This window comes from Equus caballus, chromosome 9 (assembly GCF_041296265.1).
Source record: "Equus caballus isolate H_3958 breed thoroughbred chromosome 9, TB-T2T, whole genome shotgun sequence".
Classification (NCBI taxonomy): Eukaryota; Metazoa; Chordata; class Mammalia; order Perissodactyla; family Equidae; genus Equus; species Equus caballus.
Genome location: NC_091692.1, coordinates 63472577 through 63544665, shown reverse-complemented (window position 1 = coordinate 63544665; position 72089 = coordinate 63472577). Strand labels below are relative to the sequence as shown.

Here is a 72089-nt window from a genome sequence, read left to right as displayed (position 1 = left end):
AACCACTCGGCCACAGGGCCAGCCCCTCAAGGTTCCTCTTAAGCCCTGGAATTGGCACGTTCCTGTGAATGACCCCAAAATTGCTCCTCTTATGACTTTCTACTCTGTTCCTGTCCTGGATGCTGACTGCACGGTCTACAAATAGCCGCCAAAGGTGTCCAGTGCTCATATTCGATAACATTAGAAACTGAGTCACAGTGCCCAGACACAAAGCAAGAGAAGACGGTGTCCCAGAGGAAGGTGAATCACTCAGAGCCACCCTGTAGAGAGCATCGACAACACTACGTGATATTTTCCTTGACCACCATTGCTCTCACCTGGGAATTTGATATAATTTCAGTGTTGCAGCCAAGAGCCAGTTTTGGTAGCAGCAACCCAACCATGGATAGGTCTGGCATGCCTAGGAGGAGATGCTTGAATGAACACCCTGGCTCAGGCCAGAATCACTATGGCAGAGCAGCTAAGAGCATGGGTACTGGAGACAGGTGGTCTAGATTCCCACCCTGGCTCTGCTACTCATCAGCTGTGTAATATGAGCAGGAAACTTAACCTCTCTGGGCTCCATTTATTATCATCTGTGAAATAGAGATAATAGCACTGCCCACTTCATGCTGTTTTATGAGGATAAAAAGAGATAGTACACGTACAGGACTTAGAACAGTACCTGGCATATAGTAAGCACTCTTAAAAATGTATGTAATGCTCTGGATTCATCAACCATTAAACACACAGTAATGTAAGAGAAATGTAACTATCAAAGAGAGACAGATGGAGAGGGTGACCCCGGATCCACCAAGCAGCATGTGTGGCTGTGTGGTGAGGGAGAAGATAAGTTGGTGCCACACTTTGGTGTTGGCACTTAACCGGAATGATGGCCTTCACTATCACATGGAGACACCTGTAGCCAGCCGGGCAGGAAGCTGCAGTGAGGAAGCATAAAGAAGCCTCACCGGGGCTCTTCTGGGGTAGGTATTGGGAGGTACCCAGGGGCAGGGCATTCATTCCTTTCAAAATATCTTGGAAGAAAACCAGTTTGTATTTGCATATGACTTAAGCAACATCAGCCTCATTATTTTTTTCCACCAGCCTTTAGCCGGGAGATTCCATTAAAATAAATTTGAAAACACTTCCACGGCTCTCCACGCTTCTGCAACTTCCAAACTGGGCTGGTATTAGGCAACAGCCCAGTGTGCTGCCTTTTTATTCTTCTAAACAGGTCTGCAGGGGCTGCTGTTTGTGTCCCCACTTAGTGCCCCAGGAACGCCTCCACTTGACCCAGTGGTTTCTTAGCTGGAAAGTGCCAATTCTCAGGTTTCAAACCCCTTTAGGTTTGGCATTTTGGCAATGGCTCCCTTCCTGGCTCAAGTGGCATTTCCTGGCACCCACTCTTGTTAAATTCAGCGTGATGCTCAAAAGTGCAGAATCAGACAAGAGTTCAAACCGGCATTCCACACTTACTGGCTGTGTGAGTTTAGGCAAATTACTCCAACTCTCAGAGCCTCAGTTTCCCGATGTTCCAGATGGGAATCACCCGCACTTTCTAGTGCCATTGTGAGCATTGCAGGAGAGAAGGAGCAGTGCTTAGCGTACCTGGCAGAGCGAGAGCTAGATAAATAGGAGCTATTATTAGCACGCACAGGATAGCATGTTTAGGCCCTGCAGCTGCTTTTTTGAATCCACACCCCTACTCCCTCCTTCCTGCCAGTCACCAGGTTTTAGGAATAGGATAATTACTAATGTGTTGAAATCTGGGTGGGGCACAGGTATATTTAAAATTACTAACCAGTCTGTGACAGACGATTTCAGCTGTGCAGATTGTAGGGAACCCTTTGCCCCAGGCAACTAATTGTTGCTGTTTTGTGAAGTAATTTGAGTTGGGGGCAGGAGTGGGGATGCAGTGGTGAGGTCCCACATGCCAGGCTCTATTGTTGGCATTGGGGATGTGTGCTGATGCGGGAAAGAACTCTAATGGAACCCACCCCCAGGAAGGGGAAAGTCAGTCCCTCTCTGTTCTCCATGTTCCGACTGGATTGCCTGTGAGGGTTGGGGACAATTGAGCCAGAAGCAGGAGGCACTTTGTTTTTGCACCAGGGAAACCAGACTCTAAACTGATCGTTATACTCACTCTTGCAAAACAAAACAAAACAAGGAACACAGCAGCAACAAACCCCAGTGTCTTTGGCCAGTATTACGCAGAATGTTGTCCTCTGAAGTGAGTTCACAGAAACAGTTACTACAATGAGGAGTGCACGTATTTGGTGACCTTTCACAGGACTGGAATGAGCTCTACTTGTCTTCCAGGCAGAAACAAAACAAAGAGATCTGGGGTCCTCCAGCTCAAGGGAAAATAGTCTTTATCTCTTTAGGTCAGCCTCCTCTCTTCTTGCCTAGCTATGTTAATATCAAATAAAGGACACAAAAGGGTCAAGTGTGCCCATGTTTACCTCTTAGCCAAATCCAGCCTTTCTGTGCTGAAAGCAAGCTCTTAGAGCAGGCCACTCTCTGCCAGTTTTAGGTGAACCAGATCAATCTCCCTGGAGTTCCTGGGGCTGCTGCCCTTGGGACCCGAAGCCCCCAAAGGTCCTTCCTGCCAGGAAGCATCGAGTTCCAATCTCCCAGCTTCATGAAAGTTGATGTAATGTGGCTGTATAGACTATTGTGGAACCCAAAGTGGAGCTTCTGCTGCATGAGAGGGGGGCAGAGAGAAAGGGAAATAGGGGAACCAAGAAAAAAATTCCTTGTGGCATTTCTAAGTGGGGCTATAATTATACACACATGGATATATTCTCTGTTCTAAGAACAAAACTTGTGATTGTTTTTTTGGTCCAGATTAACCTTCCCTGAAAATCTCCTAAGCCAGTCTTCAGTATTGGTTTTTCTCTCTTTCTTTCCCTTTTCCCTCATCTTTCCCAATTCCTTCTCCTTTGCTTGCCTCCATGGACATTTCTGGAGGAAGGTAAATCAGCTTTATCTGTCAGTTGCAGAGCTTGAATATGGAAGTTGGTTGGACATACAAATGGTGCCACGGCTTCAAATCTTGCAGTCTTCCCTGACAGCGGATGCCTCTGAACACACTTCTTCCAGAACAGCAAAAGAAGTTTTGAGCCACTGGCTTGAGGAGTTTTTCATGTCTTTAATCCTCAAGCCCACCAACTCTCTGCAGATCTCTTGGGGTGATCTCAGAAGCAGACCCACTTGACCCAGCCCTCTCTGCTCTGTCCCTCTCACAGTGGTTCAGGAGTGTCCTGGAGTGCTCACACCAGGACTGGAGAGGTTAAAACACCACGGGTAAGTGGATAGGTACATAAGTACATTAAGGTCACTGGGCCTGCAGCTCCCTAATGACCAGGCAACATGCATCTGAGCCAGTAGGACTTAAAAAGGAATCAAACAAGGAACCCCAGAGTCTCCCCATCCATAAGCCCCTTGCGAGGTGGGCAAGTAGGAACTTCTTCCCACAGAAGGGGAAGGGCTCACATCATTCTGTGGGCTTCCCACATAAGGGCTGGGCTGCATCCAAGGGCTCCCTACCTTGAAGGGAGACTTAAGAATCCCATTGGTACATGGGGAAACAAGAGCGGAATTTCCCTGGGGCTTCTCTTGGGTCACTCCGTCCCAGCTTTGCTTTGGAATTAGAGGCAAGGCACCAGGATGGTGGGAAACCCCTCTCCCACCTCCACATACCTCTCCCTGCCCAAGAAGGAAAAAGCTTTCCCTCTCATATACAGGAACCTTAGACATGGTGGTTTTATTTCGTCTGTTTTCTTTATTTTTCTGAGTGTGCATGGGAGCCACAAAAAAGCAACATCAGGAGGGTTCACTTTTGTTGTTATTACTATGGAGAAATTTTTTTTATTTTTAACAGTTAAACAAAGGCATAGATGAATTCTTTAAACGTTTTGCTCAGAGGACAGAACTTGAACTTTAATCCTTGAAGGATTCCTAGAATACTGTTTAGGTGAGCAGAGAATCCCCGCTTGTCCCACAGGATTTTTGGGTTTTTTTTGTTTGTTTTTGGGGAGGAAGATAGGCCCTGAGCTATCATCTGTTGCCAATCGTCCTCTATTTTGTATGTGGGATGCTGCCAGAGTGTGGCTTGATGAAGGGTGTGTATGTCCGCATCTGGGATCTGAACTGGTGAACCCCAGGCTGCAGAAGCGGAGTGTGCAAACTTAACCACTATGCCATTGGGCCAGCCCCCAACAGGGTTTTTGGTCTTTGCTACCTGCCCCCTCCACACATGCCAAATAGACATCATGTCCTTAACCTAAGAAGCTGAAAGTCTTGTGAAGTTCAGAGAATCATCTAAAGGAGGCTGAGGAGAAACAGAAAGGGTAGCAAGGCCAGAGAGAGGCCATGATAAATCACACCCACAGTAGCTCACACTGTTTTGCATGCAGCCACTGTGCCCATTGCTGTCAAGCGATTATCCCACTGGAACATCACAACACACTGGGAAGGACACAATACGTTTATTTCCATTTTATAATTCATGATCGGAGGCAGTGTAGGAGAGGGGCCCAATGCCCAGTCCTAGAGTCACACGCCCAGGTTCAAATCTTGACTCCATCACTATCTGGCCATGTGATCTTCAGCAAACTACTTAACTATCCCATGTCTCAGTTTCTTCTGTGAATTGGGGAAAATAATGGTACCTATGATTGCTGTGAAGAGACTGAGATAAGAGACACTAAGTGCTTAGGGTAATGCTGTGCACATAGTAAATTATGTTTTATCACTGTGAACTTGTTCACCCAGGGGGGAAGCCATGGAGCCAGGATTAGACCCAGGTCGTCTGGCCCCCAAGGCCTCTAGTTATGCAGGTAGATTCTAGGAAGCAAGAAGCAAGGAGCTGCTGACAAGGCCCTGGGGGCATGGCCATGCTTCTGCAGCTTCAGGTGCCTCCTGCTCACTCAGGTCTGGTTTTCCCTTTCCCAGGAAGGCTCAGACACCCTCTAACATGGCCATCAGCAGTGAACTACAAACAGACAGACAAAACCTGCAAGTTCCCATCTGTCCCTGAAGTGGCCAGTTTGTGACGCAAAACTCTGCTTCGAGGACGGATTTTGGGAGGCCTTTGCTGTACCTTTCAGCCCTGGTGTCCTGCCAAGCACTGTGCTTGAGGCAGCCTCATTCTCCAGCCCTGGCGTCTCGGGCACCACTCTTTTCCGTGAACAATTCAATGAGCTCTTTCTTCAGCCCAGCCATGCATCAGCGAGGCACGGCATGGGCTTGGCTCACCACGTCCAATCAGTGGAATTGCTGGACTCCAATCACCAGTAGGGTGGCCCCCCTCCTGGCTGTACCCCCCTACCCTGGCTGGTACCCTCCCCCTGGTAACTATTCCTAAGGGATTTCTGTGATTGTTGCTAAAGCAACCATGCTCCACCCCCACACCGCACTGTCGGGCAGTGCCTCTCTAAGCTCAGGGACATGGACCCAGAATTCAAGCCCGTGTTGCTGCTTAGTGGAGAGGCTTGAGGGACGCCAAGAACTACTGCCCCAAATGTCTTCCCCAGTGATCAACCTTCTAGCCTAAGATTCTCTTCATTACAGGCATTCCTTCAGGTTATATTTAGTCTAAACCTGTGTTTCCTGTTGCCAGGAGACACCTAGTTTACACCTGTTATTCTGGCGTAATTGTTAACTGCATCTCTTTCATTCTCAAAAGTGTCTTGGTTTGAACATAAACAATCTGGTCCTCCTAGTTTTAGTACATTTTCTGTCTGGAAAACTCTTCAGATGCACACGGTCCCTAGGAACTTGTATTGGCTAGCCCAAGGTACAGAAAATCACTTATAGGTACTTGGAGGAATTGCTCTAGGTTTGTTCATTTGGTGGGGGTGGGGAGGGCAGGGGGTAAAGGGGTGAAGGAGAGAGGGACTTCAGACCAACTGGGCTTAAGAAAAGACCTAAGGCTTCTATTCTCACCTCCCCTGCCAACCCAGGTCTGGTCAGGTGCCACCATCTGTGTTTTCTTACCTTCCCTGGGTTCATTCCAGGATGGCAATTGTCTGTTGATCTGCCAGATTCTCCACCAGACCATAAATTTCTAAAGACAAGGACTACACGTTATTCAGCTTTTTATCCCCAGTGTCTAATCCCATGTTTGTCACATAGTAAGCACTCATTAAAATTTTTCCCTGAGTGAATGAATAAATGAATCTGAGACTCAATCTCTCCAAATGTAAAAGGGAAAACCTAGCCCATCGAGGTGGTTACAATGCTCAGAGATATTTATCTAAACTGTTTAGCACATGCCCAGCAAATTATAGACTTTCATTAAATAATAACTTAGATGCTATGTTATTATTAGTCATGCGCAGTCAACCTAAAAGCAGTCCCACTAAAACCAAGCTGGAAGACTAGAACTTTATCTCTCAGAGTGTTGCCATTTTATTGTGATGTACTTGTCCTTCTCTTGGCTGCCTCTAAAGTTCAATGTCAATTGGGTTCCCCTACAGGGACTTCTTGGCATGGGAGGGGAAACACACAAGGTGATTTGTTCCACAACTGGCTTAGGGTCATCTGTTCTTAGCAAATAAGGCAAATACATCAAATGGGTGGGGAGAAGCACTAGGTGTTTGAGAAGGGTCTACAACATTGTTGGCTGCAGAAAATGAGGGTAAGGTGGAGAGAGGAAGAGCAGACACCAAAAATTGGAAGGGTGTTCCAAGGGCACCTTCATCTGCTCTGCAGTATTGTGCAGGACCAAGATGGCAGCTCCACTGCCTATTTCATCCTCAGAAAGTCCTATGAGGTGCAATCTTATTACCCCATTTTCACTTGAGAACACTGAAGCGGGTGGTTGGATACCTAGGGATCAACAGCTGTTGAGAGGCAGTGCTGAGCACTGGGATCCACGCCAGGTCTGCCTAAGCCACAGCTTGCATGCATTCTTCCCAACTTGCTGCTTTCCCTATAGTAGTCCCGGGGTAGCGAAAGCAAGAAATTTGGGATGAGGAAGCCTGATCTTCATGTCATGATCTGAGCTACAAGAGGCAGGATGGCACTGAGGGCTGCGTCAGCACAGGGCCTGGCCACGGTAGGCTTCCCCGAAACACTGAATGGAGCCAATGAGAACTGAGTTCAGGTAAGCTCAGGCCACGGCTGCAGAGCAAATAAATACCCAAACTGGAAGTATCATTTGCCTCATTCCTAGATGCTCTTTATTCTCTTCTTCCACAAGAACCTTGAATCAGAAACCCAGAGAGAAATGTAATTATATGGTTTGCTTGGGAACCATTACTTTTCATTTTATTTATTTATTTTAAATAGGAGACATAAAATAAGATTGCCCATGAGATGCCTATAAAAATAGAGTCGGCCTAAATAACATATATGTAATTTACAATTCATACTTAATAACTTTTCTTTCATCCTAAAATATTTAAAATTTAAAATTTATACTTACAATATTCTGGAGCTGGAAAAGATCTTGGCATTTATCCCATCAAACACCCCATTTTTCGGATGAAAAAGCTGAGACACAATATCATGTGGCAACAGAACTAGTTGGAAGGCCAGGGCAGTCCCTTTAGGCCAGAAGTTTTCAAGTTGTGGAGAGTGAGCCATTAGTGGGTAGTAAAATAAATTTTATAAGTTACGACCAACTTTTATTTTATTTTGCTTTTTAAAAATATTTTTTAACAGACTTTTTGTGTGTGTGTGTGAGGAGGATTGGCCCTGAGCTAACATCTGTGCCAATCTTCCTCTATTTTATGTGGGAGGCTGCCACAGCGTGGCTTGACCAATGGTGCTGGGTCCACACCTGGGATCTGAACCTGTGAACCCTGGGCCACCAAAGAGGAGCACACAAACTTAACTACCACGCCACCAGGCCAGCCCCCAACAGACTTTATTTTTTAGAGCAGTTTTAAGTAACACAAAAATTGCGCAGGAGGCACATTTGTCACACTTGATGAGCAAATATTGATACATGATTATTAACAACAGTCCACAGTTTACGTTAAGGTTCACTGTTTGTGTTGTATATTCTATGGGTTTTGACAAATGCATGTCATGTGTCCATCAATACCGTATAACACAGAATGGTCTCACTGACCTAAAAGTGCCCTGTGCTCCACCTAGTCATCCCTCCCCGACTCCTCCAGATGTCTGGTTCAATTTTTTATATATAAGATAGAACAGAATAAAAAAATCAGGGCTGGCCCAGTACTGTAGTGGTTAAGTTCGCATGCTCTGCTTCAGTGGCCCAGGGTTCATGGGTTTAGATCCCAGGCACAGAACTACTCACTGCTCATCAAGTCACACTGTGGCAGCATCCCACATACAAAAAATTAGAGGAAGACTGGCACAGGTCTTAGCTCATAGACAATCTTCCTCAAGCAAAAAGAGGAAGACTGGAAACAGATATTAGCTCAGGGCCAATCTTCCTCACTAAAAAAATAAATAAATAAATAAAAATCATAGCATATACCTCATAGTATGGGTATTATTTCATGAAACTTTTGCTATCAATATATAGGTAAATATAAGCGTATTTAGGTTAAAACGTAAAATATATTTCTTATGGTGAATTGGAGGAAAAAAGGAAAAGTTTAAGAAACATTGCTCTGAACTGTTTCTTACTCCAAATTCTAGGGAATAAATCCAGAAAATGAATACACAGATGGAACATTTCATATTTGAAACCAAAACAAGAAAAAAACATAACCAAAAGATATTAAGAAAATAAACAAGCATATAAAAATTCTTTGAAGAGTACAAAGAGGTCAGAAAGTTACTGGTTTTCACCAAATCAGTTTTGATTTTAGTTTCTTTCTTAGGACTGCAAACCATTCAGATTTGAAGACTTTAACGTTCTCAGAGTACAAGATACGGAAAGTTCCGCGGGTGGGGAGGAACGAGAGGTTTCATCCTTGCAAATTGATTCTGTTCAAAGTTTCTAAAAATGTTATCTCTGGATGGTAATCAACAACGAAAAAATTTTTAGGAGATTTTTTTGTGTCTACAGCTTCACAGTTCTTACTTTTTCATTAGAAACATCATGCAACTAACAGAGATGTTGTATTTAACTTCATTTCATGCCAAGTGCCTGAAGATTTCTAAAGGATTCAAATTCATGCTTGAGTTAGAGTTGTTAGTTTTAAAAATTCTCCCTTCCCTGTATCTCGAGTTTCATCTGTCTGGGAGAGATGTGGAACCTAGATATACCAGTAGGTCCCAGAGAAATCCTGATTTCAAACTTTGAATCTCATTGGCCCATCATGTGGCCTCCAGCAAGACTAAGATTTGAATCCCAGGTTCCACCACTAATCACTGCATGAGCCTGGAAAGGGATTCTCTCGTCACATTCTTTTTCAAGTATGATATATAAAAAGTCCATATTAAATGATGCTAAGATTATAGCAGGAGCTTCTCCTGTATGAGTAACACACTGGGCTAAGCCCTTTGCATCTGTCTATAATCCTATCAACAATCCTATGACATAGAAATTATTGTACTCATTTAACAGTTGAGTAACTCTAAGCTCAGAAAGCTTAAGGAGCATGCCCAACATCAACCGGAAAGATAGTGGTTAAGCTAGATTGAAATCCACGTCTGAAAGAGCTCAGGCCTGTTCTCCTGTGTGTCCCCAGGGCCTAACATAGTGCTTGGTACATAGTACAGCTCAGTGGATGTTTCCTGAAGGAATGACTGATGAAAGAGCAAAGGCTTAGCAAAGATTTTGGAGTGGTTGTAAGAATAAATAAGATAATAATACTATCATTCACTGAGCACTTACCTTATGCCAGGCACTATGTTAAAGGCTTTACATGTATTATATTATATACACAATGTGCATAAAGGAATTAACACAAGGTATGGCATATAGGAAAGACATCAGTATTACTAACATTACTATGTCACCATAATGGTAACTATCATCATTACAGCAGAAGATCTTAACTTCATGATCTCTTCCAACCCACACATTCGGTGATTCTCTCTGAGCTGTACTGAACAGGTCAAAATGAGGGTCAGCCCTTTCAGCAGTGAACCAGCCACAAACCCGGTTTCTCTTTGCGTCTCTTTCACATAGGTGCAGTTATAATATGCTGTGTTGGTTAATCCCTAAATTACGTAAGGAGCCCCCAGTGTGCTTTTTGGTGTGAGGGAGGAAAGAGGTTGTGTTCTTGTGCTCGCACCTAAGAGCTAGTTTGCATAACGTGCTCTTTTCTTTCAGGCTGAACTAAGAAAGAAGCTCTGTGGTCTGGTGGCAGCAGCTGAGAGGAGAGTGGTGGTGACTCAGCAGGGCTCTGCATGCAACAGCGCAGGGCAGCTCGGAGGAGCAGCAAAGATGAGCCTCGCCCTGGCCATGAGGAAGCTGCACGCTGTGAGCAGACAGCCAGCCCTGGCTGACAGGAAGAAAGCTGCCAGTGGTGCGACCTGGCCAGGCTATGACAGTAGCCTTGGGAAACACTGTGAAGAAGTTCTAGGGAACTCAACCATGTGGTATCATCCTAGGACTGAAAGTTATTTGTGACCTGAGCTAGCATATTTTAATAAGTGGGCAAGTACCAGGTATTGCCCGTGGGTCTAGGAAAGGTCCTGAGCCCACAGTGTTGAAATTAAACTTCCAGATGGTAGCTGGAAAACTTCATGAAGCACATGCCACAGGCAGGAGTATTACATATATTTTTTAGAAATACAGCCATTTATCACAACCACAGGTCTTTAATCTAGTTTTCCTACTAGTGAACTCAGTATCAATACATTTTGAAACAGGACTCATATAAACATAATATGAAGTCACTGTTACTTCTAAAGATTTGAAAGTCTTTCACCAAAAATTCTCATGAAAGAGATCTTAGAGTTTATTCATTCATTCAATCAATCTGCAATCTATCATCCTTTAAAAAAATTACTCACATTCTCTGAGGGAGGGTTGCTGGTGACCTGAGGAGAGAGAAGTCAGAAGACTGGTGTTTGAGTCCCATTTTCACTAGTACTTAATTGTGAGATCTTGGGAGAGTTCATAAAATGTGAATAAAAATTCTTTGACTGTATTCTAAGAACTGTTTAAAAAATCACATGAGATAATATATGGAAAGTGACTGGTAAGTGGTAAAGTATCATATGAAAATATTGCATTTCACCTATTAAACCGAGACATGAAGTGAACAAAAAATTTGCCCAAAGTCATAATTAGCTAGTAGGGGGGGGCCAAACATGCGATAGAAGTTCAGGGGACTCGACACATTACAGGCTGGAGTTGATTCAGCAAAACAGTTTCTTTTTTGCAGTCAGGATGCACGTGACTGTAAGAAACATTAGGCCACTGAGGTAAAGAGGGGTACTTAACTGAGCATCTACAGATATCTCACAGGATCCGAGGACAGAAAACTGTTGCTGGGCTTCATTCAAATTGGTCAGAGAACTGGGGAGCCCTCAAGAACAGGGTGGTTCTTCCCTGTGTCTCTGTCTCTGCTTCTGAGCCAGCTTCAGCCTTTCCTCCATTTTGCCTGCCTTCCTCTGCTCATTCATCCTGTGTGAGGCACAACATGGCTGCTCATCCTGGACCTACACCGTGACCTCTAAACTCTAGCACCTACCCTCAATGGTTGACACACTGAAGTTCTTCAGGGAGGAAGGAACTAGCCTGGCTCCTCTGAGAGAACCTGGGCCACACAAGTCATTGCTGAGCAAGTGACTGGTTCCTGCTGAGTCGGGCATGTGCTCACCCCTGTTCCCATCAGCTATGGGCTTCCCCACCCCCACCCCCACTCCCCAACCCTAGAAGTCACCTTACCTCACATTATCTTGTGCAGCTATATCTTCCAGAGAGCTGTGGGTGGCAAGGGTGCTAAATTGCCAGGCTGGATGTTATCACATAAAGAGAGGAATTATTTTTAGGGAGAGTGTACTTGCAATGATTTTATGATGTACTTCAGTTACGAAATTTAAGACCCAAATTTCCTGGTAAAAAAATCAATTTAATAAATATTGTGTTGGGCTCTGAGGACAGAAATGTACATCTACAAGATATGTCCACAAATAACTATAAACAAAACTGCACGGAAGCATAAAAAAGGATTAAATCTCTTGGGGGAGTCAGAAAGGTTTCACTGAGTAAATGCGATTTGAAATATGTCTTCAAGTATTCATTTAATTTTGTTTGAGAGAGGTGGGAGATGTAGAGGACACACATGAAACGGTGGGAAAAGCATGAGCAAAAAATTGGAGGAGTGAAATTACATGTGCTCCAAGACGGCAAAAACTATAGTGTGACTGAAGAGAGGGGTGGATGCAAGAGGGAGAAAAAGAAACCAGCATGAACTGACTGGTCTCAACTATATGCTAAATATTTTCAGATGTCCCCTCATTTAATCCTTTCAGCAATCCTTGAGGTGGCATCTAGTGCCCCTTTTTGCCAAGCGCACAAAGGTCAAAGCCATTCCCTCCGTTGTACCATGATGAGGGTGAGATGGGGGGGGCGGGTGGCAGAGAGCAGATGGAGGGAGCTATGCCCACCATGTAGAATCAAGTCCACACTTGCTTCTGAAGGCACTGGGAGGGAGGTCATGCAAGAATCCTGAGCAAAGAACCACAGGATCAGATCTAAATTTTAGAAAAATAATGGTAGTAATGTGGGGATTAAATAGAGTATCCTTTCTCTCTCCTTCATTCACTCAAGTAAAAATGTATATTGAAAACTTACTATGGGCCAAGACCTTGTACCAGGCCTGTAGGAAAACATGATATATAAGCCTGACACAGCCCCAAATCACATGAAGTTTACAGTCCCACTTTGTGTGTGTGCATATAACACATAGCTTATATATGCCTTTCTCTACATATATATTTATAATATATACGCACACACACATGTGTGTGTATATATATAAAATGAGAGAGTAAACTTTTACATTTTAATTATCTTTTAGCTCAAAAAAGTAGTATGATAACATTTTTCTTTTAAAAAATTATCTACATATTCTGAATATTAGTCCCTTATCGGATACATGATTTGCAAATATTTTCTCCCATTCTGTGAGTTGCCTTTTCACTCTGTTGATACTGTCTTTTTCTTTTTTCTTTTTTTTTTTTTGCTGAGGAAGATTCATCCTGAGCTAACATCTGTACCAATCTTCCTCTATTTTTTAGTATGTGGGACACCAGTACAGCATGGCTGCTAACAGAATGGTGTAGATCCATGCTCAGGAACCGAACCTGGGCCACCAAAGTGGAGCCCGCTGAACTTAACCACTAGGCCACCAGGGCTGGCCTGATACTTTGATGAACAAAAGTTTTTAATTTTCATAAAGTCCGATTTGTCTTTTTCCTTTTTATGCCTATGCCTTTGGTGGAATCATTCCCAAATCCAATGCCATGAAGATTTTCCCCTATTTTTTTCCCCAAGAGTTTTATAGTTTTAGGTCTTATATTCAGGTCTTGGATCCATTTGAGTTAATTTTTGCATACGATATAAGGTAAGGGTCTAACTTCATTCTTTTGCACGTGCATGTACAGTTTTCCCAGCACCATTTGTTGAAAAGACTATCCTTTCCTCATTGAATGGCCTTGGCACCCTCGTTGGAAATCATTTGGCCATATATTCAATGGTTTATTTCTAGGCTCTCTATTCTTTTCCAGTAGTCTATATGCCTGTCCTATGCCAGTACTACACTGTTGTGATTACTATAGCTTTTTAGTAAGTTTTGAAATCAGGAAGTATGAGTCCTCCGACTTCTTTATTCTTTTTTCAAGGTTGTTTTGGCTATTTGGGCTCCCTTCAGATTCCCTATGAATTTTAGGAAGGGCTTTTCTATTTCTGCAAGCCATTGAGATTTTGATAGCAATTACATTTGAATTTGTAGATTGCTTTAGGTAGTATTTACACAGCATTTTGAATGCAGTAATGCCACTGAATTATACACTTTAAAATGGTTAATGTATGTTATGTGAATTTCAGCTCAATTTTAAAAAAAAGATTGGGTGGTAACACCTGAAGAGCAGGTGGGGGGGGGGGCAAGAGGCAGCTGGAAGGGAAAGGAGGTTGTGATCAGAGGGAGGAATGTTGGGGTTGAAAACTTCTAATACAAAAGAGTTTGGGTAGCTCAATGTCTCTGGCGATGAGCAGTAAAAATACTGGGAGGCTAAGGTGCTCTAAAGGTAATTTACAAAGACAGTAATTTCACAAGGAGATTCAAGACTGCAGTTTCAGAAGGATACACACCCAGCTGGGAATGATAGTCATCACTGTAGTGTGGGATAGATGGGATTATAGGGGAATTTTATTATTATAGTATCTTTTTAAGGAGAAAGAATAATGAAAATTGTTTTAAAGCTATAATACAAGAACTTTAGGAAAAGAAGACAATGAACTAGGTGCCTTTTTTTTTTTTTTTAATCATCGTGGGAGTAGCAGGAAGGTGTTAGATGATACAGACATGGATAGGGAGTGGGCATGCCAGCTGGCTTAATCTCTTATTTACTTTCAGAGTAATGGTCTGGCAGTAGTATTGTGGAGCTGGGAAAAGGCCAACCCTGCCTCGCAACCCTGAAGTATATGAGCCTTGGTAGAGTCAACACCTCTCAATTCAAGACTAAGGCAAGGTGAGCCAAGTTTCAGTTAAGACAAGGAGTGGGAGACAGGCTGGGGATGTAAGAAGGATTTGTTCACCATGAAATGGAGCTTCCAGAGGCAAGAGCAGAAAGGTGTGAGAAGGAAAGGAGCAGCAGGGGAAGGCACAGGGTGGTCTGGGGACCAATGTACAGGATAAGATGGAGGACTGGAGGCACTTACATTTTAGGCTCTTATATAGTATGAGAATGGAGGGGTGCGGTGGGGAATAGTGGCCTTAAGTGCCCAGAGAGACCTGTGATGTCAAGTTTAGTGACAGTGGAACAGGCCTTCTGGGATCTGAACAGGATGTTGGACTTGAGCTGGGACACTATGGATGGTAAATTTGAGTAGACAATAAAACAACAGTAGTACAAAGTCTCAGAGGCAGACATTAGCATGGATAATTCAAGGGCCCATGAGCAAACCAGACAGACTGAAGTTGAAGGTCTGTTTTGGGGATTAGAAGGCTGGTTCCCGAGGGTGGGGCTGGGTTCTGGAAAGCCTTATAAGCCAGCAGAGGAGTCAAGACATGATTTGTAAGCAACAGGGATTCATTATGGGTCTTTCGCAGTTGAGGGACAGATGAAAATGGCATTTAAGGAAGCTTAGTGTGAAAAATATCCATGCCAAGTGGATCAGAGCAGGAAAAATTGGACTTGCTGCAGATTTTGCAACTATCCAAATATGATGTGGTGTAGAATTGGACTAGGGAGGAGAAAAAAAGATAATTTCAAAGTAAAAACAAACAGAATTTGTTTTATATATGGGGGAGTGAAGAAAAGAACGGATTAACATTTTTCAAAATTTGGAAACTCGCTGATGGAGACTTGTATCGAGAACACAGGCAGGGAAGCTAAATAAGGAAGACCAGTTTAAGGGGGAGGAGTGCACAGTGGTGAATTGAGTTCGGGACCTAGATTCATTTGAATCTCACAGCTAAACGAGAATTTGCATCTGGCCATGTGGGACATCTAACTAACAGTTTATAGATGAAGAAATCTTGAGTTTGAGAGGATCCAGAACATTCTAGTAGAGATGTCCTAGAGTCAGTTGACCATTCATAGCTGCACTAAATGACAGAACAAAACCAGCAATGCCAATTTTGGAGTCATAGGAATAGTCTTATCAAACAACTTTGTAACTGTCCAAGAGAGGGGGAACAGAGGGACAAGAGAAGACTAAAGACATGGGAGGAGACAGCGGAGAATTGAATCAAGAGGCAGAAAATTTGGCTTTGCAACTTGCTAACTATACGAATTAGACAATTTACTGACCTCCCCTGGGTCTCAGGCTTGTAGTCATATCGAGGCTTGAGGGGAGATCTGCTTCCAAGCTCACTCACATGACCTCTGGTCCCTGCTGGCTGTTGGATGGAGACATCGGTACCTTGCCACGTGGGCCTCTCCATATGAGCACTCACAACATGGCAGCTGGCTTCTCTTAGAGCAAGTGAGTCAGTGAGAGAAGGTGCTTAAGATGAAGCCTCAGTCATCTTATAACCTAATCTCAGAAGTAATGTGTCATCACTTTTGCCAAATTCTGTTCATTAGAAACAGTAAGTATAGCCCACACTCAAGAGGAAAGGATTATATAAGGGTGCGAATACCGGGAGGCAGGATTATTGGGGGCCATTTTAGAGGATGCCTGCCACAATAGCTAACAGTTACATTCTTAGACACTCATTTCTTTCTTTTTGTAGCTAGCTCATCTAAATTGGGCAGTTCAATGATACTGAATCCACTGAGCTGGGCATAGGCACAGTTGGGGCACAAGGAAAGCAAAAAACAATTTTACCTAGAGGGAGAAGTCATAGAAATTTCCAGAGAGAAAAATTATGCTTGCTTGCTTCTTAAAGAATAAACAGGAATTTATCAGGAGACAAGATGACCAAGTTAAAAGTTTATCTAAAGATTATAATTTGGATTGTAGAGTTCTTATATACTGATTTTACAGCTGAGTGGAAATATGGCAGGCATGAAGACAACATTTCATAATTTGAAACATCTTTAATCTTAAAATGTGAAATATTGAGTGATTCATAGGGTTTTATCATTTGATTTCAAATATATCTTTAGAAATCCCCATAGTGTAACTCAATCTACCAGATCTTGATATCCATTTAACTAAATTAGCACTCTTAAGTTTCATCTGTTTCCTAAAAATATTTTGAGTGCACTGATCAACTAAAAACTCACATGAAATAGTCGAGAAGTTTGTTTAAGCTTACAGTTAGAATGTACCTAAGAAAAACATACAGGCTATTCTCCCATTTTCAAGGCTATTACTCTATTATGATAAAACTGAAAGTCTACTTTTATTTTTCATCATTGATTGTACTAATTCTGTGAGCTTTGTAGGCCCCCATAGTTGCCCCACATTCTAGTACCTTCTTATTTTCTTCATCTATAGATTTGATTTCTGGATGTTTAGGATTAAGAGTATGTCTGAACTTCAAATAAGCCAGTTTGGCAGTTTCCCAAAGCAGCAAAAACGACAGAACATTAAGTAGGTTTTCCAGGTACTTCTCTCCTCATGACTAGGGCTGTCACTGTAGAACAGGTTGTCCCATATTCTTCCCTGCAAATCTGGATTACCCTCTGGGGCTGTCTGATCACCCAGGCTTCCACCCAATCCAAACAGACTCCCCCAGCTCTAAGCAACCAGACAGCAGAGTGAGCAGCGATGGGAGGCCCTAAGCAATGCCAGCTCATGGTATTTGGAAGAATTATTGATTTTGCTTTTCTGACCATTGTTCTCTAACAACTAAAAGGTTTAGTTCATCATTTTACTGTGCTATTAGCAACCAAATGTTGGATCCCAGGGCTTGATGGTCATGTAACTCTGCTGCCAGTGGGTGTGGTGCCTGGGGAGCAGGAGGCATGCCGCAACACAGACCCTCTGCGTTAAATCATCTCCCACTCAAGAGCTGCTGCTGGCAGCTGGAAATTTGACTTAGGAATCAATATGCTGTTAAGCACCATTGTTTTGTGTACAAAGAACAACGACTGAGACTGTTTGTTTTTTTTTAAGCATTCTTGATGTTATACTATTATAGTGCCCCTCATTTTTTATTCACTCACTTTCTTTGAATAGCAAACTCTTCTCTTACTCTTCTGGGTAATTAGGAACACAAACATAAAACATGGTGGTTTTTGTTTGACAGTTCATTCCCACTTTCATGACTACCATTTAAAATTTAAAAATACTACTATTCATTCTTTTCAAATTAGACACAGGCATTTTCACTTTTTTTTTCTATTGTAGGCTATTGATTTCCCTGGGGAGGAGGAGGAATCAATAAAATGGCCAATCACAGATAAAAAACATCCTAATTTCAGTATGAACAAGTAAAGAATTATAAATAGAACTTCTTTATATGTTAATATGCAATCATCATATTTAAAGTTAAAATAATGCTAAATTCTGCTGGTTTTCACAAAATAATATATAACGAATAGCACTGATTATGTCTCACCTCTACGTTGTGGTTAAGGAAGGAAATGTTTAAGAGGTCCCTCTGGTCCAACATCCTCTTGGGGCAGAAATCTCCCCTGTATCTCTGAGCAGATCCAGAGACAAGATAGCTTTCTGCTCCATGAGACAGCCCAAGGCACTGTCAGTTACTGCAGTATTAGGAAGTAATGAGAGGTCTAGTGCAAGGCACTGTACTGAGTGTTTTGTAAGAGTGAAAAAAAAAAAGAATCTAAGTTCTTGCCCTAAAGCCACTTAATATGTTGTTCACAAAGTTCAGATAATTATAGTAAGATAAGAAAATAAATTAAAAAGGCCATAGAAAGACACAAACCAAACCTCCCAGAAACTCAGGGAAGGACGAGGTAGCATGTCTAGCCTAGGGAAGCCACTGGTCCTAGCTCTGCTGTCTAGACTGACACTGTAGTTTCTCTCAGTTACCTATAGAGCTTGACATATTCTACTAACGAAAGTTGTCCAAAGAGGCAATATAGCTGAGGGGCTTAAAGCTGGGTCTTGGGCTACAGACATCTTTGGACATGAATCTGGACCTTCTCTTTTTAGCTGGGTGACCTTGGACCAAGTTACATAACCTTACTGTACTTCCTGTTTTCTCATTTGTAAAATGGGCATAGTAAGACCCACTGGAAAGCTTATTTAAGGATTAAATAATAATTTAAAGGGCTTTAGCATAGTGCCTGGCACTTGCTGTGTAAAAAATGGTAGCTTTTGTTTTCACTTTTTTCTTCTTCCCTCCATCTTTTTCCCCAGTCTATCTCCAGCATTTTCATCGCTCCTACTAATATGTTGTTTTCTAGACCTCCTCACCTTTATGGCTATCCTCCTCCAAACTGTCTAGTTTTCATTCTCCTGCACAATGTGCTACCTAGAACTTTACAACAACAAACTGTCCTCCAAAAAGGAAAAGCTACAGCTGGGGTCTGACCAGAAGAGCTAATCAAACTGCCACCTCCCTTCTGACCTTTTATTAGTGCAGCCCAAAATTATTGCATTTAAGGGTTTTTTTGTTTTGTTTTTTAGCAATTCCATGCCTTCGTTGGTTCATGGCAAGCTTATGGTTAACTACCTTCTCTAGGTACTATCTAGGTAGTGAACAATCAGGTCTCTCCTGTCTTGTATTCCTGCAATTGACTTCTGAGCCCAAATGAAGATCTTTTCCTTTCTCTCTCTTGTGTAGGCCTGGATTCTTGGTTGCAAGTGACAGAAAGCTGGCTGGAACTAACTTAGATAAGAAAGACAAATTTCTTTGCTGGTACAACTGAAGAGCAAGAAAAATGAGACAACTGGAATGCTGACTCCCTTCTTCATAATGAGTGTTGGCTTCATTTTCTCACATAGATTTCTTCTGGGACCCTGGTTGCTGGCAGCTCCTGGTTCATGTTGTCATAACTTGAGCCACAGAAGAAATGATTCCCTGGTCTAGTCCTCCTTCCTCCAATCGAAGAAAGAATGATCTGAATCAAACACGTACCAATCATTATTGAGCTGCCCCTGCCTCCAAGAAATGGTAGGAAGCTGTCAACCCTTAGGCCAGTTACTGTGGCCGGGGAGGCCAGGGTTAAGAAGATGGCAGTTCCCAGCAGAACTCATGGTAAGGCAGGGGAAAGTTCTTCCAAAGGAATGAGGAATACATTTTCTAAAACAAAGGGAGGTGGTTTAGAATTAAGTGACTTAAACAAGTAGAGCGAAGACTAAATGAAGGTTTTTAAACTACTGTTATAATATAGATGGTTAAATGACACAAAAAGATTAATTATTTTTGGGAAAGCAAGTAACTTATTTCTTCTCCCTATTTTGGTAAAGAAAGATCTAATCTTTCATTGTCTTTATTTTGCATGGACTTTTCTTCTTCCAGTTAAAATTAGATAAAGCAAATTTAGATTGATATGTTTACAAGAGAATTTGCAAAACTTCAAATTAAATGACAAAGTAATTTAAAAATTTTCATTAAATAAAATGTGGCTTGCAGTTACTGTTATTAACAATCATTTAGGTGCTCATGTGACAGCACCTAGACTAGGTTATTTATTAAAGAATATACGGCAAACCATATAAACTGGACAAGACTAGATTTCAGAGCTCCTATTTTCTATACCCTTAGCCAAAAAGTTAAGGTTATCCGCCAGGCAGCTGTTTTGAGATAGAAAGATACAAGCCTATCTTGCTATATATTACTGAACGAACAAAACACTAGTCATCAGATAATGCCTGACAGCAAAATGAAAATGAAATTAATTTTCCAAGGATTTCCTAACTTTCAAGGATTAGATGAAAATATCAGGGAGCAAACTCATGGGTCATGTCCATTGATTGTTCTAGTCATGTATGTTACATTTAATTTGTAAATTGGATTATTGCTTTGGTCTCATGTAGGTTTCTTAAGCAGTCCTTTTAAATTAACAAAGAGTAATTTGTTATTTCTCCAAGTAATAAAAGACGTCAGTGTATTGTTTATGACTTGCTTATCGTAGAAACCATCCAAGTCACTCAGGAGAGGTAAAATACTGACCCATACCTAACGACATACACAGCTACTGAAATGAAAATAGACAAAAATTCTTGTCCCTTACACCCAGGTTTGAAGATGAGCTCTATCACCCTCTGCTTGCCAGACATACCATTCTAATTTTTAATTTTTTGGGGGGTAGGGGAGATTAGCCCTGAGCTAACATCTGCTGCCAATCCTCCTCTTTTTACTGAGGAAGACTGGCCCTGAGCTAACATCTGTGCCTGTCTTCCTCTACTGTATATGTGGGACACCTGCCACAGCATGGTTTGATAGGCAGTGTGTAGGTCTGCACCCACGATCCAAACCAGCGAAGCCCGGGCTGCAAATGTGGGAACATAACTGCTGTGCCACTGGGCTGACCCCCAGACATACCATTCTATAGGTTAAATTATCCTGTGGACAAAAATTTGGGTGATGGACATGAGTGACTTCAAGTCAGAGCTGGGATGCAGGGCATCTGGACTGGAATGCCACATAACCCTACTGACCCAGTCCCTAAATTTTGTGAGAAAAAATTAAACATGATAATAAAAAATCCCTTTCCAAATTAAGTGATTTCTCATCAGAGGTGAAAATCAACCTAGGTAAAGGAATTACAACTTTAAAGGATTTTTTTTAAAGATTTTATTTTTTTCCCCCAAAGCCCCCCAGTACATAGTTGTATATTCTTCGTTGTGGGTCCTTCTAGTTGTGGCATGTGGGACGCTGCCTCAGCGTGGCCTGATGAGCAGTACCATGTCCGCGCCCAGGATTCGAACCAACGAAACACTGGGCCGCCTGCAGCAGAGCGCGCGAACTTAACCACTCGGCCACAGGGCCAGCCCCTAACTTTAAAGGATTTTAAGAACAGATACTTAGCAAATAAAAGACAGCACCTTTTATCTATTCTGTTCAAAGAGAGAATGGTATATAAACTGAACTCTGTACTCAGCAATTTGGAAACACTTTTACCCATTTTTACTAGTCCAAAAAAGCCGTAGCACCAGATTCTTGATAAGCAAGTCAGCTTTTTACAAGGTTATCAGTGCACAAAAAGATGTGGCAGACAATTGAAATATAACATTTTAAAACGTGAATGTTTTAACTATTCAAAAGCTATCTATTTTGGTTTTCTATGTAATAAGGAACACTCTAAGAATGTGCCTTAGCAATAAAAATTCTTTTTAAGCTCTCTTTAAATATTCCCATTAAACTGAGATTTTTACTCTCAATGACCATTGGACTCTACATTTGTCACATTTATATATGTGACTATAAAATATTTCTGTTTAGACTGGTGATTTTAGGTTTATCTATTGTTTTTTAGTGACTTGTCTTTATCAACAATCTAATTCATTTAATCTTTTATATTTATTGGCACAAAAGCAAATAAGTTTGAATCCACAGACCAGGATGATCTAAGTGTGAATGGTATTATATCATCTTATCTTAGGGCTCTCTATTTAACGCTAATACTTTCTCTGGCACTACCTGTGTTTTGGTGTATGAGTAACTTGACTTGGCAAAAAAAACAAAACCTCAAACCCCAAACACAATTAAATATGCTGTTCTCATTAGGAAGCTATCATTCTCTTAAAGTTACATACTATGTTGTCTAGTCCATTGCAGTACAGTTTTTAAGGTTCTATTGTATTCATTAAATGCTAGCATTATTCTTTAAATTTGAATACACAAATACTATCATGAGGGCACACAGTTTGAACAATAAGTTGTTGAATTGCTTTATGGTATAAATGATGTTGGATTAGGCTCCAGTCCAGTAACTTCCACTTGAAAGAGTGGTCACCATTCATTGACTTCACTTCTGCTGCTCCTCACTCAAACCTCTGCAACTTGTCTGTGCCTTCCAGTCCACCGAAATTGTTCAGTTAAAGGTCACAGATGACCTTCTTTTCAGGCCCTTATCATTCTCCTTAGTGGATCGCTACTATCCATTGGTTTCCTAGGCTTTACTGTACGAGCTTCAACTATCAAAGATGTGAAACCACAGCTTTCCAAGTGTTCTCCCTGCCACACACGTACAGCCTTTTCTCTTCCCAGCCCCGCGTTCTCCTCTTTTCTAAAATTCAAATCACTCCCATGATTGAAACTTTCTAGGGATAAAAATCCAAACTTCTTAAGATTGGAGTTTACTAATGATTTGCCATTTGCCAAAATCAGACCCTCCTGTTCGTCCTGTTTGAGGGATATGCCATCCTGGCCACTCATTCCATCCTGGAACACCCTCCTCCTTGAATGGCTCGCCATTGTCATACTGTAATTCTCCTACTTCTCTGGCTGGTCCTCTTGGTCTTCTCTGCTGGGCTCTCCTCTCTCTGACATTTCTCCAGGTCCTGTGCTTCTATCCATCTTCCTGTAGACCTCCTTAATTTAACATTTCCTTAATTATCATCTCTCTAAGAGAGGCACCCAAATTCGCAGCCGAAAGGGCTCCAGATCTCCCTATTTCCAGGGGCCTTTGGACCATCTTCACATGGATATTTCATTAACTGCTCAAACTATGCTCAAAGCAGGCTCATCTTTTTCCCTCCTAACTAGTTTCTTCTATTCTACCTCTGTTCATTTTTCCAGAATTCTCTCTGTTGACTAGCTTGATATTCCCAAACCATTTGACACCTTCTCATCTCCCTCGACATTCAAGATTACCTATACTCTTTGTATGCCTTCTCCTCCCATCCATTCTGAATCCTTTAGTTCTCTCTTTAAGCATCATTTTTTTTAAAGTGCATCTTAATTTTTTTTAACCTTTTTTTTTTTTTTGAGGAAGATTAGCCCTGAGCTAACATCTGCCGCCAATCCTCCTCTTTTTGCTGAAGAATACTGGCCCTGAGATAACATCCATGCCCGTCTTCCTCTATTTTATATGTGGGACGCCTGCCACAGCATGGCTTGCCAAGTGGTGCCATTTCCACACCCGGGATCCGGGCCAGCGAACCCCAGGCCGCCGAAGCAGAACGTGTGAACTTAACCGCTGCGCCACCGGGCCAGCCCCACCTTAGTTCTCGTCTTAACTGCTTTAAGACTCCTTCACTGTTTCTCTCTTCCAAACTTTCTACCTATTTTCAATCCCACTGATGCCAGAGTAATCTTTTAAAAACATCTTTGAGTATATCATGTCCCTGCTGAAATGGTTCCAGAATAAAGTCCTAGCTCTGATCCCTTCTTGATGTCACCTAACCTACCTTTTCAACCATGCCCTTTTCATTTGCAACCAGGTCCCTCTGGTGGAGCCAGAAAGTCCACTCACAGTTCTCTGAACTGGCCCATTTTGCTGCCTGTTTTCCCTGCCCTATCTGCTCTCATAATCACTTGTTTCCTCAACCTAAGGGCAAAGAAGATGTGGTACGTATATATAATGGAATACTACTCAGCCATTAAAAAAGATGAAATCTTGCCATTTGCAATAACATGGATGGACCTTGAGTGAAATAAGCCATACCATATGATTTCACTCATATGTGGAAGATAATGCTGCTACCAAAGGGGAAGAGGAGTAGGGGGAGGGCAAAACGGGTAATGGGGGACATTTGTATGGTGACAAATGGCAATTAGATTTCTCGTGGTGAACAAGATGCAGTCCATACAGAAGTGGAAATTTAACAATGTACACCTGAAATTTATATAATGTTATAAGCCAGTGTTACCTCAGTAAAATTTTTTTAAAAAATCACTCATTTCCCATGAGTGGAAGGCCTGCTATCAAAATCTATTTCTACCTTTCCCCAGCAGCCTTTCTCTCACTTAGGTGCAATCATTTTCTCCTTCCACTGGTTTCCATGCTGCATTGTATCTATTTATCTGTCAGCAATTTATTTTGTATAGTCGTTTTATTTCCCCTGCTAGATTGTAAGCAAGATTTCAAGCGGTGTACTCATTTCTAGCTTTCCTCTCTTCCCCAGGGGGTCTAGTCAAGTGCTGTGCTTATAAATATTCTGAATCAAAAGGAATTTTTAAGGAATGAAAGAGAAAGCCAAGAGACAGCAGAGAGAAATATGGAAAAGCATCAGAAATAGAGTCCCCAGCTCCCAATTCTACCTAATACTTTCATCCAAGAGCCCACAGTTCAGCGTTGCTACCTTTCCACTCAGGAAGGCTCTCACTCTTCCTTTTCATTTGATGATTTATTAATCAAGCACAGTGCTGCTCACACAGTAAACAGACAGTGGGGAAGCATCACAGTAAAAAAGTCAGCGTCTTAATCTCAAAGATCTTAATTTAGGAGGGGTGTGTCAATACATATTCCATTTGCGCCACTGAGTCCGAGTTGCAAGGCATTAGCACGGGAGGGCTCAAGGTTTCTGATCACTAGTACGAAGACATTTTTTTAAATGAGAATAAATTAAAAGCTAAGTAGGTCGTCCTAGGTCCGCTAGCAAAAAAAGTTGGTTATGGAGTAGTAAAACTAAAACGACAGCGAAAACGAGACGCGGGGGATTAAAGTACTACTGTGCTCTTGTAACATCACTAACTCCCTCTCCAACACTAGTCCTTCATCAATAAACACTGGGCCTGAGTGCACCTACTCTTTTAAAAATTAAGACATAAAAGCTACACTCCTTTAAAAAAAAATCCTACTGCACCATATTGTAACGCACGAGCACTGGGGACATTTTAACGCGGTCACGAGCCTTTGCAGCCACCGGAACCCTGCGCAGACCCGCCCTGGCATCAGGAACTCGCTTCCATAAAGGAGCGCCGAATTCCGCGGGGGCTGGAGCCTCACCCCGGCAGGGCAGTCCCCAGGCGCAGCCTGCAGAGCTATCACAAAGCGGAGTGGTCTCGACGTGGGCAGATCCGGGGACGGCCCCTGAGGCCTCCCCTCACACCCTCTCCAGGCAGTGCACGCGTCCCACCACCCTTGGCCCAAGACAGCGCTCGGCCCCTCGCCCGCCGGGGAGCCCGGCCCAGCTCCCAAAGCGGCGGTGCCAGCCTCGGGCGCGAGCGTGGGCGCCGGAGGGGAGGGGGTGCATGGACATGCTGCGCTGCAGCCGAGCCTTCTGCCTTCTCCCGCGCCCGCCCACGCCCGCCCAGCGGGCCCTCCGTCTGCCCTCGAGCAGCCGGCAACGGGGCGGGATGCACCTGCCCCGCAGGGTCGCCGCGCCCCACCCCCTTTCTCTTCCTCCGCGCTGTCCCCCTTTCTTTTCCGCCCCCTCCCTCCTTTCTTTCCTGGCCGCAGCCCGGCTCCGCCCCGCTCCCGCGGCGGCACGGCCGGCTGTGACGTCACCAGGCCCCGCCCCCCTTACTATAAATACTGGTGTCGCCAGTACCGCCTTCCCACACTCTGGCTCTTCGCTGGGTTGCGGTCTCTGCCTTTTTCGCTTTCTCTTCCTCTTCTCATCCTTTCTCGCTCTCCTGCTCTGCGGTGTGACGAGGCCTAATCGTCTCCCTACTCAGCCCTCGCCTTTCTTGTCCCCGCGCTGTTGCTCTATTTCTCCCCTTCGGCCGCCGCCGCCACTGCTGCCCAGCTGGTGTCGGTGCCGCGCTTTTCCCCCCACGTCGTCCCCGCAGCCTATGGCCCAGGCCGCCTTGGGTATTTCTGCTCAAGGTAACCACATCCCTCTTTAAAAATTCCGCCGAAAAAGAGAAGACGCTTTACCCGACTCTTTGGGCCGTTATCTCACGTGAGTACCGACCCGAGGGGCGCGGGCGGGGCCGGGGCGTGGGGCTGGCCTTGCTCGGGGAGCGGCCGGGGCTCTCGGGGATGGGCCCCGCCGCCTGCCCGGCGTCCCCGCAGCGCCCCGCGGCCGGCCGCCTCGAACATGGCGGACGGCGTGTGTGTGGCGGCGGGCTGGGCCGCCGGGCGCGCCTCGGGCCCTTGGGCGGCCGCCGGACGCTCGGCCAAGCCCACGCGGCCGCGGTTGGGGCGAGGGGGCGTGTGCGTGTGGGGCGCGCGCGGGGGTCTCGCCGGGGGTCGGCGTTGCCTGCCGGCGGCGTGCAGCCCCCGCCCCGCTCCCGTGGTGCATTGCTGTTTCCGGGGAGGGGGCCGGGCCGCAGCCCTGAGGGGCTATGGTGCCGCAGCCCCGGCCCGACCGGACTGCGCCTTCGCCTCGGGAGCCCGGCGGGCGGCGCGGCGGGCTGCGGCGGCCGGGCCTTAGGTTATGAATGGAGCGGGGCGGGCCTGCGCCGGCCTCCTGTGACAGCTGCCGGAGGGGGACGGGTTCTCGAGGGTGCGGGGAGTGCGGCCCCCCCTGGTGGAGGAAAGTTGACGCCACTCGGGGCCCGGCGGCGGGGAAGCCCCGGTGTCAGGTAGCGAGCGGGAGGCCTTTGGCCCCTTCTGGAAGTCTCGGGGCTGTTGCTCCGCCTCCTGCGGCGCTCCTGATTGGGCCAAGTCGCCTTCACTCACCCCGGTTCCCCCCTGGAGCCTGAGGATTAGTCACCATGGCTGCGTTTTCCCGTCCGCGCCACGATTCGTGGGCCCAGAGAGGGAGAAGGGTAGGCTTGGGTGGCTTATCAAGTGCTGTTTGATGGCCAGCCGTTAATGGTGGTGACGTGTTTTAACCCTTACTCAGTGTACATCCTGAACACGTATGTTTCTTGGGCTAAGCTGCTGGTTAGGCAACCTAAAACAGTCGGTGACACAGTTTACAGCCCCATGATGTTTCAGCAGATTTAACCGGATTCTGTGGTGGCATCTTGGATACATTTACATGTCTTGTGTCCTGTCGTGTTTCCATCCTTGAGCCCCCGGCTTGGATGGAAACCTGAGGACTCTCAAGGGAGAGGGAATTGCGGTGTAATCGGGAAAGGTTGATGCGGAGGAACCTGGCACAAATAGGGCTGATGATTGTCAGGCAAGGCCCTAATAATCCTTCATTTATTTTACAAATGTAAGAGTGCATTGTTGGTCATGAAGACAAATAAGCCTTGGAGAGTTTACATTTGGTAGGAAAGATGGGCCCCTAATGACTACAGGTGATATGGTAGGGGCAGTAATAAGTAATCAGTTCCTTCCCTCTTGTCACTCAGGTTTAACTTACAAATTTTCAAACACACTAAGAAGGCCGAAGAGTTGTACCCTCACTTACTTTGGCTTTATTTGCCATCCAGCTATCCATACATCAATCCATGAATTTCAGAGTAAGCTGGAGACACCAGCATACTTCACTTCTCCAATTTAAGTATGCACGTATCATTAAATAGTTAAATACTGTTTATTACTCTTTAAAAAATATTGGGGCAAAATTCACATAACAGTAAAATGCACAAATCTTAAGTATACTATTTGATGAGTTTTGACAAAATACAGCTGTGTAATCCAAACCTCTGTCAAGTTGCAGAACATTACTATTACCCCAGAAAGTTCTCTTTTGCCCCTTTGAACTCCCGCTATCCAGAGGCAACCACAATTCTGATTTTTTTTAACCACAGATTAGTTTTGCCTATTCCAGAACTTCCATATAAATGGAATTATACCGTATGCACTGTTTTGTGTATAAGGCTTTAACTCAGCATGTTTTTGATATTTATCCATGGTACATTTATCAGTAGGTTGTTCCTTTTTATTGCTGAGTAGTAGTCTGTTATATGAATACCTTGCCTGATTTTTTAAACTTTTAGAATAGTTTTAGATTTACAGAAAAGCTTCAAGGATAGTACAGAGTCACTGCATACCTCTCACCCAATTTACCATATTATTAACTTATTACATTACTGTGGTACATTTGTGGAAATCAAGAAACTGACTTGATACATTACTATTAGCTGAACTCTAGATTTCCTCTGGATTTCACCAGTTTTAATGTCATGTTTCTGTTCCAGGGTCTAATCCAAAGTACCATGTTGCATTTAGTTGTCATGTCTTCCCCAGTCTCTGATCTGTAACAATTTCTGTCTCTTTGTTTTTCGTGTCTTTGACAGTCTAGAGACGTATTGGCCAGATGTCCAGTAGAATGTCCCCCAATTGGGTTTGTCTGGTATTTTTCTCCTGACTGGCCTGGAGTTTGGGTTTTTGAAAAGAATATCACAGCAACTTTAAAAGTCATTGGTAAAGGCAACGTGAGTTGTTCAGAGAAGTACTGACAATTTGGGGATACTGTTTTTTGGGAGGTTACTGTCATAGTGATGGGAGAAGGTTTTTTGTGAGTTACTGGCCAACTGCTGACTCAGTCAAGTCTAGTTCTCCCTGTGCTATATGCCAAGATGTTGCAGCAAGAGGCATTCTCTTCAAACAATTGTTAAGGAACTTGATTGCAATGTAGTACATGATCCAGCTGATAGACACACACCATTTTAAATGAGAATAACTTGTCTTTACCTATACCTCTTTGTCTCCATATTTTCATTTAACCTTCTCTTGTGGTTTCTCTTAACTGTATAAACAAACAGTTCTGTTTATCTTGTATGTAAATAGTCCTCTTACCCTATGGACCCCTCCTCTTTTAAAATATGCCTTTCAAATTTTAGGGCCTTTATTTCCTACTACTGTCTTTTTTATTAGATGGAAATATTTTAGAGATGGTGCTAAAAAAATTCTTAAATGTCTAAAGTTTAACATCCTTGACATTTCACATCACTGCTCTTGGGTTGAATTAAGCAACAAAATGGCTGTGAATATGTAGTGGGGAAAAGATGAAAATGTCTCACCTAGGATAATTACCCTATTTCTTAGGAAAATTGAGAGTAAACTTTGTTTCTGTCTCCAGTATGAGTAGGCTTTTAATTTTTAAAATTATCTTGGTGTGGGAAGAATGGGAACCTTTGTTTTGGGGTACATTATCTGGGATCTAATGTAAGGTTATAATCACCTTTGCATGTTGGTATGGGTTCTTGCCTCATCATGCATAAGTGTCATTGAGTGTGTGAACAGATTCCCCTAACTGATTGAAAGAACATTTTACTTCCCTGAAAGGTTGCATGCATCCTGGTTGAGATGAGATATGCTTTAGATATGCCTAGAGTGCTTCTGAAATCTCTCAGATTCTTGGCCTTTTAGTTTCTAGTTTCATCATTTTTCTGGTTTCCTTTTTAGCACTCTTGTAGCAGATATTGTCAGGTCACATTGCTTTAAAGCAGCGACCACTGAATTAAGAATAGAAGCCGAGGTACAGTGGTTTAGCCTAGAGGTCATAAGTCCACCCAATCAAATCGTAATGAGTAATGACCATTTCTAAAACTTACCATTTTGTGGTATGCCAATCAGTTTCATATTCATATGTTGTTCCTTAGTGATAGTAGAGTGACTTAGATCTGGAATAGGTTAGGTATGAGGAGGTGGTAAACCCTAAGATAGTGCCCAATATATAAGGCAGTTCTCAAACATCATTTCACATACATACAAGATGTATTAACCAAGTCATAAAATCTTTATCTTTTGTTGTTGGTATGTAGTCGGATTTTACATTTTAAGCAAAGAAGAGCTTGGAATTTGGAGAGTAAACGAAGTGTTCTGGATAGTTATAGACTGCTAGATTATTATACATATAAAATCTTGCGTTGGTGGTTTTTTGCGTTGGTTGGTGAGAGTACCTGGAAATATTTAAATTTTAGGCCATTTAGGAATTTGGGTTTTGGAGGACAAATAAAAGCAAAGATGAAATTAGATGAAGCCTGGAAACCAAATAGGTAGATAAAGCAACTTGCTAAGATGACCAGGCTGTCAAGTTCTGTGAATTTTGTGCCATAGCAGCTTGGAAATGCTTACTACATAACAACGTACTTGGTGCTTTGAAAACATCATTTTGTGTAATGTGACTTTAATGAAACACTATAAAAACTAAAACTTATTCCCACAGTTAATCTTTAAGTCAATTTAACCTACTTGACACACAGCCTAACATTTTTTAACATAGGACTGTATACTATTAATTTTATTTCTTTCTTCAGGGCGAACTTTCTGACCAAGTATACAACTACCCAGAGGGCCTAGGAGAAGTGCTGTATAGAGAGCAGTTTGACTTCAACGCCGAGCCACCTTGGGAACCTAGCTGATGATAGGGGGGTTCCATCTCCTAACTTGTCCATGTAAGTATTTTCACGTTGGTGGGGGGAGTCTTGTAAAATTGAAGTAGAGGCGAGTTCTTGTTGCTCAGTCTTTTTCAAAACTTGGAACTGTATTTACCACTTAAAGTGCAGTGACCCTTAAAGCTCTTTTTAAAAGTTCTGAAATAGTTTAGAGGGTTGACAATTAACAGGTATACTGATTCTTTGTATTGTTTACCAGTGAGTGGATCACTTAAAATTTATTTTAAATACATAAGTATTACTATACTTAAATACAATACTGCAGACTAAGTTTTAGGTAATCTTATTTGTCCGGATGTTGAGATAAGTTGGAGAGAGTGGGTTTTTTTCCCTCTTAACTTAAAATCTAAGCAGTATCACATTCAACCATTGAACTTGGTGGATTCAATTATTTGGTCTTAACCAAGAAAAAAATATCAGACATTTTTAAATAGAGCAAAGAATTCTGCTGTCCATTCTACTCACCGAAGCTGTACCCAGAGCATGGGACATGAGAGGTGAATCTTAGTTCTTGTTTTTCTAGTTTTGAGCTTCTGGCCAGATTTATATAATACTCAGGTGGTGGAGAAAAACTGGTTGTTTTTAGAGGACTTACTAAGAGATGATATATGTATGTCTCCCAGCATGCTGCCTTACTAAGAGATTTCCAAGGATAGTTTGACTATACTTATTTGATTTTCTATGTATGGGTTTGACTTTGAGTTAAACCTCTGTGCAAAACGTAATTCTACAGTAAACTGTTGATTAATTTGAATATGTGCTGCCAGATTTGTGTGGTTCATTTTTAAAATTTATTATTTATAGATTACTTCCTGTTGAAATTTGAGTTTTGGTGTTGAGGTTTATATGTTTTTAAGTTGGCCAGAGACTTGGAGGTAATAACATTTGAAATTTGCAGGAAAGCTCTGAGGGTATCAATTTAGTTTCTTTAGTGTGATCTTGTTACACAGGTTTTATCAAATAGAAATATTGCTCTATCTAATTAGAGTTTGTTAAAGCAAATTTTTTTTTTTTTTTTTTTTTAAGATTTTATTTTTTCCTTTTTCTCCCCAACGCCCCCCGGTACATAGTTGTGTATTCTTCGTTGTGGGTTCTTCTAGTTGTGGCATGTGGGACGCTGCCTCAGCGTGGTCTGATGAGCAGTGCCATGTCCGCGCCCAGGATTCAAACTAACGAAACACTGGGCCGCCAGCAGCGGAGCGCGCGAACTTAACCACTCAGCCACGGGGCCAGCCCCTAAAGCAAACTTTTCCAACACATTTTATATTAACCTTAAATTACAATTTTAGACTTTCTCTTTTAAGCTAAAGGGGTGGGGGTATGTTACCTCTTAGATAATAGGATTTCTTAAAAGTTCTACTTAGAACCCTGCCTGTAGAGTTTCCCATACTGCCTTTGTTCTAGCTGTGTGAATTTGAGCGAATTGCTAATTTTTTAAATCACACCTATAAAATAAAGTTTAACTAGGACAATTAACCCTAAAGTGATAGTTTGTATCACCCTTTGTTAATGCATGTGGTGTTTGGAACATGAGCTTTATCATCACTCAGCACAGAAATATAGACTCTCAGCCCCACCCAAACCTGAATCAGAATCTGCATTTTAACCTAGTGGCTTCTTTGCATATTAAGGAGAAGTGTTGTTGCCACCATCTCAGTATCAAGTCAGTTATCTTTTAATTTTTGTTAGTCATCAGTTTTACTTCCAACATATCTGATGTTTTCCCCCAAGTTGGCTTGGAGTTTTAAAACTCTTCTGGAGTGGGGTCTAGTTGACATCGTAGTCACGGGTAGATTCTAAGATGGAAATTTAAGAACAAGCTTCACGTTTTAAGCAAGACCATTTTAAAAGATAAGGCTTCTTTTAGGTCAAGTCTCTTGCTTTAACAGAAACTTAACTTTGCCTTATATTTAATGTTTCTCATGATATTTCCTCTTGAGAAACTAATGTCAGTGAGCTGATACGTTAGTATTAACTAGTGATACGTTAATACAAAATTGCCAAATCAGGGAAGGGTAGTCTTTTTTTTTTTTTTTTATGCTTTTTGGTGAGGAAGATTGACCCTGAGCTAACATCTATTGGCCAATCTTCCTCTTTTTTTTCCCCCTCCCTCCCTTTTTTCTTCCCAAAGCCCAGTACATAATTGTATATCTTGGTTGTAAGTCATTTTACTTCTTCTATGTGGGATGCTGCCACAGCATGGCTTGATGAGTGTTGTGGAGGTCCATGCCCAAGATCTGAACTGGTGAACCCTGGGCCAGCGAAGTGGAGCACACGAACTTAACCACTCAACCACGGGGCTGGCCCCAGGAAAAAGTAGTCTTTATTTAGATTCATTAAATATTATAGAACTTGGAAAGTCCATGGTTTTCCCCTCCTTCTTGGGGTGAGGTGAATGGGCACAGATAGAATATGCTAAACATATTTTTTATTCTGCAGATTCTGGCAGCCAGAGTGACTTATTCTTGTTTATTATGCCCAGGTACAATGTATATTATGTTAAATGAAACTTTACTACTTGGTGCTTTGCTATAAAGCTTCAGGTTCACAATCCCACATTCATATAGTTCTGAAATCAGAAGTTTTTTTTTTTTTTTTAAATATTGGCTCTTTGTTTGTTTTTTAAGATTTTATTTTTTTTCCTTTTTTCTCCCCAAAGCCCCCCAGTACATAGTTGTGTATTCTTCGTTGTGGGTCCTTTTTTTTAGTTGTGGCATGGGGGACGCCGCCTCAGCGTGGTCCCACAAGCAGTGCCACGTCCGCGCCCAGGATTCGAACCAACGAAACACTGGGCCGCCTGCAGTGGAGCGTGCTAACTTAACCACTCGGCCACGGGGCCAGGCCCAAATCAGAAGTTATTTTAAAAAAATTTTTTTATAGCTTTCTTGATGTGACCTGAACTGATCTCAGAACAAAAAACTTGATCTGAATCTGAGCTGATTTGAGGCTTTTATCTTTACTTACCCCATTTAGTGTTAATATTCCTAAATTTTGAGGCAGAAATACTACGGTTACAAGATACTGACTCATAGCCTCCTGGAGAGGGTTACATAACATATGTAAAGTGTATGTACTTACTACCATTCTAAAATCTGAGAAATTTTGAATTCAGAAGGGTATCTGGCCCCACCTAGTCAAAGGTTTCTTGACCAGAATTAGTAAAAATGGCAAGAGAAAATTCTCCTTTGCAGGAATGTCCTTAAACATCAATAGCAGTTTACTGGACATTGAAATCCTGAGATTAATTTTCTGTGAAACAATAATACTATTTGCAAAACTGAAAGTCATTAAAAGGACTTAACTCACTAGCTTTCCTGTGAAAAATACTTGGCACGTAGCATTGCAAATCATATAGCTAATGAATTTTATTTGAACCATGTTATACTCCAACAGGATTTCTGTGTAGGTTGTCTAAGCTCTAGGATTTGGCTTCAGAGTTAGGTTTTTAAATCAGGTAAGCATCTGAATTTGACATGGTTCATTTCATTAAGTATCTAGAAAGTTTGGAAGTTGCTTAGATAATAAAATTTTTTATTTCCAAACTTTTCCTTAGAGTATGCTTATGATGTAAAGTGTGAGCACTGTAAGAAAAGAAAGTCAAGATATTTAATATCAAAATATCAAATATATGCCGGTCATATCTCAGATTAATGAAGGGCCTCTAATTGTGGAAAAGTTTTGCATGCCTTTTTAAAAATTCCTTAGGGCTTTATGCTGCAGTAGTTTTTTTCAGTGGGCTAGATTTTCAAGTTATTTAGCTATAGCTCTAATTATAATAAATTAACCTAATGGGAAAATTTTGAAGACTCCATTTCAGAAAATGAAATTCTCTTCTAACCAGTTGCTTGTATTAGCAGATCTGGTGATGAGGTCAGATTGAATTAATAATTAGCACATCCCTTTTAATGTTGTGTTGTATCTAAGAATGGAAAAGAGATTGAATTAATTGATTTGTTTAAATGGACTCTTAAAAATTGTCTTTAAAAATTTTTTTTCAACCTGGTTTCATTAGTTGACTCTATATGTTCATGTAGAAACTTCATAGGAACATCAGTGTTTAAATATTCATGTTCTGTCTCCTGATTGTTCTTCATGAATTTACTAGTGCTATTCCTTCATTTTTCACTGTTCTCGGTAGAAAAGGCAGCTTTTTGACTCATTACAGAGAAAAGAAATTTTAGTTTTGGTAATTTAAAGATTCTGTGATGCAAGCAAATTCAACATAATGTTCATTAATGGTTATTGGTGCTCTTTGGCCAAAAAGATAAATAGAACGACTATCATTGAAATACACAGATTAGGGACCAGTTCTTAAAGTGTGTGTATCCCCTTGGCATGCAGAGTGTAGTATTTATGGTGCCTCACTGCTTGTGTAAAGTAGCAAAAAGGTATCCTGTACAAGCACGACGTGAATAATAATAGCATATTAATAGATGAAACAGGCTTTGGGGGACATGGTATTCTTTATTTGAGCAAATTTAGAATCTTTTCTGGGAGGGGCAAAAAGATTGGGAAGCAGTGTAGATCAATTTTTAAAGGGGATAAAATGGTTCTTGGTTTATTACAGAAGGTAGTTGAGCCGAGAGGATAGTGACTACCAATGTGTATGTTCCGTTGCACTCCTTTGCCCGGTTTTATTTCAGAGTTTTTGAGTTTGCCCCTCTCACCACCCCCCCAAAACCATTTTGAGACAGTTCCCATTAGAGTAAATGAGATACTTTGTAAACTGTAGCTTGTAAACTATAAAATCTAGGTAAGTGGTAAGTTGCCATTGTAGGCTGGCTGTTCAGATAACCCTAAGGCTGTTGCAAGTGAAGTACTCTCACGTACTTTGTGATGTTTGTGTCCTTCACCTCCATTCCAGGGTTGTCCCTGCACGCTTAATCAGGCAATTTGTCACAAGGTAGCTGAAGCAGGCAGAGATCTAGCCATCCTTTTCTCTAACCCAGTGAATAATGTGAAGAACATTATGGCATGAACAAAAATATTTGTACATCCCACTGAGTTACAAGGATTAGGCTGATGAAGTTCAGCCTGTCAAGGCCATAACTAGCCACAATGAGGTCTTAAGTGCCTAACACTAACTGATTTGCGGCAGGAGCTGAGATACTAAATTTTTGGAATGCTCTGCTGTAAACTTTTTGCCTTTTCTTCGTTATCTTATGTAAGCACACATTTCAGTTCTCTCTTTAGGATTTACTTGCTGAGGAGTTTTCTTACCTTTTGTTCCTTTGCCGTCTAGCATTGTGAACTTGTGGATTGATCTTTGTTATCTTGAGCAAAGTTATTTGGGGTTTGCGGGGGTGTAGTGGTTTGGGTTTTTTTGATCTGTAATGTGTGGACTTGATCCTCAGAAGTTTAAAATTTTCTTGTGACAACGGCATCCTCTAGAACTTCCCTGTTCAGTACAGTAGACACTAGCCAGATGGCTGTAGAATTTAAAAAGTTAAAACTCGGTAAAATTAATTCCATTCCTCAGTTGCTTGAGCCACATTTTGAGTGCTTGGGAGCTGTATGTGGGTAATGGTATTGTTTTAGACAGTGATAAAGAACATTTCAATCATCACAGAAAGTTCTGTTATACAGCATCACTCTAAGGTAATTGTTACTGTGAATGTGGGTGGTATTAGCTGTAATGATCTTAAAACATCTATTAATGTTAAGAATCATAAGAATTACACATTCTCTTTGTTCTTAGATTTGTCTAATAAGAAACTGTTCCTTAACTGTAGGGGCTTTTCAGTTTCGTATTCTAACTGAATTCTCTAGTTGCCTAGCATGTTCTTAGGCTGCAACTCCCTGCTATGACTTCATGTGCTCATGCAGACTGAATTTAATAGTAGGTTTGTGTTGAATATATGACTTTACATTATTTTTGATCTGTTTCTTGTTTTTTGGGCGGGGCGGGGGGAGGTTGGCCCTGAGCTAACATCTGCTGCCAAGCTGCCTTTGTTTTTTTTTGCCCTGAGGAAGACTGGCCCTGAGCTAACATCTGTGCCCATCTTCCTCTACTTTATATGTGGGACTCTGCCACAGTGTGGCTTGACAAGCAGTGCATAGGTCTGCACCTGTGATCCAAACTGGCGAACCCCAGGCCACTGAAGCGGAACATGCAAACTTAACCACTGTGCGGCCAGGCCAGCCTCTGTTTCTTGTTTTTTACTGCAAGGATCCTCTGATGCCCACTTATTCTAAATTAAGTATGGTATCTTAGCTCATCATCTAGGTTCAATGTGATCAACATATTAGGTATATTTGGCATGACCAGAAGTAGGATGGGATATCTTAGTATGTTCAACAGGACACTGTAGCAAAATGATCCCTAAATAAATAAACCTTGAGGTAAGAGAAATTTGCTACCCTAAATTCATGAAGAGCTGCTACAAGTCAATAAGAAAAAGCAAAAAATACAATAGAAAAATGAGCAAAAGAGTTGAAAACTATTTTTCACTAACAACCTGGCAGTTCCACTCCCAGGTATGTGGCTCTTGACTCTAGAGCCTAGGGCAATGCTGCTTAAACTGCCAGTCAGGAAGATAACTCTTGTACCAGAATGTAGAGTAGCTGCTGCTTAGTTCTTTATCTTGTGGATCAGCTAATTTACAGACCACAGCTTGAGTAGCACTGCCCTTCGGTACGGAAGTAGTAGCAAGAAATTTTATATCTTAAATAATGACTGTTTATAAATAATATAGCAAAAAATGGGAAATAACCCTTAGGTCCCATTTGGATCAATGAAGGTGGTATATCTACACAGTAGAATACTACACAGCAATGAAAATTAATGGACTCCAGTCACATCTATCTGCATGGAGGATATGAAACTGTAAAGTTGAGCAAAAGAAGTCATGGTAGAAAAACAACAGTGATTCCATTTATAGTTCAAAACCAATAAAGCCAATGTTTTAGGGCACGAAGAATAAAACTGTTAAATAGCAATGGAATGATGATTGGATGAGTCTGAACATGTGTATTCTAGTGGAGATGCAGCCACTGCCACCTGGGAAAGAGGTGTACAGGTTTCTAAGGTGTTCAGGCTGTTTTTCAAACCTGTTGTTGGCTGCAGCAATTGTAATGCACACATGTTTTATATATATTAAAAATGAGTTTTCCTCTTGGAGACATAGCAATGAGATCTGTGCCCAGGTAATCTAAATAGTAATTAAGTGAATTTGTTTGAAGGGTTATTCCCTGTGCTGCACTAAGGATGATAGAAACCTTGAAATTAATATGGTTATGTATTTCCTGTTGTTCATGTTGCATTACACTAGTTAACTGTAACGTTAACACATCTTAATTACCAAAAGGAATTTCATTATTTTACTTGTGTGCAGGTGTACACACACTTAACCCAGAAAAAATTTAGTCTTCACATCAGATAGTCGAGACTTTTTTTGAGAGCCTAATCTTGTCAATTCCACATGCAAAAGTATATTGATGTGAAAATCCTGTATTTCCGTTTTCTCATTAATATTTTAGAATTTATTATGCGATTTCATATTGGGCAATTTTTATATAAGCACTGTAAACTTAGCCTGTTGGGCTCATTTCCTTTAGGAGTTTTTTTTTCCCCCTTCCCTTTAGTGTATATCCTGTGTATTCTTGTTCTTGTCTGTCTTTTAAAATAGTTCTTCAGGAGTTATCTTGAGTGTTCTTCATATAGGGTTACTCAGTTTTTCTTCAAATCTTATTACCTGAAAAATGAGTTCAAGGGTGTTTGCAGCCATTACTGGCTTTCCTCTTACTGTCAGTTGAAGCAACCCCTCTCCTGATTAACCTAATACTCACTGTAGGTTATTGTTATTATCTGTCACTTATTTTTGGTACAGTATGGCAAAAGTTTATGTGCTCTTACGATCATCGTACAGTTTATTGCAACTTCCTTTCAGTTCCAGTATGTAGTTTCCTGGAAGTACTTTTGTTTAGTGGTTCACACCTGCTCCAGACCTCACATGTATAGTGTCAAAGTCATCCTTTGGAAACCTCTTCTAATGCTCTTCTGGCCAGTTGTTTCTAAAGCTTTTCTATATGGTAAGTAATATTTTTCTGTCAGAGGTAGAAGGCAGAGGTGACGTTACCAGCATTGTTTCTATTTTTAAAGCTGTGAGCCAAATGCTAAGGCATAAAATGTTTATGTAAAAAAAAAAAAAAACATGAAGGTAGAAATGCCCTTAGGCTTCTTCAGAGTAATAGTAGTAGTGTAAATTTCAAAATATCTCAAGTTCTCATTTTTAATGAGTAGAAGTCCTTTTAGAAAAGTGGTTGATGTATTAAGGTTGGGTTTCCTGCTTAGATGTCTCTGGAACAGTACTCTCAACCTTTCAGCTCTCCCTGTTCTACTTCCAGGGAGGTCTTCACTTCAGAAATCCAAGACTCATATTCATCCAGCTTGGTGTCAAGTGGGCTGTTGCTGCCAGAATTATCTTGTGATTATTTGAAAGATGTATCAGTTTCTTCTGAAGTACAATCAACTGTAGAAGCCTTTGTAGCAGGTGTGTAACAAGGCAAGTGCCCAGCTGCTGCAGCCACTACTGTTGGAGCTACCCTGTTGATGAACATGAGGACTCAGCGGCCTCATGAAAGGCTCCAGGGAGCAGTTCTTTGGAGCCTTTTGTTCCTTTGGCAGCTCTTCATGAAAAATGTATTATCCAAAACACCAATATGGAGGTGTAAATAAGGAATGTTAAACTTTTGTTTCTTACCAGCTTTGATGTGCAAGAGGAAATTACTATAAATGTAGTATTGATTACAACATTTTATTAGTGTAAAATAAGTTGAGCTTTCTTTCATGATATATTAAGGTCTGTGTTTGTGAAAATAGCTAAAGGCTCTTGTGAGTAGAGAACACTTCCTAGTATCTATTGATAAAAGTAAACTTCAGAGCTTTTGTTAAAAATAAATTTACTCAAGTTTTAAAGCATTTTGAAGAGAATCAAAGATTTACATAGGGTGGGTTTTAAGTTTACTGTAAATAATTCAATGTTCAGCAGCACCAGACTATAGTATATAGTGGTCCATGATGTGTTGGAGCCAGTAAATCAGTCCTGTTTCTGATGTATGAGCCGTTAAAAAATGGTCAAGTATCTGTTGGGAATTATACCCAGGATCGGAGCATTGGGGGAAGTTTGGCGTTGCCTGGGTTTGAGTCGGCATTCTTAATGGAGAGATTCCTGGAAATTTCCTATGGTGTTTAAAAGTGAGATGGATTAAGTTGGCAGATCTGGAATACAGTATAAAACTCACCTCCAACACACACACACTCATTTTCATTCTGTCTCCCTAGAACATGCTGTGTGTCGTAGATTTTTGGTTTCACATGTTGTCACCAAGTAACTTTAAATGCCTCTTGAAAACATTTGAAGCAAATATTTCTTTACTTTAGTGTTGTAAGTAAAGCAGAAATGTAGAACATAAACTTTTCCTTTTGTGACAGTGGAGCCTTTAAAGTACTTTTGCTAACATGTTAAGAACATTTCGAGCAGACTACTGGAGGTATGATTATGAACTGCTTTTTAGGACTCCTTTAGTGAGATTGAGGTATTTTGGAATACTGAAGGTAGGAAGGACTCAATCAGGATCAGCCTACCCATGTCCACTTACTTAAGTCTTTTCAATTGTTAGAAATATTGAGCTTCCAAGTGACATTTCATTTGAACAAAAGGTTTGTTGGCTCGAGATGTGTTAGAAAACTTCTCTCCTGAAGATCTTTGTGTTTTGCAGATCGTTTTGAGGAATTACTTTTTCCCAGGCATAGCTTTTACTCTTAAACTGTAAGCTGAGCCTTAGGTTTACATTTGGGTCACTTTTGTATCAAGGTTTTCGGGCTGCTTTTAAGAACGTGAAAGATGGACCATCTTTTTCCAACACAATTCCAAGGAGTTCATTACTGTCACCACCACCCCTAAGTTTAAGAATTGTCCAGTCTTCGAGTTGTGAAGCCCTTGTCCATCTGTTTCTGGGTACCTACTCTGGGCTAAGAAGTATGGGAATCTCAAAACCTTCAGGGAGCATCTAAGATGATAAACTGAGATCAAGCTCAGGTATCTCCACGTTCAGCATCTTTTATGTATGGACTTTATTAGTATTGGTTTCAATCAACTGTTTTGTTGCAGTGCTCAGTATAATTAAGGAAATCAAATAATATTACATCTGATTTAGTGATGTTGATTGTGTTAGTCCCTTAATGTTTTTTGTCAAGTACTGCCAGTTGAGCAAATGAATTTTATTTTTGTCAGTTTTTTGGGTTTTTTTTAAGATTGGCCTTGAGCTACCATCTGTTGCCAGTTTTTTTTTCTTTCTCCCCTCCGGTAGTACATAGTTGTATATTCTAGTTGCAGGTTCTTCTGGTTCATCTATGTGGGATGCCACCTCAATATGGCTTGATGAGTGGTGCTAGATCTGTGCCCAGGATCCAAACCGGTGAAACCCTGGGCTCCTGAACTGGAGCGTGTGAACTTAACCACTCTGCCATGGGGCTGGCCCCCTCTGTCAGTCTTCTTGTGAGTCAGCTAGGGATTGGTAAACTAACCCTATGGTTACTTCTGAAGTGACCATTCCATTTCAGTGATGATAATATAGCCACTCCACAGGCATTGTTTCTTTCTTTTAGAGGAGGGCATGCTGTTGAGTATTTTTATTCATGTTGGTAGTATCGTTATTTGTCAGCTGTTTTAGTTTGGCCCTCAGTTAACATTTAAAATTATTTCACTACTGCAAAAGTCTAATCTATCATGACAGAAAGTAGATCAGTGGTTGCTTGAGGTGGAGTTGGGGATTTACTGTAAAAAGGACATAAGGGAATTTAACTATGGTAGTGGTGGTTATACAGGTCTATACATGTGTCAAAATGAGTGGACTTTACAGTCATTTGCCACTGAATGGTGGGGAGAAGTTCTGAGAAATTTGTCAGGGGATTGTGTCATTGTGTGAACGTAATAAGAGTGTACTAAAGGGGAACACAATTTGCCATCTCAAAATGTATCTCTTTAACATGAGGATTATCTTAGGCTGATTATTTTTAGGAAACAAACCTCAAAAGTTTTTTTTGTTACCTCCCCCTTAACTGCTTAAAAGAATTCAGATTAAGAAAACCTGTCTCAGGAAGTGAGCTATCACCTTAGCATAACATGAAGTAGATGGTAGACAGGGAGGAACCTAGAAAAGCCTGTTTGTTGCGCTCCCCTCTTTGTTCTTCTGTTTCTGTGTGGACAAACAGTTTTCCAAATGTTTGCTCCTTTTCCCTGTGAATTAGCTTCCTTCCATTTGAAGTCCCTGACTCTCCCCACCCCCAACATCTTTTGTCTTTAGCAAGGATGGTATTTAGGCTGAGGGCTTTGGCCGTTTTGGAATGTTACTCTGGTTTTCCTGGGTTTCTCCCATGTTATACAGGTTATTAAACTCTTGGTTTTTTCCTGTTAATCTGTCTCACGTCAATTTAGTTCTTAGACCAACTGGAAGAATTTGGAAAGGTAAAGGAAAATTTCCTCTCCTACAGTACTTAAACCTAGATGGTATAGGCTTATGGGACCACCGTTGTATATGCGGTCTTTCATTGACTGAAAAGTCATTATGCGGCACGTGACTGTATCATATGTAAACTGTTAATAAAGTGGATGAAAAAAGGAAAAATTTCGAGTTTGGGGTTTACGTGAATTAGACAAAAGATGCAGAAAGAACCGCAAGGTTGGAATGTAGAAAATAGTCATATGAAGAAAGGTTAAAAGGCATGATTTTTTTAACATGTGAATAAACTTGAGTTTATTAACAACTGATGGGAATTTGTAGTCTGAGAAATGGTTGGCTGATTATTGGGATTCGATAGAGCTCTGTCAAAGAGACTGAGAGTTGTGTTGGATTTCCAAAAAAGGAATCCTTTGTTTTATAGGAATGGGGTGCTGGGGGGACAGGTTTTTCCTTTTCGTGTTAAACGTAATTTGATCATCAGCATCTGTAGAGCTAGCCTAATTAGTTGTTCTGTGCCTCACTGTCTTCAGCTGTAAAATGGGAATAATACCACCATTGTGCTTTTAGGGATTAGAAGTTAATATTAGATAGATGAGGTACTTAGAGCAGTGCCCGGCACATTGCTATAAAAAAATGTTTGCTTTTGGATTTGAGCTAGTTTAGCAGCCAGTGAGAGTTGAACCTATAGATTATGTAGTTTGAAAATAGTTGGAAAAAATAGCCTTATCCGTATAACCTAACTACTCTATAGAAAGCTCTGAAGAATGTGGGCATTCAGCAGGTAAGACTGGATCGAATGGGCCTGATGTTTTATAAGTACAGAGGATCCATGATATTAGAGGAAAATTACCCTTGCTGTAAGCACTATAGCTGTAGGAAATTGAGATTTATTTTGTCCTGATTTAAAATCTAGAGTTTTTGCATTTGGTATCAGTTGCCTGTGGTGTTCCATAGTGGATAACCCAAGATTCCAAGTAAATACTGTGTACATAGTAGGATATACTTAGGAGTCTCATGAGCTGAAATACTAGGCTAAAAGTCTTGATTAAGTTTTTGGGGGTAGGTGATGAGGAAGATTGGCCCTTAGCTAACACCTGTTGCCAATCTCCCCATCCCCCCTGTTTTTTTTTTTTGGCCCTGAGCTAACATCTGTGCCCATCTTCCTCTATTTTTTGTATGTGGATTGCTGCCACATCTTGGCTTGATGAGCAGTGTATGTCTGCACCCGGGATCCAAACCTAGGCCACTGAAGCGGAGTTTGACGAACTTAACCACTGTGCAACTGGGCTGCCCCCTTGATTAAATATTTTTTATCATTAATATAATAAATGAAAACTGTATTGCCAAAAAGATTTGTGATGCTAAACTTAACAGAAAGTTCCTACCGAACTTTCTTAGACTTACTTTTGCATTGATCTTTTTGAATGAGCCTTTATCTTTTCTATTTACCTTAACGTGTAGTTGAATATCCCCCTAAAATTAATGTTCCAGCTGGGGTTATATTGCTTGAAATAAATATATATCCTCAGGCCTAAAATGTCTACTTGAGTTTACTGCATAAGTATTAGGTCTCATGCAGATATGCCTAAGTTAACTCTTCTGGTAAAATAAAAATATCCTCAACATTTCAGTTTCTACCATTGCATGAAAGAGATTTGAGCTGAGCTGAATGTAGTTGACTTCTTGGAAATGAAGCCGGTAATGTTTTAAAAGTAAACTAAGTATTGTTTGTATTTCATGATATTTGACTAATATTGCAGCTTATTGATGAGTTTGTTTTGGTGCAACCAAAAAGCTGATACGTTGGGAACCATTGAAATGGAGTATACTTTTTGGGAGAGGGCCATCACCCCAGATGAACTCTAGCATAGAGCAGGGGGAGGGAGAAGGGAAAGGGGGAAATCAAGGACGCAGAGAAGGCTGTGCAGGTTTTAAAATAGGTTGCCAAGAGCTGGTCTTTGCTTGTCATTAATGTGACAGCCAGAAATCAGTACCAGACAATGAGTAGTATCCTGTCTGGAGGACTTTTTTTGTTTGTGTTAAAAGAAATCCTTGCCTGAAGTAACCTAAGGACCAATGAATTCAGCAAAGAAGATAACCTTTAAGTCAGTATGTGCTGCCCCAGAGGAGAGTGGGTAAAATGAGTAGAGGAAAGGTTTATTTCGTTGATTAGGGAGAGGTTGTATTTAGTCTGATGCCTTTTTAAAAATCAGAATTCTTAGTAAATGGTTTAGGGTGTATAGGTACCTAGCTTATACCTAGTTCCAAATTATGATGGCATTTTTGTGTTTCTAGCAATGGGCAACTTAATTTTACCTCTCTTCTGAGCCAACACTTAAACAAGTGTTTTTGTTCATTTGCTATATATACATATGTATTTTTTTACAACATCTTTTTAAGGAAGTAGTCAAGATAGTCAACTGAAGTTGACCTAGGATCGAACAGGAATTAAATGACATAGCCAGGACCAGGTCTTCTGATTTCTAGTCGGATAACGTTTTCACAAAATCAACTCACCTCATAGGAGACTTGCATTGCTAACTTAATGTAACTAGTACCATTTTAGCTTGAGGGTGAGACCTAAGCAGTCTGTATCAAAGCTACAGGTTGTCCCCTAAAGTCACCCTCCATCCCCACCCATTTCTATTACTTAGCTTTCACCTATTCTAGAATTTTATTTAGAAGATCTTTATCTGCAGTTACCTGGTAGACTGCTGTATTATGTGGCTGGCAATGTGTTGAAAGTCAGACTACTATTTTAATTTCCTGGCTGCAGAAAATTATTTCATTAGCTTTCTTAATTGCAATGAGTAAAACTGTATATGTTATGGAAGAAGCACAAAACAAGATGAATAATACCGACTGGGTCTGCAACTCTGTACATAAGGTGACCATATTGACTTGTAGTAAATTATGCACATACGTCGGTTACCTTCTCAAGAAATTGTCCTATTGAGCTTGTTTTATAAATGTATAAAATATACATTTATTCACTTTAAAATGGGCACTGAAGGATATTAGTGATCCAGTGTTTCTGAAAGTGTGTTAGATTCCTCACTAAATTAGGCACTTAGCACACTTTCATTGACAACTCATACATTATCAGTTGAAATAATAATACAGCCTTTAAAATAACTTCTATTTGACAGTTTGTTGCATATTCTAAGGACCCAGACATAAGGCTTGGTGGCCCGTCTCTTGTTTTTCCTGGTTTATGACTTTCGGCTTTGTGGAATACGGCTGAGATGAAAGGATTTATTGACGATGCAAACTACTCCGTTGGCCTGTTGGATGAAGGAACAAACCTTGGAAATGTTATTGATAACTATGTTTGTGAACATACCCTGGTAAGTGTGCCATGTCACATTTCTCAAATACAGTACTTATAAATTTCTGAATTCTAAAACATCAGTGCTTTGTTTATCTTCAAGATGTTAATCTGATAAAAACACTTTGTTCAGATGTTTACTTTTCAGGTTAACTCGACAAGCCCCATTTCTCTTGTATAGTGATGACATTTTCTTTCTAGCCCACATTTAAAACAAACAAACAAAAACTTCCTGATAGCCCTTTCTCTGCTGTACCTTGTAGCTACCCGGTTCTTGTATATTCTGTTTTCTTGATACGTTACCAGCTATCCTCCTTTCAGCACATGGCTGCTTACTCATTTTTCTCACCTATACGTTTTGATGGAATTTCATCTGTATTTCAAATAATCTGTGTATGTCGACTAAGAATTTGTTAATTTATACTGAATGCTTTACTGTCCACCGACAAGTATCAACTCATATAGAATCATATTCACTGTTAGTTTAAGATCATGTATTTTTGTTTTGTACTTAGTGATAAAATTATTTTTGTTTATTGCCTCACTGACAGAATTTGTTTCTTTTTTGGAGCTAATTTCCCATATTCCCCAGATTTATTGAAGAATTATTTTCATGTTACTGATGTTCAGTAACAGGATACCAGAAAAACTTCTTTTCTCTTGATCTTTACAGGTGTCTCTCCTCACCCCAGCAAAATCCGTTTATTTCCGTCGTCTTCTGCCATCAAAATTCTTGGGGGGGGAAAAAGTAATACTTATCATACTATTCAGTCTATTTTACAGCCAAGCCATTCTAGACTCGACTCATGTCACTAGGAACTCCTACTGAAAGTATGGTGACCTTTCTCTTAGTCACTTTCGCAGCACTCTTCCTGGGTCAGATATGATCTTTGAAATATTCCTTTCATCCATTTTTCACCCACAATCTAACTTATCCCAAGTTTAGTAACATTTAGTGAGGGTTAGCCCTCAATCCTGTTCTTTCCTAGCAGTCTCGTCTAATTGTATGGCTCAAGGGTGATTACAACTTGAATACCTTTTTTATCTTTTAATCCCGGTTCTCTTGCTGGTACCCATAATTGCCTTACTTTTTTTCACTTTAAAGATAAAATTTCTCCAGAAAATTAGGGGTGGCATGTCTTGTAAGGATGGAATAACTTCAGTACAATGTCTTATATCTATCACACATAACCTATAATTTCCAATCATGTCTGTTTCCTGGTCAGTATGTTCCAACAATGTACATTTTCTTTTCTTTTCTTTTTTTTAGTTTAAGATTGGCACCTGAGCAAACAACTGTTGCCCGTGTTTTTTTTTTCTGCTTTTCTCCCCAAATCCCCCCAGTACATAGTTGTATATTTTTAAATTCTGGGTCCTTGTAGTTGTGGCGTGTGGGACACCGCCTCAGCATGGCCTGACTAGCGGTGCCATGTCCACGCCTGGGATCTGAACCAGTGAAACCCTGGGCCACCAAAGCAGAGCACGCAAACTTGGGCCAGTCCCAATAATGTGCATTTTCAAATAATGTGGACTAAAGAGTAGAAAACAATAGTAGTGTCTTCATGGCTTTTCAAACAATATTTGGATGCTGTATACTCTAAATAAGATTATTTGTCTGTCTTCTAACGTGGAGTAATTTATGGTCTGGCTGACATGTCATCGCTCTACCCCTAGAGTAGCCACAACTTTAAAATCATTGCAGATCTTTCCCAGATCTCTAATCAAAATTAGTTTTCTGACCTTGGAAGGCAGCATAACCTTACTAGGGTTTATCTACTAGGCTTCTGTATTTTTTATTTTGATTTTGCCATCTCTGCACACAAACCACCAACTTTGTCTCATTAAAAATGGGTTGCCGGGGCTGGCCTGGTGGCACAGTGGTTAAGTGCGCACGTTCCACTTCGGTGGCCCGGGGTTCACCAGTTCAGATCCCAGGTGCAGACATGGTACCGCTTGGCAAGCCATGCTGTGGTAGGCATCCCACATATAAAGTAGAGGAGGATGGGCATGGATGTTAGCTCAGGGCCAGTCTTCCTCAGCAAAAAGAGGAGGATTGGCAGCAGAAGCTCAGGGCTAATCTTCCTCAAAAAAAAAAAAAAACTTGCCAGTGTAGTTGCTTTCTTGTTTTATCATCTTGTCTTGAGGTCTAATTTATAATGAAGATATGCAACTTGTTTTGTTCAGCATTCCTAATTCTACTCACTATGTTAGAAAATTAGATCCTGGACTGCCAGAGTAGGCCTGTTTTAAATAGTGGGGGAAAGCATGGAGGAAATAAGTGGTCTTCTTCCTCTCAACTGCCAAAAAAGTAAAACTCAGGCAGTTCTGAGATAGAAAGTCATTGTAATTGATGTTATTTAAAAAAAAAATCAAAGTAGAGGATATTTTACATGCCAGCGCAATACAGCAAAAAGTCATATTTAAAAAGAAAGAACAAATGTGTTTAGATTCTTCTTTGTTGTTTGCTCAGTCTAGCTTAGTTACCTTAAGAAGCCTTAAATGTAGAAGTGTATATAAATGTATATCTTGGCTCATTTGTGGAGGAAAAGGGAGTTGTTTTCTACTTATGATACTCTTTTCAATAGCTGATGTTTCTCTCTTTCATAACCGTAATAGACAGGGAAAAATGCATTTTTTGTGGGAGATCTTGGAAAGATTGTGAAGAAACACAGTCAGTGGCAGAATATAGTGGCTCAGATAAAGCCATTCTACACGGTAAAGTGCAACTCCGCTCCAGCTGTACTTGAGATTTTGGCAGCTCTTGGAACTGGATTTGCTTGTTCCACTAAAGTAAGTATTTTTCATTATTTTGTCACTAAACTGCAACATTTTAAAATTCATTTTAACTTTTGATTATCTACAGCAGTAGGCAAAAAAAATTGCCAGGAAGTTTGGGTTTTGGATGGGTTTTTAAATTCCTGTTTAAATTTGCAGTCTAATATTGGAAATTTATGAATTTTTCAAGTGTACCAGTGAAAGGAAAGTTTCTTAGGCTAGGGCTAGCTAGACCAAGTTACTTCTGATGACAGCAAAATAATAAACAGATTTCTCTAATGGTAATTATACATTTTTAAAGGTTTTTAACAGACTAGTGTAGTTAAGCATTGCCAGAAGATGAACTGTGACATTGTGTAATCCTAATTTAACATATAATTTGAATTTAACCAAAAAAAATGAAAGTATAAGGGTAGTAATTGAAAAGTAATAGAAATTTTGCCTTTTAGATGACACTGTTTAAAATCTATTTTTATAGAGTGAAATGGCTTTAGTGCAAGAATTGGGTGTATCTCCAGAAAACATCATTTACATAAGTCCTTGCAAACAAGTGTCTCAAATAAAGTATGCAGCAAAAGTTGGAGTGAATATCATGACATGTGACAATGAAGTTGAATTGAAGAAAATTGCACGTAATCACCCAAATGCCAAGTAAGTATAAAACTTAAGTACATGGGATTATCATCTTACTGCTTAGGGTCTGGGTTTGTCTTTAGCCTGGGAAAAAGGGGCATTTATGTAGAGCAGTGATGTGTCTTCTAATTATTTTAACTTAAGTTCCTATAGGAAAAATGCTAACAGCATTTTATTGGCTGCCTACTTCTAATCCTTCATGTGAAGTTGGGATGAGATAGGACTGTTGGGGATATGAATTTATAATCTTTGATTCAAGGAATAAAATTTGGTTAGTGGGCTAATCAAATTAGGGCCACAGGCATATTATAATTACATTAAGCCTACTGGCTATTTGTCATGTTGGAAACAGGATATGTTTTGGTCATCTTTTTTCCCTAGTTAGCTGAAGTTTTAATCTGCCCTTGGCGATAGTTCTAGAAACACTCCTCCTTACTGACAGTGTCTTAGGAGCCTAGTCTGTAGATTTGAGGGTTTTCTTTTTTAAGGCCCACACTTGGAACAGAAAGTTTAATGTTTTTGTCACTTGCACCTGCGTGCATCCCAAGATTTTTTTTTAAAGTTTGCTTTTTTTTGTTTTTTTTAAGATTTTGATTTTTCCTTTTTCTCCCCAAAGCCCCGTGGTACATAGTTGTATATTCTTCATTGTGGGTCCTTCTAGTTGTGGCATGTCGGATGCTGCCTCGGCGTGGTTTGATGAGCAGTGCCATGTCCGCGCCCAGGATTCGAACCAACGAAACACTGGGCTACCTGCAGCGGAGCGCACGAACTTAACCACTCGGCCACGGGGCCAGCCCCTGAAGTTTACTTTTTAAAAGCAAAACATTTTAGGGCAGAATTAATGTCGTGAACTGGTATGTCAAGAGGACTTCGGAGTATACTAAAAGTATATTGTGTTAGTACTTTAGTACTTGTGCTTGTTTAGTACTAAACAAGTACCAAATTAGTACTTGTTTGCTTGCTTTTAATGAATTATTGTGTTCCTGAAAATATGTATCATAGCCATATTTTCCTTGTATATGTATAATTTTCTTAATGACTTTAATGGTATTCTTAGAAAGATATCCTGACAGGATTGATTACCCTGAAAACCTTTGTTTGGATAAAGGCATTCTTGGGGGAATTCTAAGGAACCACTTGTCTCTAAAAAATCTTCTATGACCTTCTGAAAACAAGCCCTGATTTGGAGTGTTTATTGTATTAAATTTTAAACTGAAGAGTACACTCTTGATAGAGCTGATTCTACCCATACATAGAATAATTTTGCTTTTATCAGATTTGCCCCCTCTGATCATCAGTCATTTATTGGGACTTCTTGGGGAAATGGTTTTACAAACAGCATTTGTATGTTTGCAGTTCTTAGTGGTTTATGATTACTTAAAGATCTCCTGACAAAGGTCTTGTTCGTTTGTGTTGGTTATTGTGGTTTGGAAGGAATCACCAAATAGATTTGAATCGGTAGTCTAAAAGGCTGCTATTTAGACAAAAAATAATGCAAAGCTTCCCAAGTTTTTCTGTTAGAAGTACGAAATTAATAGAAATTTTCAGAATAAGTGGTGGAATGTTATTTAGCTAGAACAATTTAGGAATTTGAAACATTTAAAGCCCTGATATTTTTTATTGAAAGACAATGATGGCATTGCTATTCAATTTAGTCTTTTAAGGTGGATTTATGGATTGATGGACTTCATTTGAAAGTAATGTCGTCTTTCGTTACAGAGCCCAACCGACTCTTGCTGCTACAACAGAGTCTTAACTTTCTGCATTTTCCAAATTCCCATCCTTGTAAGCTTCATGCTTTAGGCCCTAATTGCTAGTTTTTTCTCTATGCAGGATGGTTTTTCATTAGGTTCACTTGATTCATCCGTCGTTGGATTTGGGAGCACTGGCAACATAATCAACACACTTCCTACAATCTTCAGGCTTCACATGTGCTGATGATGATGTAAACCAACTCTGCCCCAATCATCTTCCCCTTCTCTTAGGGTCTTACTACATATTGCAACAGAAGATAATATTGGAGGTGAAGAGGGTAACATGAAGTTTGGCACGACCCTGAAGAACTGTAGGCATCTCTTGGAATGTGCTAAGGAACTTGATGTCCAAATTATTGGGGTTAAGTGAGTATCTGTTTTAAATTTCATTTTATGGTGATGGTCTTTTTTTTTTTTCTGATTATCAATTTAAGATTTCATTTACATAGACTCTTATTAGGTTCAATTTTCAGTTTTTCTTCTTTGGGAAAAAGAACTAACTATGGTTTTATCCTTCTTCATACTATTTTGTACCTATACCTTCCCCCTCCACCAAAAAGGAGAGAAAATAGTAAATAATAATTATTGGTAGTAATTTAAGTTATCTCCCATTGAGTGGAGGGGATTTACTAGATTTCTAATGAAAACCAAAATGGCATTCAACTTCTGAGCTGTTATAGGTGCCGTTTCATTTTTTTTTTTCCCCATCCTAACGCTTTTTCATCTTCTACTTAATCTCTCAAGGCTACTTCAATAAATCAGTAGACTTTGTTTTACCCTCTTGATTTTATGTGTGAGGAAACAGAGACCTGGGAAATTAAATGATTTGATCATGGTCTCAGAGTTGTGATCTGAGTCAAATCTGGAGCACAAAAGCTGCAAATTTTGAGTGGCCAGTCCATTGCTGGTTTCACTACAGTGCAGGATCTTGCTTTTTAAATTGTTCATAAAGATGGATAAAGGATCACTGCTGTTAAATTTAATTCTTCCTTAGTTGACAATATTGACATATTTTTGAGAGTTTTTATATTTCAACTAAATTTTTAAGTTAACATACAGGAAAATTTTATGTGTATACTTCTATGAATTTTGAAAGATTTGTATAGCCACAGCTACAGTCAGGGTACAGAAAATGTAATATTTCGATAAAATTTAAGTATTCTATTCTGAAACTTTAAGTATCACTAATAAGTAAAAAAGCAACAAGTGTCAATGCTCCTCAGCTGAATTAATGTTCATCACAATAGACACGTTTTTATATTTGGTCAGATAAAATTGTACATTCAAATTAGAGATTTTATGACCCTTGCTACTTTACCTCATATATATATAAAAGCATTCCCCTATCTGATAGCTATGAAACATGACTGGTAACTCATTGTTAAAAATTGTTTATAAAAGGGGCTGGCCCCATGGCCGAGTGGTTAAGTTCCTGCGCTCCGCTGCAGACGGCCCAGTGTTTCGTTGGTTCGAATCCTGGGCGCGGACATGGCACTGCTCATCAAACCACACTGAGGCAGCGTCCCACATGCCACAACTAGAAGGACCAACAATGAAGAATATACAACTATGTACCAGGGGGCTTTGGGGAGAAAAAGGAAAAAATAAAATCTTTAAAAAAAAAAAAAAAAAACTTGTTTATAAAATTAAGGGCTGGCCCAGTGGTGTTGTGGTTAAGTTTGTGCGCTCTCCTTTGGCAGCCCAGGGTTCACTGGTTTGCATGCTGGGTGTGGACCTACACACTGCTTGTTATCCAGCCATGCTGCGGCAGGCGTCCCACATATAAAATAGAGCAGGATAGGCACGGATGTTAGCTCAGGGCTAATCTTCCTCAAAAAAAGTAAATTATTAAAAAAATTGTTTATAAAATTAACAGTATTTTCCAAACATTGCCTTTTCTAAAAGGCTGATATTGTAACTGGGATAATGAGAGGCTAGTGTTTCTAATACTTTAAATACTTGGTAAGGTTAATGTGAATACTTATTGATGATGAATGAGAATTAAAAGGCATTGTGGGAAGAGCCTCTAAAGCTTGTTGCTTTAAATTTTATTACTCTGTTTGTTTCAGATTTCATGTTTCAAGTGCTTGCAAAGAATCTCAAGCATATGTACATGCTCTGTCTGATGCTCGATGTGTGTTTGACATGGCTGTAAGTTTTTTCCTTAAATTATTTTGATATTTTAAGCCAGGTTGTTATTTAAGACTAAGATTCATTGTTATTCTACCTCTGAAGTACTGCCATTATACTTAGTATTAACACACACCTCACTTTTTATAATATAAGCAGAGTTTTATACAGTTAGATTTTTTTAAGTGGCAGCAAATGAAAGAATGAAATAGTTTACTTGCATCTCTAAAGACAGTACAGACAGCATCAGGAAGACTGTATACGTAAAATTGAATTAATTTGCCTTTTGTTAGTAGGAACTAAAAAACTTAATTGTACTAACGGTTGTTAGAACAGATATTATTTACCTCCCTGGGAGGGGATTTTTGAAATGTCTTTATATCAATTACAGTTTGCAAAAAGCATTTAAAATATTTTTTTCATCTCTAGGGAGAATTTGGCTTCACAATGAACATGTTAGACATTGGAGGAGGCTTCACAGGAACTGAATTTCAATTGGAAGAGGTAAGCTTTGTTCAGTGGATGGACATACTGCAATAATCTCTCATTCTTTGCTCCCGAAATGGTTGATGTGTAGACTAGGGTTTTTACAACAACAGAAACTAAATCCCTGTAACATGTTTAAAATTTAATTCTAAGAAATGAATAGGCAATGAGAAGACCTAACTGACTTTGAAAAGTTTGATAAAATTCTTTGAACTTTATAGCATAACTTTTATCACAAAAAACCTTATATTTCAGTTGTGTTTCTGCTCTTATGGAGTACTGCATGGCACAGATGAATTCATCAGCTTAAGCTGTTTTATCCAGATGCACATTTTTTTAATTAGTGCCATTCTGCTAGTTACAAAATAAACTTTGATGATTTGAAAGCCTGCTAAATTGCTAAATAGCTAAGCTTCGTGATCTATAATTGGAACTACTTAATTTTCCTAGAAAACTTAAAAGCTATATTGGTCTCTTAGTACTGAGTTATCTAATCCAATATTGAAACCATAATGTGGGATTTTAAATCCATAGGTTAATCATGTTATCAGCCCTTTGTTGGATATCTACTTTCCTGAAGAATCTGGCATTAAGATAATTTCAGAACCTGGAAGCTACTATGTGTCTTCTGCATTTACACTTGCAGTTAATATCGTTGCAAAGAAAGTTGTTGAAAATGATAAATTATGCTCTGGAGGTAAGTTACGAAGTTTATGGTTTTGTTTCTGTTAGTAGATAATTCTAATTAGTTTGAAGATGAATTTATCAGCTATTATTGAAGTGCAAATATACTGTAGGACATTTTATGGATTATAAAGTTGTGGATGGTCTTTAGTCACCTTTAGGCAGCTTTGCTAAATGCCCTAGTCAAGGTCTCACTCTATGACTTTCTGAATCCAGCTCTCTTGGTGCTGATTTATATAGGCGTATCTTAGATAAACTACCCCCGAGTGATTCTCTTCCCTTGTTGAGAGCCAGTGTTTTATTGTGATGTCTCTGTCGTGTTCCTTTTAGTCAGGTGGGTCACAGGGAGAATCTGCGCTATACTTGCTTATATAACAAGGGCCAACAGTCCTTTTAATGCATCTTGAGTCACACCAACAAAAAGGCACTAGATGGTCTGTCTTGCCAACAAATAACACTTTAAAAATGTGTGGGAAGTACTGTTCTACATTAAGGAGACTTATTTCTTCCTATAGTCTTTTTCCTTAAATAAGCAAGAGTAACAAGAGTTTTTTTTTCTTCCAAGTTTAATTTCTTAAACTTGAAGAGCTGCAAGAAGAATCTAAGGAACCTCCATATACTCGTTACCCAGATTCACTCTTTTCATTTTGCCCCAATTGCTTAGTAGTCTATTTATGCATAGGCATATTTTTTTTAACCTTGTGAGAGCAGGTTGAGGTACTGTACCCTAAATTATATTTCCCTAAAACAAGGATGTAACAGTGTTATAAAAGATGACTTGTACAATACTGTCATCCACAGTTCATAAGAAAATTGTCGTTTTTCCCAGTATTGTGCTTTATAAAAGCTTTTTGTTTTTCCTTAGTTAGAATCCATTCCAGTGCTGCACATTTCATTTAATTGTCATGTCTCTTTTAAACTACAGAAAGTTCCTCAGTATTGCTTTGTATTTCTTTACTTTGACATTTTTGAAGAGTAGAGGTTTTGTAGAATGTGTTTCAGTTTGTGTTTGTCTGATACTGCCTCAGGTTATGCATTTTTGGCATGAAATGATATTCTATGCATCATATTAGGAGGCAGTCTGTTCTAATATTTTGATCACTTGGTTAACGTGGTGTCAGATAGCTTTCTCCATTATGAAGTGGAAAGATAATTTGAGACCATGTAAATAACCTCTCTTATCGTATTTTCACCCTGTTAGTTTTAGCATCTGTTAATGAATTTCTGACTCCATTATTCAGTCTGAAGAATGGCTTTCCCTTCCCTCTTATTTTTTATGTAAATTTAGACTCCTAGGTACTTATTCAGTAGGTTATATAAACTATTTTCATTATTTACTGTCCCAAATTTAGGTTCTTTTGACATGCCCACGTTATTACCTGGGCACTTCTTTACTTTCTGGTGCATCAAGATGTTCCAAGCTCATGTTATCCTTTTCCTTCCTTTCCTGGAATCAGGCATTGCAAGCAGCTCTAGTTCGTATTAATGGAGAGTGGTATTTTAAAAGCCAAAAAATGAGCATTGGGTTGTGCTCACTACTAATGTGTCATTGCCTCCAGGTTTTCTCACTGAATAGAACTAGGAAATGTGTATGTGTATAGATACACTCACATATCTATACATCAAAAGCCATGAGTGTGGTATACCACAGGGTGTGTTCTACCCATTCTCTTGCTGCTGAAAATTTGGTTTCCAGTTTTGGGCTATTATAAGTATAACTATTAGGAACCTTCTTATACAAGTCTTGTGGACTATTTTTAAATTTCTTTTGAGTAAATAACTAAGAACAGAATTGCTGGATCGTAGAGAGGTGTTTTCAAAGTGGCATTACCATTTTACCCTTCCACTGGCAATATATATGTGCAAGTTCTGGTTGCTCCGTACCTTCACTGATTTTTTTTGTATTGTCTTTTAAATTTTATCCACTCTGTAGGTGTGTGGTGGTGGTAACTCATTGTAGTTTTAATTTGCATTTATCTGGTGACAAATGATGTAGAACATGTTTTTTTTCTTATTTGAGGAAGATTTACCCTGAACTAACATCTATGCCCATCTTCCTCCATTTTATACATGGGACGCTTGCCACAGCATGGCTTGGTAAGTGGTGCACAGGTCCGCACCCCAGATCCAAACCGGTGAACCTAACCACTGCGCCACCAGGCTGGCCCCAGAACGCTTTTTTCATGTGGTCCTTGGTTATCTTTCTTTGTGAAGTATGTGTTCAGTTTTTTAGGCTAACAGATTTGTTTTAAGGGATGTCATATATCAGCGTTTTTTAAAGTTAAGTATTTTGAGAAATGTGAAAATTACAAGTCAGTTCTATAGATATTCAACCTATTTGATATGCCCTTTAGACATTTTACAATAAATTCATCTTCACTTTTCCTATTTCAGTAGAAAAAACCGGAAGTGATGAGCCAGCCTTCATGTATTACATGAACGATGGTGTTTATGGTTCTTTTGCAAGTAAACTGTCTGAGGACTTAAATACCTTTCCAGAGGTTCACAAGGCAAGTTTTATTACAAATAATGTCAAAACTGCTTATTTGGCATTTTATAAACTGAACTGTTTTTTTTTTGAGCCACATTAGCCTTGAGCCTAATATCCGTGCCCATCTTCCTCTACTTTATGTGTGGGGCGCCTGCCACAACATGGCTTGACAAGTGGTCTGTAGGTCTGCACCTGGGATCCCAACTTGTTGAACCCCAGGCTGCCAAAGCAGAACGTGCAAACTTAACTGCTGCACCACCAGGCCGGCCCATAAACTGAGCTGTTATTTTTAAGATCCATCCCAATTTTTTAATTTTTTATTTATGTTTTTTGGTGAGGAAGATTGGCACTGAGCTAACATCTGTGCTAGTCTTCTCTATTTTGTGTATGTGGGTTGCTGCCACAGCATAGCTTGATGAGAGGTGTGTGGGTCTGCACCCAGGCTCTGAAACCAAGAAACCTGGGCTGCCAAAGCACAGCATGCCATCTTAACCCCTATGCCACTGGACTGGCCCCAAGGTGCATCCCAAGTTTTGGAGACATATTTTAGGTTTGTGAATATTGCCCTTTTTTGAGGATTTCCATTCCTCTGGCTGAGTCCCTGTAGTCTGCTGTTGCCTTAGATGAAGAGCACCATTGCCCCTAGCTCTAGGCCTTTCTTCCATGGGCACGTTGGATCTGAGATACTGAAAAAGGCTCTTATCCACCCTCAAATTCAGTACCTGCATGAGTAAAAACTTAAGTTTAAAAAAACACCTTTCCTTTCCTACAGAAATACAAGGAAGATGAGCCTCTGTTTACAAGCAGCCTTTGGGGTCCATCCTGTGATGAGCTTGATCAAATTGTGGAAAACTGTCTTCTTCCTGAGCTGAATGTGGGAGATTGGCTTATCTTTGATAACATGGGAGCGGATTCTTTCCATGAACCATCTGCTTTTAATGATTTTCAGAGGCCAGCTGTTTATTACATGATGTCATTTAGTGATTGGTAAGGTGGTGTTGGTGTTTTTAAAGCAGACTGGGTATTTGAGGTGACATGAAATGTTTGCTAATTTTAATTCTGTGATGAATGCATCACTTAGAAGTAATAATAAAATGATCTTTTAAGCATTCCTAAAAAACTAGATTTCATAGTCCTGTTTCATTGTCCATTGGTTATTTTTGTTGTGTGGTCTTTTTGCTTAAATTTAGAATTATGCTTATTTTTTTCTTTTTATGTAGGTATGAGATGCAAGATGCTGGGATTACTTCAGACACAATGATGAAGAACTATTTCTTTGTGCCTTCTTGCATTCAGCTGAGCCAAGAAGACAGCTTTTCCACTGAAGCTTAAACAGGCATTAACGCTTCTTTAGATCTGAAGTTGCAGGTTAAGCTTGTCTGGTCTACATTCCAATGTGGAAAAAATTCGAACAATCTTATTCTGTTAATTCTCTTGGAAACAAAACTATTAGTAATAGCTATTTGGGACCAGACGAAATCAGCTTTTATCTATAATTTACTGGGTGAAATTGGGAGATTTAGATAATGTATCCAGATTTAAACTTACCAGTTTGTCCTATCCCCTTAAGCGTTTAAAATAAAATATGCAACAAAATGGATGACTTAGTGGAGATGGAAGCCCATTAATTGGGTTCCCCATTAAACCGTTTACATACAAGTACACAGTTTTTATACTAAGGATTCGTGTTAAAAAGTCTTGTAAAGTTAATGTCTTTCACCCAGATATATCAGATGTCAGTGAAAGACCAGTGTGACTTCCTTAGATACGTTTAGTGTATTTAGAATGTGTAAATTTGTGCTTTGAACTGTAGTTTAATAAATGTAAAATTGCATCATAGTATTTGTTGTATTTGACCTAATGTAACCCTTGTATGATTGCAATAAAATTTTGTGTAGATTTTACTGTTTTTTCAGGCTAAAACTTTGGGAAAGGGGCTAGCTAGCAAAGGTAGTTTTGAAATAGATGTGTATATGGACTGTTTGAAGGTTATTTTCCTTTATTGCTCATTTACGTTTAGTTTGGCTCAGTACATTTTTCAGTTATTTAATTAGTAATTTAAGTAAAATGTTTGGTAAATCATTGTGAAGTTCAGATTCATTATGGAGAGTTGATGTGCAGTAAGCATGATGTTTAACACCAAAAATGGTAATCCTGCATAAACCAATTGTAATCATTAGTAGATGTTTCTGTATAGATAGAATGCATAGAGTACCTTAGTAAATTTTTGAATCACAAATCTTTTGGCTGAAATGGAAGATTCTATTAAATACTTGGAATAAAATTGGAGAGAGGGAAATAAAATTGCAGAAAACTCTGCAGCACACTAAAACTTAAAGAAGGGCTACATCTGTATCCAGAAACCTGATGCTCTTTTGCACGGATGTTATTTAAATTCAGAGTTGTGAGGAGTTGAGGTGAAGCACACCTATTTTCAGTTTCTCAATTGCAATGATTTCAAACTTTAGGAGTTTGTTTTGTTTTAGCTACTAGTTTCTTGTTATTTCTCATTTGTTCAGCTTAGTAAATTACTTTTAATACTAAAATTTTATGGTGATTGAGGGAAGGGAGTTAGCATCACTCACCTGACAGTTGTTGCTAGGAATTTGCATTGTTCACTGCTAGTATATTAGTAATCCTAGATCTCAGAATCACAAGTAATAAAATAACAGGGGTCATTTTTCCTAACTTATTCTATGTTCAGATGTGGAATTTCTGTCTCCTAAGAGGAAATGTGACTTTACTTTGGTGCCAATGGACAGAAAATTCTACCTGTGCTACATAGGATGAGTTTGGAATGCACTTAATAGCTGGTTTTTACACCTTGATTTCAAGGTGGAAAGAAATTGATCATGAATCTCTAATAAATTTCAATCTTAAACCAGTAGGTGCTTAATATTTTTTGATTTGATTAATGCCCATTTGAATTTCGTGGGTTCTACTTAAAAAAAAAATTTAGGACCCCTAAATCCATTGTCATCTAATTACCCTTGGACTTTTCCAAGGTATAATATGGGGTTTTATGCAAAATTTCAAGCTACCATGCAACTTTTTTTAACTGTAATAAGGAGGAGGAATCGTTCCCAACCTTCTTTATATGTTGTGCTTTGTGGTACAGAAATGCCAGACTTTTTAAAAGATAGTATGACTTTGAGTCCTTGGCTTGACTATACAACTTGGAGCTTCATGGCATGTCAATTTTGCCGTATTCATAGGAGAGCTATTCCATGTATAACAGCTCAGAGTTGCAAATACCACATGTGAATGATATGGTAACTTTAAGAAACGTCTGTATTGTATTTGAAGACTGTTTGCCATAAATCTGAAGTTTGAACTTAATGTATTTCAATTTGGTATGCTAAAAAAGTACTGAATTAATGTAATGATCTTTTTTTTTTTTTACGATGTTATCTCAGTTCAGAATTTAACTGAAAATATAAAACCCAAATGATTTCTATATAGTAAATTGAACTGTAAAGGTAACGTGTGTGTGGTTCTGAATACACAGATAAAATGTTTTTATTCCTCCTTACGTTTTACCTTGGCTTCAATTGTGAAAGAGTTGAAATTTTACGTATCACCCTTGTGTATGTTAACTTTGAAGCATTCTTTCAGAATTTTGCTTTATTACAAAATAACATTGAATCTGGTAAAATGCTGGGTATTGCATATGGGACAATGAAGGTTTTGATGAAGTTCAATACTATATATATGAACACTGAGATATTTTTAGGACCACATTTTCTAGATACATTAATTCGCCAGCCCCCTAACAACTTTAAACTTAGACCAGATGAAATCTATATAAATTAAGCTACATATTCCAAGTAAACATGGGTACTGATACCATTCACTACAGATATTGGGTTAAAAAAGCCACATTGTTCAATCTCTGTTTTTGTCCCTTGTCTCAGGGAGTTACTCTCTATTTCCTCACTGTAGTTATTAGCAGCTTGACCAACAATGTAGTAAAGAATTAATTGGCTTCAAAGTACGAAATCAGGAAAAAAGTTACCTAGTAGTCTTCCACATTCAAGTTGTGAAAAATCCTACAAATTCTCTAATTCCTGTCGCATGCATGCTGAAGGCAGAATAGAAGTATGGTGTGAGTATTTTGCAGATGCAGCCTTTTCTAATGGGAATAAACCTGGCCTAGAAGCTAGACATAGAAACTAGTTCTGGTCTAGACTGGCATTTGCTGGAGGCTGATCTCTACCTACTTAAAGTGATGAGCTACCGGCTTTAAGGTGGCCACATTTTGAGAGCAAAAGTAAGTTACTTCTGTGATTTCTGGAGCTTTTTCCTTCTCTTGGGACTGGAATCAGATTTGAGCCAGAGATGGTTTGCATTGGGTTTTTTACCCCCAGCTCTTTCTGTTGCTATTTCGGAGGAGGGGAAAGTATAGAAATAGGAAAAGGGTTTAAGTTTGTAGAAATTCTAGTATTGTGCAGCCATCTACTTGGGCAAGTTAAAGCTAACCTGACAAGTTTTCTAAAAAGTAGCAGTTCCTACTCTTAAATGTACTGAAGAATTTTGTTTTTCCTTAATACAGATTGTGGGTGCCACATGTGTCATCTTAATCATAGTACATATCTTCACCCAGAAAGGAGTATAGATAGGGGAACACAAAACCACCCCAGGCTCAAGGCACTCTGACTTGAGTATTACACAGTTGAAAGATTTGGGTTTTATCTGTTGGAAACTGGGACTGGGCAAACTTTTTTAATGGCAGTGAAAAGAAGGCTCGTTCTACCCAACTGCTCCTTTTGAGTGTTGTGTTATTCCTGAATTCTTTGACCTATAGTATGGACTTCAGCTGGTCTTTCAAGCTCTGATTCTACCGTAATGCTGTTTATGCTTGTCAAAACCCTTTGCAGTTGATGGCCTAGTGAGAAGATTAGCACTGGATCAATTATGGGAAATTGAGAAGTTAGGAATCTGCAGTTGACTAATCAATGAATGGTTGTGCATTGGTGTTGAAAAAAGGGGTTGCGTAAGAGTGCAGAAAGATCTTATGGTAAACTCCTAGGGGGATAAGTCCCAAATTCCAGTTAAAGCTTTTCCTAAATAATGGTGCCAGACTTCATCTGGAGTGTGCCTGTGCACACCACCTTGTCACCACTCAATGTTAGCCAGGAGTATGCAGAGGAAGGAGACACTTGGCTAAAATTTAGGAATTTTAATTCTCTGGATTTCCTTGATTAACCCATATATTTTCTGTTTGTCAAATTGAGATTTTCTCAGCTCCATATTGCAAGTCTTCTACTTTCTATTTCTGCAAGTTTTACTTTCCAAGCTAAGGGTACAATTTCTTTTGTCTCTGAAAATGGTTTTTTTGGAAGTTCCCACTTCCGCATTCTCTCCCCAATTCTAGATAGCCTGTTTTCTCTAAGTTGTCGTCTCCTGTTTTTGAATTAGTCTGTATATTTCATGATTAGAGGCATTCCGCAGATACCTAGTAACTTTGTGTCTGAGCGGAGGACAAAAGACCTAAGCTCTTGTGTGTGTGAGTGCAGTTTATCAACTGAAACAACGTGATCTGTTGTGGTGGGTTCATTGGGGAACCTCTGAATGTTGTTATTTTGAAGTCTCCTGATTCTTAGTGAATGCTCTTCATGTCTCCTGCCTGAGGGGTGATGGGCCATCTGCCAGCATTCTGGAAGCCAAGTCAGTCGGTGGGCTCCTGTATTCAGTGTACAGTAGAGCACCCCTGCCCTCAGTGGTGCCGAGTGTCAACCATTCCAGAGGCCCATTTACCCTCTCCAGAGAACAAATCTCCAGTCTTGTGGAATGAGAGAGGGCTCTCACCCAGCTGTTTGGCATATGAAAAAGGATCTGGGGTTTGAATTTAGACTTGCAGACAGTATTTATTTTGCCCCTACCTCCAGAGGTTGTGACTGCTGCCAATTCCCGCACCTTTTAGAATTTGAGTTTTTTGTTTTCCCCACTAATTGGAATTCCATTTCCCTCAGCTGCTAAGTAATTTACTAACCTGCCTACTTTCCAGCTTCTGCTTTTTCATGTTCTCTTCTAATTCTCTCCATCCTTGTTTTTCCCTTTATAAATGTCCTTTTAGTTCAGGGAGCAACAAGAATAGATGCATTTGCAGTCCACCATTGTTAATGTGCCTCTCAGTATATATCACATGCATAAACATAGGTGTAAAATTAACAGGCCTTTTAGATTTGGAGAAGCCATTTGAACTATTCTGATCTGCTTCATGGGACTAAATTTGAGAGGTATTTTCAAGGTATTCTGGTATCTAAAATACAAAAAGGTAAAGGTCCTGTACAAGGCTACAAGAATAGCTCATGAGAGCATTTTAACGTTTGACTTGAATCCACTCTTTAAAGTTTTATACTTTTGTGGATTGTTGGTACACCTATGCCAGCAATCGTTTACCATAGTGACATACAGGAATTGGATGTTAATTTCTGCATTTATCTAAAATTGTTCTTTTTAAGCTTATTGGGATGCTTTTAAGTTGTAACTTATGCAATACTTAGTCACACATACTCTTAGCTTTTGTTGCTAGAAACCAGTCTTAATGCATCTAAGGCAATTTCCTTATATGTTTTACTGCTCAGTAATGCCCCTCTGCTTTACTTGTCTATGACTTAAACCTACCCTCTTAAAATATTCTCCTTTACTGTTAAATTCGCAACAGAAATAAAGGAACTGAGAGCATTTTCAAAGTTTGGTTTCCTCCTTTTCTAGTTCTCCAAGACTGTAAACACCACACTTACAGAGCTTGCTGTGAGAGGGAGGAGAACTTCGGTGCTTCTCAAAAGAAAGGCGTCACTTAAAAATATTTGTTAAAAATGGATTCAGCTATTCTTACCTGCATGTTGCCCCAATAAGCACTGGAGTTAGAGTATTTTAGACTGATGAAAAGGTCAGGGAAGGTCATGAGTGTAGAGCTGAACATGTGAGAAGTTCATGTCAAGGAGGAAAAAACTACTTCCCAAGTGGCAGGATGCTACTGTCCCCTCCCTTTACTTATGCAGTCAGTTTTGCTGTAACTTGGCAAATGCTTTCCTAGAAATCTTTACACCGTGAAATTGCACAAGGCTGATGGGAAAAATGGAGTGAGGAACAGTACAGTCGAACTTTGTCAGTGCAGCATTACAGTATTGATAATAACTGATTTAAAATGGCAGTACAGTTTTACACAATGTTAAATAGTTAAGAAATACGTAGATACTACAATCACTGTAGCACTTTACCTTGAAAAAGACTGACAGTTTGTGAAAGTAGAAGGGTTGCAGCTTGTGAGTTATTGTGAAGTGGTGGGAGGGAAGGTTATCTGAAATTGCAAAGTTGTAACACTGGTTGTGAATGGATGTGGCTCATAACACACTTGGTGAACTGAGGTTAGCTGGTAGATATTTGGGCAATGTGTGTTTTGTGTATTCCTAAGCAGTTTGATTCAATTGAGTGCAGCTTTCTGTTTTCACTAGCATTTCTAGAAGTTGAAAATCATATATTAGGAACCATGAAGTTCACAGTATGTTATCATTGATACCTAAAAAAATCGCCTTGTAACAAAGCAGTTTCAAAACATTGTGATGGAACTGACTTCTATCACCCTGTCCAGACCAAAGTTGAAAAGTGTATCAGTAATGAAAGATTACATTCAAGCCTTCACTATCAGCATCCCCACTCTCAAATGACAGCAATCTGATGGCAGTTGAGCAAAGGAAAGCAAAAACTACGGACACACACATTGGAACTAAAAGCCCAGCCTTAAGTTGTGAGCCTTCAGCAGCTGCTATTCCTGGTGCTGGGGGCTGGGTCCATGAGCCCTACAGAGAATCTTGGTGGAGCACCACAGTATTCAGTCACTAAAAGAAAAAGACTGTATATCATGTTTAGCGTCTATTTAAGAAGGTCAGAACCACAGTTCCTGCTAAGACGTGTGCTAGTTTGCTAGGGCTGCTGTAACAATGTGCCACCAACTGAGGGGCTTAAATAACAGAAGCGTGTTGTTTCCCAGTTCTGGATGCCAGAAGTCCAAGATAAGGCATTGTAAGGGTTAGTTCCTTCTGAGGGCTGTGAGGGAAGGATCTGTCCCATTCCTCTCTCCTTGGTTTGGAAAGGGCCATCTTCATGATTACATGGCATTCGGGAGAATGTATGTGTCTCCCCTCTCTATAAGGACACCAGTCATATTGGATTAGGGCCCACCCTAATGACCTCATGTTAACTTTAATTACATCTGCAATGATCCTATCTCCAAATAAGGTCATGTTCTGAGGTACTAGGGGCTAGGACTTGAACATGTGAATTTTGGGGGACACAACCCATAACAACATGTATCTTTGTGACCATTCAGTACAGGGACTAGGCCCCTGCCTGTCCCCTCCCTCCCCTTCTCAGTGGTTGCTCCTTCTGTTCCCTCCCTTTCTTCCATTTCACATTTTCAAGCTTTCCTGCTTGCTTTTGTTTATCTTTCCTTTTTCTACAAAGTTAAGGAATCTTTGTTTTTTTACTGTTATAAAATTCTTTGAAATTATAAAAATTCCATTAATACAGAAAAGTATAAAGAAGCCAGTTTTTTAAAAATTGTCTGAAAGTTCTCCAACAGGGACAACTGCTTTTAAAATTCTGTGGCACTGCCTTCTAGACACCTCTTTTCATTCTAACATTACAATCCTCTTTCTCCCTGTGGGGAAAGTTTGACTTCACCATTAACGCTGACTGCCCAGCATTTTACTTCTGCCGCTTCCAATAATTTTAAACCATTTTTCTCCAATAGTGCAGTGAACGGCCTTCAGGTATTGCAGGTGCACCGTGACACTGGAAGAGAAAATCCAGGGAGACCATCTGAAGTCAGTTCACCCCTCGGACGAGCCCTCAGGTACACCTACAATGCCTGGAAATGCTAGATTCAAATGTACCTCCCAAAGGGATGTGACTACTCTGCAACCTTCCAGATGGTTCTCTAGGGGAGAGGGAACCCTGGGTTCAGTCCCCTAAGGCCTGGCCCAGAGGGCAACTGAGGGCATGAGAACATGTCCAAGAACTAGGTTCTTCAGCCTGAGTGTCCCCTTTTGGTTCTCAACATTTTAATCTCTCTTCCCATAACTCAGCCCCGAGACGTGCAGCTCAGAAGGCCATCATCCATTTCTTTGCACCCGACTCATCTCTCCCAGCTCCAGCCTGCTGACCGCCCACACTGCATGATCCAGAAGATCTGCGGCACCAAACTGACTCAAGCCCCAGTGGGGCAAGAGGCAGGCCAGGGACCATGCCTGGTTCTAGAACCTTGCCAATTTGACCCCCTCCTGTCTCTCACCTGGATCGTTTTAATGGTTTCTAACTGGTCTCTCTGCTGCCAGGGTCTCCCCTCGGGCCACCATCCTTACGGCTGCAGTGAGCTTCTGAAGCCAGTCTGCTTGAATCACTGTTCTGCTTGAAAATCTCCCTTCACGGTCCTGCCTGGGATCTGTGCTTTCTAGGCCCTTCTCAGCCCTCACACAGAAGGCCCCGACTTGCTGCTTATCCCCTGAGATCCCTCAGCACCTCTCAGACAGCAGTGTATCAGTCACTGGTTCATTTCATTGTTTACTCTTTAACAAGTACTCTTTGATGTTTAGAGGCCAGGCACTATTCTAGCACTGGGACAGCAGTAAACAGAACAGCCCCAAATCCCTGCCCACGTGGCACTTCCATTCCAGGGGACCAGCTAGAGCCTTTTCACTGACTTCTAGATTCCATCTGAGAGACAGACCAGCCCCGACTCGAGCTTTAGGGCTAGCATAGTCAGTCCTCTGACCCTTTAGGTCCCCTATATCCCTTATCCAGGACGCTGGGCTGGGCTGGAGTCAGCAACTGTATAATATCCACACAAACCCAATCACATACTAAGCAACCATGGGTGATTCTGTGCCACACAGAACCCTGGCTCCTCTTCCAGCCTGTGACCCTGAAAACAGAGTTTCTTTTCCCTGCTCTGTCCTCACCTGATGCCTGACTCATAGCTCACACAGCAGCAGTAGAACCTAGTGGTTAAGAATATGGACTTGAGACATCCTAACTCCAGTTCTACCATTTACTAGCTGTGTGACCTTGGACAAATTATTTAACTTCTCTGAGCCGCAATCACCTCTTCCACAAACAGTGCGTATTAGTTATTACTGTGTGACAAATTGCCCCCAAACTCTGAGTTTTATTTCCTCACCTATAAAAAATTAGGATTGTAAGAATTCAATGAGTTTTTGCCTTTAAAGTGCTTAGAAAAGTGCCCGGCGTATAGTAAAGATTCACTATGTGTTAGCCATGGTGTCTCCCGGGTTCCTGCTCACAGAATCTTAGCTTGATGCCTCCTGGGGCTCTGAACCCTCTCGCTCCTGAGACTCCTGAATAAGATGTTGTGGAAGGTTATGGAGACTGTGTGGAATTCCTGATGATTCTACCTTCTTTCAAAAATTCTTTGAAATATCTCACATAAGATAGAAACTAGATAAGAAAAATAGCAAAGTGGAAAAACTTTAAAAATGAGATAAAACAGAGGTGAGGTTAGTACAAAAGTGATCATCATAAGGTCCTGAAAAACCTTGACTTCATTTTAGCTCTGAGGTTCCTAGCAGCCGTGGTTAAAGTGAAACACATTTGATTCAAATTAAAAAACTGTTTTGTTTTTTGAGGAAGATTAGCCCTGAGCTAACTGCTGCCAATCCTCCTCTTTTTGCTGAGGAAGACTGGCCCTGAGCTAACATCGGTGCCCATCTTCCTCTAATTTATGTGTGGGACGCCTGCCACAGCATAGCTTAACAAGAGGTGCATATGTCTGTGCCTGGGATCCAAACTGGCAAGCCCCAGGCTGCGGAAGCAGAGTGCAGGAACGTAAACACTATGCCACCAGGCTGGCCCCCAAACTAAAAGTTTTTAAACAAAATTCAAAGCATCCATAGAATATGAGTGAGGCTTTCTTTCTATAGTGCAAAAGCACAGCGCCAGGGACAATTAAGCTCAAAATGCTTTCTCTGACAAGGGCCCAGACGCGGTTGGCTGGCCTCGCTGTTGGTGGACAATCTCAGACATCTCTCCAAGCCTGCAGCTCAGAGCTCAGGGGTGGGGCGGCAATGGCAGATCTGCCCACTAGATGGCAGGCGTGGATTACCTTTGCTCATAGTGCTTTGGAAGTTGCAGCAGCTGTTTCCTGGTGTACTCAGCTGATTTCATGTAATAAATTCTTATGTTCTATCATGGTTCTGAACATCACAAGTGCCCCGCCTCTCAGTCCTTTGCATTGCTACAGTGAGTTTCGAGGTGGGGAGGAGCCAGGAGGAAGAGGGGATTCCTGCCTCGTTTTCCATCCCCTCCACCATACACCCATCCCTATTAGCAACAGCCTTTGCCTCTGCAAATGCCAAAGTACAGGTTTCCAGTTACCATGACAACTTCCGTAGCTCTGAGTCCAAGAGGAACTAGTGTTCCTGGGTGTGAGACAATGTAACCAAAGGCTAGAAGACCTGGATGCTGAAGGGATGTGGCTGTTAAACTTTGAGTCTTGAGATAGCAGAGTAGCGCAGCGGAAGCGTGCTGGGCCCATAAACTTTGAGTGTGGCTTTTTCCAGGTGGGTTTTGAACTTCTTGAAGTTGAAGTGTCAGGCCCACCAAGGACATGCCTATGACCACACAAAGCCAAGTTTACTTAGCTCGATGTGTCCGAGGAACCAACATACGAGGCAAGCCTTCAGGACATCTCGATCTGAGATGGTTAGGCCGGGCTTTTGGAAGGGTCAGATGGTTGAGGCTACTAGCAAAGCAGGGACTAGTTAGGACCAGGTGATTGGGGGAAAGGGGACTTTTGCTGATTGATTCAGGCTCAAAGAAGTGACCTTTTTATCTGTGGGGGAAAGTTCCCTGTGTGGCTGTGGCTTTGTTAAATCCATGCAGTTGTTTTTGTGGTTTAAAAGTTAAGTTCTTGGGGCCAGCCCGGTGGCCGAGTGGTTAAGTTCACGCACTCTGCTTTCGCGGCCCAGGGTTTCACTGGTTCGGATCCTGGGCACGGACACGGCACCGCTCATCAAGCCACGCTGAGGTGGCATCCCACATGCCGCAACTAGTAGGAACTACAACTAGAATATACAACTATGTACTGGGGGACTTTGGGGAGAAGAAAAAAAAGGAAATTAAGGTCTTGAAGGCAGTCAACTGGTTTCTCTGCCTGCTGTTTTTCAGTAACTTCTGAGGATAAGAGCTGCATCTTTTTCACATCCCCAGAGCCTGGCACATAACAGATGCTCTTTGTTGGATGGATAAATGAGCTCACAAACACCCCCTCCTTTCTATGATTCTGGTTCTCCTCCAGGGCTTGTCCTGAGATGGGTAAGCAGAGTTCCACACAAGACCTCAGAGGCAAGCAAACGGGGCAGAGTACTCATCATTCGTTCATTCACACATTCAGTGAACATATATTTTTCAAGCACCGACTTCATGTCTGGCACTGGGCCAGGTTCTGGGAACACCATGATGGGCAAGCCAGACACGATATTGTCCTGAGGGGGACAGGCAGGGATGGAATCAACAAATATCTGTAAGACTAAGGAAGAGTCACAGCTCTGAAGGAGTAGCATGTGGTGCATATGATGGGGCATTGGGTTTGATCAGGAAGCTTCCTGGTAAAATGATAGTTGCACTGAGATGTGAATGAAGAGCCAGAGTTAACCAGGTGAAGAGATGGAGGGAGAATGTTCCATGCAAGGGGCACAGCATGTGCAACGGCCATGGGATGGAAATTCAAGGACCTGAGAAAGAGGCTAGTGTGCCTGGAGCATAGAGACTCATAACACAAGTGTGCAGGACAGAGCCAGACCAGGCAGGGCTCTGCAAGCCTTTTAATGGATTGTCATTTTTATCCTGAGACAGATGGGGGAGGCATTATTCTTTTTATAGCTGGGGGTGGGGTGTGTTTCAGAGCTGTCAAACAATTTTGTAGGTCATGAGCTGCAGAATCCTAGGTGAGGCCATAAACCTGGGCAGCTGCTCCTGGTGGCCCTGCGGTTTGTATGACATAATTGAGTTTGTGTTTCAAAGAGATTTGTGTGGCTTCATTGTGGAGAAACGACCTGAGTAGGCAGAGTTGAAGAGGGGGCTGGTTAGGCTCTTGCACTGGGACCAGATGGTGGCAGTGGAGGTGGAGAGCAGGGAAGGGCTGGAGGGCTGTTTCTGAGGTAAATGGGCAAGGCTTGTGAGGAGTAGAAGGATGGAGGAGAAGGAGGCAGAAGATGCCTCTGAGTTTCTAGCTTGTGTAACTGGGTAGATGACAGCCTCGAGCACTGCCATGGGTCATAGATAGGACCAGGTTTTGAGAGAAGGTTCGTGACTGTGTTCTTGGACTTGTTGCACTTGAGGTGAATTTGGGGTGGGAATCAAGTGGGGATGTCAGTAGGAGGCTGGATATTCAGTCTGAAGCTCTGAGAGAGGCCCAGCACAGAGGCTGCAAATGGTAACAGCACAACTCAGGACTCTTAGTTGAATGACTGTCTTAGTTCCAAGACCCTTCTTCAGAAGTGACAGTAGTGCCCTTTTGGTCACAGTAGCACCCTGGGTGGTGGGGTGTTTTGGAGAAGTTTCGTTGCACTCTTTCAAAATTCCCCGGTGGGGACCACTGGGACAAGTGTAGCCCTGGAAGTGAATCCAGGAAGAAACAGGGGCAACCACACAAGTGCTGGAGTCTATTGGTTTGCAGGTGGTGGCTGGGAGTAGAGAAGGAGGTATGAGCACATCCCAAAGTCTAACCCAACCAAATCCTACCCCTTCACACCCCAATGCCCCACATTTGATCACATGTAATCAGTCAGCTCTTCAGGTTCCTGGAGTTATCATGCACCGGAGTGTGTAGGAGACTGGGGCAAACGGGAAAGCCTGAGTTCACAGCTGGGACTCCCTCACATCATGGAACCCTTGGGTGTGCCCAGAAGTTAGTGCAGGTCCACAGTCTCTTCAAATTCAAAATTCAAAACACTCTGGAAACCCAGAGTCTCTTTTGTTTGGTGAAAACTCATTGGACCTCAAAACCTGACTGAACTTAGGTGAAGCTGCTTGTAGTGTTTATTTATCCTAGTTGGTGTGAATGGTCATGCATTTTGCTGGAGGAATGTGGTGTGTTTGATTACAGGGTGCTGTCCAGACCCCAGTGTGTGTGTGTGAGGGGCGGGCTGTTACCTTATATGTGTACTGTGAATAATTCTGAATTCTAAAATCTGGGCTTCAGATTCTAGCTTAGAGGGCTAGTGGACCATTTTGCCATCAACCTCTTACATATGTCTGTGGGGTCGGGGATCATAAAAGAAAAGTTAAGCGTGCTAAAAACCTTGATCCTCATGGTGTAAAGCATGATCCCTTGTGGGTACAAACAACAAATGGTTTTGAGCACCTAGAACACTGCCTGACAGTGTCCTAGACACTGAGCATAGAGCAGTGACAAAACAAGGCCTCTGCATTCACAGGGCCGACACTATCGTATTTTTTATTCTACAAAGAATGCATACACAGATAGATTTGCAGATACGAAGCGCTGAAAGGGCAGGCACTAAAATTCTAAGCGTTGCTTTCTGGATACAGGCATTATGAGTGGTTTTTTTTTTTGGTTCTCCACATTCCCAAATTTCCCTGCTATGCTCAGGACTCATTTTTGAATTAATTAAAACAAAGGGGGGAATAATGATCTTTAATTAACCAGGAATTTCTACGGCCCAGACCCGAGCTCTCGGCCTCCGGCGTCGAGCTCTCGGCCTCCGGCGTCGGGGCGTTGGGTCGTCGGGTCGTCGCTGTAGGTGCGGGTGGGGTCTCCCTGCAGTTCCGAGGTCGCCCCAGCAGAGTGCGCTGCGCCCTGGAGCAGAGGGCCTCCAGGCGGGGCCGCGGCGGCGCTTTTCTCCCCAGCAACACCGGCCCGCGCGCCTCTCGGGAGGCGCGGCCTCGCGGCTTCCCCAGCCAGCCTCCCCTCGGCCCGCCCCGCGCCCGCGGAGCGCCGGCAGGGGCGGTGGCCCCGACGCTGCGGCCTCGCCCGCGCCGCGCCCCGTGGGCCAGGGCCGACCCGGGCGCGGCGGGGGGGCCCGGCCCCTAGCAGACCTACCCGCGCCGCGCGGAGGGAGGAGGGGGCGGAGCGCGCGGCCCGGCCCCTCGGGCCACCTCCCCTCCCCGGCGCCGCCCTTCCGCGGGGCTGGCCCGGCCGCCGCTGACTCGTACTTTGGAGCCGGATGGGGAGACGTGACCGCCGAGCCGCGGGCTGCGCCGGGAACAGGCGCGGGGGCGGGAGGGGGAGGCCGCGTTTCTGGGCACCTGGCGGCCGGGGCGGATGGGGAGGGCTGCGGCCGCTCCCCTCCCCCAGCGCCGGGGTCCCAGGGGAGGGAGGGAGGGAAATGGGCTCCTCCTGGGCGCGGGGGCCCGCCCTTGGCCTCGGCGTGTGCGCCCAGACCGTTCTTCCTGCTCCTCTGCCCCGCCGCGCCCGGGGCCTCCCTGCAGCGAGGAGAGTCTGGCCTGAGAGGCGGGCCAGGTCACCAGTCCTGTCCGCAGTAGGTGGTCAGGCCTCCCTCCGGGACTGAGGAAGGAACTTATGGAGTCCGATCCAGCAACAGTTGAATCCCAGCGGTACCTCTGTCCAGCCTCAGTTTCCTAATCTGTAAAAGGGGAAAACAAACAGCCACCTTCCAATAGGACCGCAAGCTTTCACCCCAAGGAGAGGTGCCTGGGAGAACCCCTAGGAAGAGCAGAATTGTCCGTCCGTCCCTATGTCCAAGAAAGGACCATCTCATCTCGTTGCACCTCTTCTGCATTTCCCAAGACCTCCGACATCTCTTGCT

General features: G+C 41.2%; 1 protein-coding gene across 12 annotated transcripts; it reads left to right on the top strand.

Moving 5' to 3' along the window:
• Positions 1 to 25181: 25181 nt before the first annotated feature.
• Positions 25182 to 62972, top strand: AZIN1 (antizyme inhibitor 1). 12 transcript variants are annotated; one of them, XM_070221618.1, is made up of 13 exons: positions 25815 to 26194; positions 30396 to 30533; positions 38880 to 39025; positions 45164 to 45343; positions 47941 to 48114; positions 48578 to 48750; positions 50718 to 50852; positions 52556 to 52637; positions 53046 to 53120; positions 53637 to 53799; positions 56181 to 56296; positions 57050 to 57264; positions 57498 to 62972. In XM_070221618.1, the coding sequence occupies exons 4-13, from the start codon at positions 45242 to 45244 to the stop codon at positions 57607 to 57609; spliced, it is 1347 nt and encodes a 448-aa protein (XP_070077719.1). In that variant the 5' UTR covers positions 25815 to 26194; positions 30396 to 30533; positions 38880 to 39025; positions 45164 to 45241; the 3' UTR covers positions 57610 to 62972. The 12 variants fall into 12 exon arrangements, with proteins under 12 accessions (XP_023504557.1, XP_070077720.1, XP_070077719.1 ...); XM_070221620.1 differs by having other exon boundaries at positions 45146 to 45343; positions 56184 to 56296; XM_023648790.2 differs by having other exon boundaries at positions 45146 to 45343.
• Positions 62973 to 72089: the final 9117 nt, after the last annotated feature.

What these genes read in the sequence shown, in the direction of transcription:
- AZIN1 (XM_023648789.2), top strand. Translation starts at nt 45,242, where the DNA reads ATGAAAGGATTTATTGACGATGCAAACTACTCCGTTGGCCTGTTGGAT. An exon ending in GATTTGCTTGTTCCACTAAA is followed by an intron (nt 48,115 to 48,577) that starts GTAAGTATTTTT and finishes CTATTTTTATAG; the next exon opens with AGTGAAATGGCTTTAGTGCA. An exon ending in CGTAATCACCCAAATGCCAA is followed by an intron (nt 48,751 to 50,717) that starts GTAAGTATAAAA and finishes CCCTTCTCTTAG; the next exon opens with GGTCTTACTACATATTGCAA.